This window comes from Neofelis nebulosa, chromosome 16 (genome assembly GCF_028018385.1).
Source record: "Neofelis nebulosa isolate mNeoNeb1 chromosome 16, mNeoNeb1.pri, whole genome shotgun sequence".
NCBI classification, from domain to species: Eukaryota; Metazoa; Chordata; class Mammalia; order Carnivora; family Felidae; genus Neofelis; species Neofelis nebulosa.
This window is the reverse complement of record NC_080797.1, coordinates 16,328,173-16,389,120: the sequence shown is the minus strand read 5'-3', so window position 1 is coordinate 16,389,120 and position 60,948 is coordinate 16,328,173. Positions and strand designations below refer to the sequence as shown.

At 58.6% G+C, this 60,948-nt stretch overlaps 3 protein-coding genes and 1 long non-coding RNA gene across 16 annotated transcripts in view; 2 read left to right on the top strand and 2 right to left on the bottom strand.

Annotated features, from left to right (window-relative positions):
• Window positions 1–2,241: 2,241 nt before the first annotated feature.
• Window positions 2,242–22,979, top strand: C1QTNF1 (C1q and TNF related 1). Of its 3 annotated transcripts, none has more exons than XM_058704805.1 (5): window positions 2,242–2,415; window positions 2,538–2,632; window positions 17,324–17,485; window positions 19,851–19,990; window positions 20,796–22,979. In XM_058704805.1, exons 3-5 carry the CDS (start codon window positions 17,337–17,339, stop codon window positions 21,344–21,346), a joined length of 840 nt encoding a protein of 279 aa, XP_058560788.1. In that variant the 5' UTR covers window positions 2,242–2,415; window positions 2,538–2,632; window positions 17,324–17,336; the 3' UTR covers window positions 21,347–22,979. The 3 variants fall into 3 exon arrangements, with proteins under 3 accessions (XP_058560788.1, XP_058560787.1, XP_058560786.1); XM_058704804.1 differs by having other exon boundaries at window positions 17,321–17,485; XM_058704803.1 differs by lacking the exons at window positions 2,242–2,415; window positions 2,538–2,632 and adding an exon at window positions 13,121–13,486 and having other exon boundaries at window positions 17,321–17,485.
• Window positions 22,980–32,265: 9,286 nt separating this feature from the next.
• LOC131497680 (uncharacterized) lies at window positions 32,266–37,866 on the bottom strand. Its single transcript, XR_009255079.1, has 4 exons — window positions 37,530–37,866; window positions 36,353–36,568; window positions 34,934–35,048; window positions 32,266–32,891 (listed from the first exon to the last, which is right to left on the bottom strand). It is a non-coding gene; the product is annotated as an uncharacterized LOC131497680 (long non-coding RNA).
• Window positions 37,867–38,035: 169 nt separating this feature from the next.
• Window positions 38,036–47,301, top strand: ENGASE (endo-beta-N-acetylglucosaminidase). Of its 4 annotated transcripts, none has more exons than XM_058704171.1 (14): window positions 38,036–38,276; window positions 39,834–39,901; window positions 40,054–40,255; window positions 41,095–41,165; window positions 41,929–42,086; window positions 42,635–42,783; window positions 43,070–43,235; window positions 44,130–44,233; window positions 44,551–44,659; window positions 44,829–45,019; window positions 45,562–45,710; window positions 46,174–46,282; window positions 46,574–46,688; window positions 46,850–47,301. In XM_058704171.1, exons 1-14 carry the CDS (start codon window positions 38,170–38,172, stop codon window positions 47,270–47,272), a joined length of 2,121 nt encoding a protein of 706 aa, XP_058560154.1. In that variant the 5' UTR covers window positions 38,036–38,169; the 3' UTR covers window positions 47,273–47,301. The 4 variants fall into 4 exon arrangements, with proteins under 4 accessions (XP_058560154.1, XP_058560153.1, XP_058560152.1 ...); XM_058704170.1 differs by having other exon boundaries at window positions 38,038–38,276; window positions 41,017–41,165; window positions 46,177–46,282; XM_058704169.1 differs by having other exon boundaries at window positions 38,039–38,276; window positions 41,017–41,165.
• Window positions 47,302–49,603: 2,302 nt separating this feature from the next.
• RBFOX3 (RNA binding fox-1 homolog 3) overlaps window positions 49,604–60,948 on the bottom strand; it is a 427,350-nt gene continuing 416,005 nt past the window's right edge. For 5 of the 8 annotated variants that reach the window (XM_058704179.1, XM_058704181.1, XM_058704178.1 and 2 more), the window contains 7 exons: window positions 60,824–60,884; window positions 57,659–57,712; window positions 57,324–57,456; window positions 56,679–56,841; window positions 55,707–55,768; window positions 54,539–54,617; window positions 52,607–52,881 (listed from right to left, as the gene is read on the bottom strand). In XM_058704179.1, coding sequence (XP_058560162.1) covers window positions 52,837–52,881; window positions 54,539–54,617; window positions 55,707–55,768; window positions 56,679–56,841; window positions 57,324–57,456; window positions 57,659–57,712; window positions 60,824–60,884 — 597 coding nt within the window. In that variant the 3' untranslated portion in view covers window positions 52,607–52,836. Of the gene's footprint in view, window positions 51,051–52,606; window positions 52,882–54,538; window positions 54,618–55,706; window positions 55,769–56,678; window positions 56,842–57,323; window positions 57,457–57,658; window positions 57,713–60,823; window positions 60,885–60,948 lie in introns of those variants that run through there. The other 3 variants (XM_058704177.1, XM_058704176.1, XM_058704175.1) reach the window with 2 other exon arrangements.

Sequence of the window (60,948 nt, the reverse complement as noted above, 5' to 3'; positions counted from 1 at the left end):
TTACAGAGTCACAATCCTTTAACCCCAAGTCCCCCAGATACAAAAAGCCCTGACAGCGTGGTTTCCCCCTGAGTGTGGCGTGAGGGCACAGGACAGTGTGACCTGTAGTGAGGTGAGGCCACGCACGGCTTCTGTCTCTCCTCTGTTGGGAAATATCCACAAGCATCCGGCCGAGCCCGGCGGGGCGAGATGCTCCGGGTGATGTCTGCATCTCCTCCGAACACATCTGGCTGCCTGGGGTCCAGAGAAGAGGTCCTGGGCCTATCCCTGCTTTACAGATGAGGAAACTAAGGCCCACTGGGCTTGGGCAGCGTTCCAGGCTCAGGACTTAAGGCCACCGGCTAGAACAAGAGGCTGCCACTGGAAGAGAGGGTCATTGTGTGGGTGTATTTCTAGAGCCCTGCTCTCCGTCGAAGAGAGGGTCATTGTGTGGGTGTATTTCTAGAGCCCTGCTCTCCGTCGGGCCCCTGGATTTCTGTCTTGGGATTATCTCCAAGATAACTGTCTTTCAGTTCTCAGATGGAGTAAAGAAAGGGAGCAGATCTCTGCGTCAGCTTCTCTTCCAAGCCACACGCCCGGCTTCGTGTGCCCTGAGCCGTGGTGTCCGTCCAGGACCCCCAAGGTCTGGGCCTCCGGGGGGCTGCAGTGGAGAGCGTTCCCTCCGCATTCAGGGAGATCCTGGGGCACGGGAATTCTGAGGACTCTCCTCCAGTATCCCCGCCACGGAGGCCATCCGAGGACAGAGCGAGCGACCGGCGGAAGGTCACTCAGGGCGCTAGGCCTGGGTCCTGCTGACCAGGAAAGTTCCTCGTGTTGCGCACAGAAACGAAGACGCGCTTATCTCCGGGCTTCCCGTGCCGATAAGCAGCCAGGGATGTTGTAAGTTTCGCCAGGCCTCAGACACACGCCAGAGATCACAAGCGATTCCTGGATCTTCTCACGCCAGCCGAAACACCGTCTCCAATGGGGCGTGTTTACTTGATCTTGCCGTAGTGCCCTTGGAGCTCCCCAGGGCCACTGGGGATCAGGGCACTTCCCCCTTTGTTCCCACAGGAGCAGCTGGGCTGCCGGTGTCTCTGCAGAGCGGCCACTGGGCCGCCCAAGCCTTCCCTCCCCTTCCACCTCCACGTTCTCTGCTCTGCTGGCAACCTGGTGAGCCTGGTGGGTGTCAGGCTCGCCCAGCCCCCTTTCCTCTCGACTTCTCAGCCTTTCGGGCAGACACGTGGGCAGCAGTGGCGGGCAGGAATTTCCAAGGCAAGGTGGGGTGGGGTGCGGTCTCTGTGCCTCGCCCGCAACACCCCAAACCAGCACCCCTGTTTGTACATCTCCTGTCCGCGGGTAGCCAGAGAGAGGGGCCCTCGGGAGGAGCGGTGATAAATGACAAACAGGCACAGGTGTGACGTCCACGAAGCTCGCGGAGAACGTGGGAACGTGGCTCAGAAAGGAGCAAGCAAGAATGCTGTTATCGCCACGGCGCAACTCCGTTACTCTGGCCAGATCCTTCCTCTTTTTGCGATATGATAAGACTCCAGAACTGTCTGTTCTGACTCAGGATGGAGACCAGCCCGGCCCGGGGGCAGTTCCAGAGAAGCCTGTAGCAGCCATCGGCGTGTGAGGCGGGGCCCCAGGGGCCTGGTTAGACCTTGTGCGATTGAGTTGGGGAAAAGGCCTGGGTTTCATATCAAGGAACCAGAGGCTGATAGAAATCTAGCGATGCTGATGTCCCTCCTCGTTGTCCCCTGGCCACACGGTCCTCTGGAAAGTCTGCACCCCCAGCCTGGGGTCTTCATGGGGCTCTCTGAGAGTCTGATCAAAGCACAAGTCCGTCCCTGTCTGACAGTGCACATGTGTGCACACGTGCCTGCACACACAGCTTTGCATTGTTTTTTTTTAGGGGGGGGGTCATAGATTCCCCAAAACCTGTCTGTGGTCCCTGGACCCCAGGGGGAGCCTCTGATTGAAAATCTCTCGGGTCTGCCGCCCTTGGGGGGCTTGATTCCACAGCATTGGCTACAAGTGCCCCCTGGGCTGCTTGGAGCCCATCCTCCAGCGCCCAGCAAGTCGGGGTTCCCAACGCTCTTTGTCCTCGGCCCCCAGCCACCCCCACACCTGGAGGGACTTCCGGAGGCTGGGAGTGGTCACCCGTACCCGCCGGCCTGGGCCGGCTCCCCAGGGTGGCCAGGGGTAGGGCAGCGCTGGCTTTCCCCTGCCCGCCGGGCACACACACAGTTAATCCTCGGCGGCTGCTGTTTGGATAATACGCACTGGGAGCGTTGGAGGCTCCGCGGCCCCGCTCACATCTGGCTGGGGTTTGCTCTTTACGAGTCTGTCCCGCTCTCTTCAGCTCTTCCTTTACTTTCGAGAAACCGCGCTTCCGCTTCTGGCCAGAGAGACCTTGGAACAGAGGAGGTCAAGGTGCCGGGAAGGCAGGGACCGGCGGGTGGCTGCCCCCGCGCCCCCCCCCCCCCCCGCGCCCCGATTCTGCACCTTCTTCCCGGAGGACTTTTTCCTTCCTTCTCGCTCTCTCCGCTGACCAGGCTGTTCTGCCCCCTCCGACCTGGCTGGGAGGAGGCTACGACGCTGCTGGGAGATGCTCTAAGCCTGAGAGGCCGCCCCAGGACGCTGGCCGGAGGTAGGTGGCGGCTCTGGCGGGCGGGATGCCACGGGGGCCGCTCCGCTCCTGTTCCGTGGCTCCGGGTCGCTGTCTCCCCTTGTGACGAGGGAGCAGGGGCTCTGTGGCAGCTGGATGGCGTCGGGGATGACTGTGCCTCCCCTCGTGTTTGTGGGCTGATAATCTTGCTTCACACTTCTCGAGGTGTGAGAGGAAAAGGAGTGGCACCCGAGTCCCCGCTGTCCCGAGGGGGGCCCCGCCCCGACATTGCCTGGGTCACCTGAGAGACAGGTTTGCCCTGCGGTGGCCAGTTTGGACCCCACACAGAACAGGAAACGCTGACTTTGGCCCCGGCATCTGATGGTCTTGGTGCTCCTGGAGGAGAATCAGTCTGAACAGGGGAGAATAATGTCCCTCTCCCTGGGGACGCTCCTGGGCTGCCTGCACCACTGAGAACCATGCCTGGCCTGGGGCCGAGTCACCCAGCTGTCTTTGAGTCTCTGGACCTCAAACACCTCTCTGGGTCGAGCCAGCATGCACCGCCCTGTTCTTCTAGGCGCTCCATGGGGACAGGTGTGGCCCCCACCTGTCCTGGGCACCCCCATCATGATAGCCTGGCTCCCAGTGTGCCGACTCCTGGGCAGCCCCGTGTCCTCTGGCGGTGCACACGGGCCCTCCGGGTCCCTCCCGGTCCATTGGAGGAAGCGGCCTCCCTCTGCGACTCGTCTGTCCCTTCCATGTCACTTCATTTCCAGGAATGGGGGCAGTTTGGCACACTGGAGATCCTTCTTTCTGAGCTTTGAAAATGAGGAGTGTCCTGGGAAACTGAGTTTTCTCAACCATGAGCGACACCCCAGGTCCCTGGGGGAGGATGTGAGGTCCTCGAAGGCTGCGGGCCTTTGCTTTTTATAGGGTAGGAAAGCACGCAGCCGGCCCCACATGCAAGGTCACAACTCGATGCATTTGACTGTTGTGTTTGCTGCAAGGGGAAGTCTGCCCAGTGTTCCCAGCAACAGGAGGAGGGAAGAAATTCAGAGGAAGGGGAGATGGGGGGCAGAGGGTTGAGTTCTCCTGTCCTGCCTTCCTCCCCCTCCCTTGACCTGAGAGCTGAGAGGAGCTTAGGGTAACCTGTTACAATAGTTGGCAATAAAAATAACGGCGGCCATGGGTCCACGTGTGTGCGTGTGCATGTGTGTGCACGCGCGTGTGTGTGTGTCCCACATGGCAGGCGCTGAGCAAACGTGGATTCTCGATGACTCCATCAACGTCACTCTCACCCCTGAAGAGCTCAGAGAGGCTCGTGACTTGCTCACAGACAGTAGATAGAGGACCCGTTGGAGGACCAGCATCTCTGTGCCCAGAGAGGGCATGTAACTTGCTCAAGGATGCACAGCTCTCCAAACTGAGGCTGGGACCTGAGCTTCTCAAGTCTGCAAAAATCCATTTCCCAGCTGTCCACGGAGAAAGCGCCCAGGGGCAGGACGACAGCCAGGTTCTGTTTCCCAGGAATGCTGCCGTCTCCTCTGGTTCTCTCCCTCCCCCTTCTCCCTTCTCCAGCCTCTGGTGTTCCCAGTGAGCAGCAGGTCAAGGAGACAGAGAAACAAGGGTGCAGGGGGGATCTTTGGTGGGGCTCCAGCCGGCCAGAGGAGGCCTCTGCCTGCCCGGGACAGGTGCAGCCAGCCAGCGAGAGGCACCCTCACAGGTGGACAGTGAGAAGCTGACCTGATCCCAGAAAGGTGCACAGACGTCTCCCCTCTTCATTCCCGGGCTGTAAACCTTCCTATCCAGGGCAACCCAGCATAATCTTTCAGAACGTGCTTTCTGTTGTTCTTCCTGGTGCCTTGGGCCCTCCCCACCCCCAGCTATAATTAGCATGACTCATAAACCAAATATTCTGGCACTGAACTTCACCCATCAAAACAAAGATGAAAAGAATTTTGTAGATACAGTCGTGCTGCTGGGTGTCCTCACCGGACAGAAGCTTGCCATCGGGTTTATGTCTTCAGGGGCTAGCCCCTTGTGTGGGACCCTGCTCCTGGCGCTGGGGGTGGCTGAGGGCCCCGGGGCAGGGTGGCGGTGACAGCTCACAGAGGAAAGGAAGAATGGAGAGGTCCTCCTGCACTCACTGCCTAAGGCAGCCCTGTCTGTGGATCCACTGGAGAGGAAAATGGGTGTTTAGAAGCAGCCTCACCTCCCTGCCCCGAGAGGCCAGATATTTAGGTGGAGGTGATACCTCCCCCCACCCCACCCCCGGGCACTCCTTCTTGGTGATGTGACAACTCCGTGGGCCTAGGGTTATTAATTTCTTTTCCTGTCTTTACCTGCTGAAATCCGCCTTCTCTTAAAGTCGAGGGAGACTAAGGCAGCTCCCTGGACAGGAACGAGGGCGTCTCCCTGAGCCCCCACACGGTGCAAGGAACCGGCCGCCCCCCTGGAAGGCAGAGTGGAAAAGGACCATCGAAGTGTGCGCAAGGCGCTTCTGTCCACTCCCTCAAGGCAGCCCAGCGAGCCTGGGGTTTGGGGTGCTCGGGGCCCTGCTGGGGGGAGTTCTGCTGTGGCAGCCTGGGTCCTCGGACCCTTGTCCTTCAGCCTCGCGGGGAGGGACTCGGGGCTGTGAGCGGGAGACGTGAGCTCCCGGCATCCCCTCTAGTCACTCATTCTTGCCCACGCTTGCTTTCTAGGACTGGGCTCAAAGTGGAATGGGTGTGGGCGGAGGTGCGGAGGCCCCCCTTACTGCCCACCAGGGTGTCTCCGGCCTGCCCTGGAGGCCCCTGCAGTCGACCCCTTGTCCGGCTCCGGACGGGACTGGCGCAGGCCTCCTGCGGGGCGTCCTGCCCTGTCCGGGATGGCTGTCAGGATGGCTGTGGGCCAGGCTGGGCCTCAGTGTCTGACCATCTCCCTGGCTCCTGTAGGAATTTTCCTTGAAACAAGACGGAGCAGAGTTGGAGATTGTGGGCAGGGAGGCAGGATGGGAAGGGAGGACGGGAAAGGAGGCAGACGGGCGGGGGCAGGCAGGGCGGGGGCTGGAGGAGTGCGGGAGTCAAGGTGCCCCAGGCTTGGTCGGAGGCTCCTGCTGGCCGCTGGTAGAGCCACGCATGGGGAGCGCCCTAAACCTTTTGCCTTGAGTTGCACCCCCACCCCAAATGGGGACATCTGGTTACCAGCCGCCCTCTGCCCTGGGGACCAGGGAGGGAAAAGGACCTCTCCTGGGCCAGCTGCCAGCCCTGGTGGATTTGCAGGCGGGTGCAGGCCGGAAGCGGGCTGGGCCCGGCAACTTTGCCCTGCAGGTTTCTGGGGCTGGGCTGTAGAGTTGGGGAATGGGGTGTGTTCAGAGGCACTTGGGCCCTTTCCCCTTGGGAGGAGTCTGAAAGCGGATTCCGGAGAGAGACGAGTAGGTCCTGGTGGCTTTCGGGGTGGCCATGGGGCCCTTCAATTCCTCTGGCATTGAGGGCACCCCCCCTCCCCGCAGAGCCAGGGCTATGACAGCAAGACCCACGGTTCCTGGGGACCCCGGCATCTGGGGAGGTGGGCTGGAGCCTGACGCCCACCTTTCTGTTCCACCCTCTGCTCCTGCACTCTCTTGCTTCCAGGCCTTTCTCTGCAGGAGCCTCCACTAGGGCTCCCCGCGAGCCCGATCCCCAGCAGCACCCCGAAGGATGGGCAGACACAGGTCACCCAGGCTGCTCCCACCGCAACGGCAACTGGTCATACCACTGGTTCCTGCTGGCTGCACTTGGCCTCAGGTTCCTCTGCAGTCCAGCCCTCCGGTCGGCCTCTGTCCCTCAGAGAGCACCGGGGGCCCGATGAAACCATTTGCCATCCCTCCACCGCGTGGTCTCCCCTCTCTCTCTCCCTTTCGGAGCTCACCAATGGACTGTTCTCTCCGCCCTGCAAGAGCGATGCTCTAAAAACGCACGTTCAACGGGCCACACCTCCCACGCCTCTTACATTTTGAGGTATGGGGCGGGGTGGTTCCTGGGGATCCTGTGCCTAAATCCAAAGGGATTAAACTCAGTGGTGGGTTTTAAGATGCCGGCAGCCTGGTGCCAGCGGGATCTCAGCGCACGGCCTCGGTGGAGACGGTTGCCACACCCCCCGCCCCGCGCCTCGTGCCACGCCTGTCACAGAATAGGCGCTCAAGAACCTGCTGAATGAATGAATGAATGAATGCAAGGGCTCGGCTGGTGCAGAGACCCCTCAGAGCCGATGCCACCGCCCCTGCTGCCGCTCTGACCAAGTGAGCCAAGCGGGTGTGGTGTGGTGTGGCAGGATGGGCCGCCTACCCGGCCTCTTTCCAAAGGCCCCCGGAGGTGAAGTGGAAAAGGCACTGTGCTGTCACACACACCTGAGCACCAGCACCTCCCCGCTGTGGGGCCCGGGGCGGGCACTCCTTCCCTCCCCGCCCACTTGCTCACCATTCAGGCGCATTGGAGGGGTCAGGTTCAATGGCGTCCAGAAAGCACGGTGTCCGGAGCCCGGCACGTAGTAGGTGCTTGCTGAGTTGATGGTAGTAGGGCTTCGTTAGAAGGAATCTCTGATAAATGCTGAGGCTGCTCCCAGGGGGCCCGTTAGCTCTCTGGCCATTGCCCAGAATCCCTAAAGATGGTCTCAAGGGTCTGGCATCGTTGCCTTTGGTTTCATGGCCTCGGGCAGCTTCCTTCGGGAGCAGGTGCCAGCAGAGAGAGGTGTGCCTGGGACGGAACACGAACTCCCTCCTGGGAAACGTGATCTCTCTACCAGGCCTGACTCTAGCCCGAGTCCGATGGCCCTCCCTGGCCCAACCTGTAGCCATGGCAACTCCAGGGGGTCTGCTCCCCGGGAGGGGGCCGGGTAGGCTGTGTCTCCTTGGTGCGCGGTTTCCCTGGAATCCAGCCCTCGGCCCGGTACACAGCAGACGCTTAATAAACGCTGGTGCAGGAACTCGAGGCGGGAGTCCGGGGCAGTTTCTACTCCACGCGGTCCCCACTTTGATGAGGCACAGATTTGCCACAGCACTGTCCCCAAGCCCCTCCTTCATTCTCCTTCTCGATCGCGTCCCCTCCCCTCCCCCCGCCTCCCCCCCCCCCCCCCGGAAGACACAAAATGCTCTCTTCGTCCCCAGGGTGGGGCTTATTGATTTGTCATTGTTCTAAGTGGAAAATAACGTGTACTTCGTGTGAAAAGCTATGGCAGGGGAAAGAAATCGGAGAAGCCAAAGTAAGAAAATGGCAAACATCCCTATTTTCATCACCCAGGGATAATTGCTGTGAACAGCCAGGTGGGTGGCCTTCAGATCTCGGCGGCTGAGCACACAGACGGGCACTGATGTGTGTGTGTTTCCAACCCGACCTTCACTCATCATGAACGTCTTTCCACGTCTGCAAACAGTCATCTGTTTACAGAGGTTGCTAATTGGTGCGGCTGGCTGCGCTCGCCCCTCCCCGCTTTATTTATTTATTTACCTGCCTTCACTCGAAGCACGCGTCCCCTGGAGCTTGGAACCTTGGCTAAAGGAAGCTGGGGATGTAGCCCTTTGTGAAGCAGGAGATTTTTCTGAGCGCAGATAAGAGGAGCCTCGGAGGGTAAGGTGGCTGGAGATGGCCACACCAGGATTCAGCCTTGCGATGGCACTCTATGGGGCACCCTGGGTCACTCTTCCCCCCTTCCCTCCTCTCTCCCCAGACAGCCCCACCTTGAGCTAGAGAGAGATTTGAACACCTTGGCTTGAGGCCCTAGCAAGAAGTGTGGGATCCTAGAGTCCTGGTTGCATGTTGGCTCTGCGGAAAGGTTGAGCGTGGAGTTCTGTGTCGCACATCAGACACCAGATACTGGGGACTCGAGGAGGGGAGACACAGCTGCCTTGGAGGGGCTCCTTGTCTGGGGGCGGGGGGTGTAGACCCTACGGGAGGCTGGGGGAGCACCTTCCTGGAGGAGTGCCCCCAGGCGGGGCTCTGAAGAACACACGATGGAGAGGGTGGCGGGGAAGGGACCGACAGAGGAGAGCCTGTGGCTTGTGTTGGGTCTGTGAGCGGCTCCAGATGGGAGCAGGGGGGCGGCAGGTTGGCCAGAGGCGAGGCAGGAGCCAGGTGGTGGCGCCCAGGGTTTACCCGCTTTCCTTACTTCGTGGGAAGCCTTTTCCACCCAGGGCGGGACTCAGATTGGCAATTCTGCAAGGTGCCTCTCTGGTGAGCAGGTTGGAAGACAGAGGGGAGACAGAGGGGAGACGGGGCAGTGGAGAGCTGGGAAGGAAGCGGTGGCCGGCCAGCGAGGAGGGGACCGGAGGCCCTGGGGAAGCTGGGTGGTGGATGAGAGGTGACAGGTGCATGAGAGGTGGGGTCTGAGTGGCCCCCAGATTTCCGGCCTGGCGCCCTTGTGTGGGCGGCCGCTGTAGCTGCAGGAGAAGCAGGAGAAGCAGGTGGGGACAGGAGCGGAGTTAATTCAGGGGTTCGAGGGTCTATGGCAGAGCGGACAGCAGGTGCTCAGAAGACTGATAACCCAGGCTGTCCTGTAGAACTTTCTGCCATCGTGGAGATGTTGTCCCAGGTGTGCCATCTGAGAGGCTGGTCGCTTAACATCACCTGCTGTGGATGAGAACCGAATTCTCCATTTCGCTTCATTTTAACAAATTTGACTGGCCCCCTTGGCTAGTGGCTACTGCTCCGGAGGACGTGGGACAAAAGCCCTCAGGCCAGGCCGGAGTGCAGACGAGGATCTCGGGGAGCTGTCACTGTAGAAAGTGACAGCGGGTCTGGAGGGGGAGGGGCTGACTGCCCAGGCCACAGCCCCCATAGACACCTGTCTCTGCGGGCGCGCCCATGAAGGATGAACGCTGGGAGGCAGGCTGGGCCAGAACAGGGACAGAAGAGGTGGCCAGCCCTGTCCTGACTGCAGATTGCATGCTGAGCTAAATTCTGTTCTTGGCCTAGAAGCCCTTAGGTGTGGGACCACGTTCTCTCTTATGACAAGCTTCCTCGGGAGGCATCTGCGAGATGTTGGGGCGATTGATGTCCAGGCCCCAGAAGAACCAGACGTTAGAGCCGCTTGTAAAGAGGCGGGTGTGGTGGGACAGAGGCCTTGGAACTCCCAGGTTCTCTCCTCCCAGAGGGCGTCCCTGCTGTGGGAACATGGGCCCTGGGCCAGGCCACCTGCAGAGCGGGCTCACGGCGGGGCACGAGCTGTCAGTGGCCCTTCTCTGTCACGCAGCTCTCAAAGCAGGGGCAGGCCTGCAGCCCAAGGCCTCGCAGCTGGGAGGTGATCTAAGGACAGTGCTCTAGTCAAGGAGGTCTTTGTTTGCACCGGGACAGACTCGGAGCTGTGGAGGCTGGGCTGGCCAGGTGCCCCCGGAGGCCCGACGCCGGCAGCCCACGTGGTCTCACTGTTTTCAGGGCCTGGGCACAACACGGTGTCCCCTCTCCATCCGGGTGAGCCTTTCCTTCCCGAGGCCCAGCTGCCCCAGGAGCGATGGAGACGTGTTAGGAATGGGGGGAGGGATTCTTTTTCCTTTTTTAATATAAAGTGTTTATCCATTCATTTAAGTAACCTCTACACCCAACGAGGGGCTCGAACTCATGATCCCGAGATCAAGAGTCACACGCTCTTGAGACCGAGCCAGTCAGGCGGCCAGCAGATGGGGTGGGGGTCGGGGGAGGTGATTCTTGTCTTCTGTTCTTTTCAGTTTTGTCCCAAGCCAGGCCTCTCTGCTGGGCAGGGAAAAGGAAGCCCTTGCTTATTAACTAGAAAAACCCCATCTCTGTCCCTGGCCATGTGTTTGAAGGTCACCAAATAAACCCCCAAACCTTAGAAAATAAATCCTTCTTCTCTAAGCCAGAGAGCAGCTTCTTGGAGAAGGGGAAAGGGTGAGATTCAGCGAGTGGCGTGGATGCCGGGACCCCACCCTTACTGACCCAGGTTCCTTCAGTACGGGGGTCCTTATCCTGCCCACTGCTGCTTCCTTTTCAGGGCTTGGTGGGGGGGAAGCGGGAGAGGGCCTGAGACCCACTGGGCTGCCCGATTATAGAAGGGGAAATTCGATATTAAATGGGCTTCTGGAGTTGGTGAGCAAACGTCATTCATCAACTGGAAGTCAGTCTGCCTCCCTCCTTCCCGTCACCAGAGGAGTTCCATAAGTGGAAAATCAGTGTGATGCGTGGTGTCTGGGGCAGGAAAGCAGATGTCATGTGTGAGAAAACCCTGACGGTCATCAGGGCCGGAGGGATGCCCCAACATGGCGCTTTCTCCTTCCTGGGCACCCCAGGATCGACATCGAGGAGAGGTCCTGCTGGAGAGCTCGGATCTCCTCAGTGGGAGAAAGATGTCCAAGCGGAGAGGGGCAGCCTCGGGGCTCCCTTTCCGGCTGGCAGGATGCCGGGGAGAGGGAGGCAACAGAAGCAGATAGGGGAGGGATGTCGGGTGCCACGTTGAAGCAAGGAGTGATTGCCCACCACGCCGAATTGCGTTCTTGGCCTAGACGCCATCAGGTGTGGGAGACAGTCCTCCTCTCATGCCAAGCTTCCTCGGGAGCTGCGTGTAAAATTTCGGGGTGATGTCCAGGCCCTAGAAAAGCCAGGCAAAGTTACTTGTCTTGGGGGTATCGAGGTCTGGGATGCAGCCAGAGCTCCTGGAAGGCATCACAGCGAGGCAAATGGTAGAACGGAGAAGAGACCTTCAGGAGACATTCAAGGCGGTCGGTGACTGATTCGACGCGGCGGGTGCATGAGAGGAAGGAGCCCAAATGACTCCCAGATTTCCGGCCGGCTGCTTGTTCTTAGTCCCGCTTCCTCCCCCCGCTGGTTGCGTTTTGTCCGACAGCGCTTTCTGCCACGATCGGAATGCTCTGTTCTGTGCTGTGGCCAGCGTGGTAACTACCAAAGCCGTGTTGCTGCGGAGGGCGTGGAACGTGGCTAGTGTGTGAGAGGCACTGAAGTTTTGAATCTTAGTCAGTTAGTTTAAAATGAGATAGCCAGCCGTGGCCAGCGGCAGTCATAGCGGACCGCACAGGCCCGGGATGTTACCCGCTCACCATTTTGATTCGACAATTTCTGTCCCGTCCCGAGCTATACGGTACACGTCCGTCCGTCCGTCTCCTTCGCTGGACCGTAATCTTCTCGAGGTCAGGGAGGAAACCTCCCTGGTGGTGGAGTCTGTTTCTCCTGAGTTCCGACGCGAGGCTGGGCAAATCGTGGGCACTCAGTAAGCCAGGCCCGTGTGATGCCTTCTGCCAAGAGGAAATCTTGAGCTGCACAGGCCGTGGGACTTGTCTTCTAAGCTTCCTCTAATCCAGGGAGATCCTAGGCTCCTTGCCTCCCCGAACAGCTGGTCACCCGATGAGCGTTTCGGAAGAGGGAAAACTTCATAAATGCTTTTGTCAAATGGCACTGGGCTGGGTGTGGCATCGAGGCAAAAATGCAAACATGTGGTGCCCAAACTCTGCGAGTTTCCCATCAGAGCACAGGCAGGCGGGACACTGTGGGGGTGGGTGGGGCCCGTCTTGAACAGATACCAGGAAACTTGAATGTGGGTATGAATTCCATCTGCTTGAAAGATTTACCCCGTGGCCACAAAAGGTCTGAGAAGGGGGGTGAAAATTACTATTATTGTTTTAAAGAGGGAGGCAGAGAGAGCGAAAGAGCGAGAGAGAGAGAGAGAGAGAGAGTGCTGAGTTGGGGAGAGGGGCAGAGAGAGAGAGGGAGAAAGGGTCTCGAGCAGGTTCCAGGCTCAGCATGGAGTCCGACACGGGGCTCGATCCCACGACCCTGGGATCATGACCTGAGCTGAAATCAAGAGTCAGACACTCCACTCATTGAACCACCCGGGCGCCCCAAACGGATGAAAATCATGAACGAGGACGTGTTCTCAGGCTTCCTCCAGACCCTGCCGTTGGCCCATTTCCCCCTTCCGCACCCCCACTCCTACCTGGGGGGGGGGGTTCTTCCTTTGGGGGAGGGTAAGCAGAAGGCAGATGGCAGGACCGAGGGGAGAGCAGCTGGAGACCCCCAGCTGGAGAGTCTGGGGCAGAAACGGGAGAAAAATGGAGTTCACCGAGCTGACGCGGGATTTGGCAGATGAATTTCTTCCCAGGGTTTCAGAAGGGCAAGTCGGGAACTTGAGTCACGTTGGAGCTGGCCTCAGAGGCCTTGACCACAAGGCAGCCTGGAGACCGACCGGGCCGTGTGGGCCGGTGGGGGTTGTCCACAGCTGGCGGAGAATTCCCGCCTCCCGGACCTGCCTTTGCTGTGTGTGTGTATATTCTTCTGAGTCACCCTACTGGGGGCAGAGCCTCACCCTTCGTAGGTGACTTCATTTCACTGGAAACTGCTAAAAGTGATTTGGAGGCAAGTTTGGTTTGGATGTTGGGCAATACTGTTTTTGCCCAAAAGTTACGAAAATGATGGTGTCGTGATGCTGCCTTTTCTGTGGCCTTTGGTAAAATGGTTCCGCAGACATTTTTTATTCCATCTTAATGTTCATTTATTTTTGAGAGAGAAAGAGAGACAGAGCACGAGCGGGGGAGGGGCAGAGACAGAGAGGGAGACACGGAATCCGAAGCGGGCTCCAGGCTCCGAGCTGTCCGCACAGAGCCCGACGCGGGGCTCGAACCCACGAACCCTGAGATCGTGACCCGAGCTGAGGTCAGACGCTTAACCGCCTGAGCCACCCAGGCGCCCGGGTTCTGAAGATATTTTTGAAGGAGGAAAAAGATTTCACTCACGGTTTGCTTTGGCCCCAAAGAGGAGGTTCTTGAGGAGAATCACCAGCCCCTGCTGCCCTCACGATGTCAGCCTGGCGCCTGGGACTCTTTGCTGGCTCTGTCCCCATTGATATCATCCCCCTTAGGTCGGCTGCGTCCTCGTCCCCACCTCTTCCGATCAAAGTCCAGAAAATTCCTTTTCCAGACTGGTAAGAGACAAGCCAACACGCCAAACGGGGCTCCCACTGGGGGCAGAGCCCTAATCCTCAGCTGGGGGTGGGGGCAGGGGGAGTTTTGCCTCCCAGGGGACACGCAGCAGAGTCCAGAGACATCTTTGGCTGTCAGTCACCGCTGGGAGTGGGGCGTGTTAATAGGATCTAGTATGTGGAGTCCAGGGATACTGATAAATATCCTGCAAACGCACAGGACAACCTCCCACAACAAAGAGTGAGTCAGCCCCAAATGTCAGTAGTGCTGAGGTTGAGAAACCCTGGGGACAAAAGAATCCAAGGTAGCTTTTTATGTGTGTTTGTTGTTATTTCCTGACTTTCCCCAAATGAATATATATTACTTTGGATTCAGGAAGAAAAAGGTTTAAAGAAAGGAAAACCTCTTTTCCTTTTAAGTGATGCAAGCTTGGCATTTACAGAAAAAAAAAAAAGTAATTATTGAGGGGCCGAGGAAAAACAGAGGAAATACAGAAGAAGGGAAATAAACAACTTTAGAAAACTCCATTTCACAAATATTTGTTGAGTAGCAATCAAGTTCAGGGTGCTGCAGGATGCTTGGCCGGTCCAAGAGGAACACGACTAGGAGGTCACGGGCTGCTGTGCAGAATCCTACGGGCCAAGCAAAACTCTGCAGAATAAGACAACAGGAAAAACAAAGTTTAAAAAGGGGAGGGAGAGGTTTTGGCAGCTGAGGGTCTGGGAAGGCGTCAGGAGGAAGGGGAAGCACTTGGCTTTGGTCTGGAGGACCAGGTAGGATAATGATGTGATCTGAGGACAGCCTGTTGAGTCAAAACCAGTGCCCCCCCCACCAGCCCCCGCTTAAAGATTGGGCGGTCTGAGGCTAATAACTTCTCTACGTCTCTGTTTGCTCATCTGTAAGGTTGGTGTAATAACGAATGAGTATTGTCTTCTTAAAGGATTCACTGGAGGTCCCTCTGAGGCCTATGTCGGGGTAAGAATTGCTAATGAGGACATGTTCTCAGACCTAACCCTAACTCACCGGGCTAGAAGGATGCACTGAAATGAGGCCTGGGGTGGATGCTCAGGGCTGCGGCTGGTGCACTGGTGGCCCAACAAGGCTGGTTTTTAGTAGAAGGACGAGAAGGGGAACTCTTGGCCAGGGGAGAAGGATACGTACAGATGGACAGATGCCAGGAGTTTGGGGAGCATGGCTGAAGCTGGGATTCAAAGTATGGTCCGAGGACTAGGAGCACTGGCAGCATCTGGGCTTTTTGAAAGTGCAGACCCTCAAGGCCCTATCCCAGATCTTCTGAATCAGAACCTGCATTTAAACCAGGTTTCCCAGGTGGTATGTGTGTATGTTAGTGTTTGCAAAGCAGGGAGCTTGGGCGTAGGATGAGGGGTGCTGTACAAGGTAGCTGAAGAGTGGGGTGTCATGTATGACCTGTCAGGCATAAATGGTGGATGGATGGATGGATGGATGGATAGATAGATGGATGGATGGATGGGTAGATGGATGGATGGATAGATGGGTGGATGGATGGATGGATGGATGGATGGATGGATAGATGGGTGGATGGATGGATGGATGGATGGATAGATGGATGGATGGATGGATGGATGGAAGGATGGATGGATGGAAGGAAGGATGGATGGATGGATGGAAGGATGGATGGATGGAAGGAAGGATGGATGGATGGATGGAAGGAAGGATGGGTGGATGGATGGAAGGATGGATAGATGGATAGATGGATGGATGGATGGATGGATTGATGGGTGAATAGATAGATGGATAGATAATTTTAATATGTATTTTATAAATTCACATAAACACATACAGTAGAGATTCTGAGTGGGGGGCTTGTCCAAGCAGTCTCTTGGTCATTGGGAAGCTCTACTGGGTCCTGGAGCTTGGGAGGGATAGCTGGTTGGTAGAGAACTTAGAGGTAGGGAGGCCCAGCTAATCCACTGCGGTGTATGAGGTGGGGAGTGCTGCAGCCAACTGAAGACTTGGCGGAGGTGTGGGTGACAAGGAAGGAGGGGGTTTCTGGGGACGCAGCCTCCCTAGCGCAGAGGCTCATTACATCTGCAAGGATCCATCTGGAGAACCTCTGGCCTCTGCCTTTTATCCCAGGGCTCTGGTTCCTGGCCATCTGCCTCCCCCATGTTGTCTTTATTTGGCACGGGGGCTCCAGCAGGGAGGGCTAACGGAGCACCCTCTCCGCAGAGCTATAACAGCGAGCCCACCAACACACAGAATAAAGAACAAAGCCCCCAAGTCGACCTACCAGCTACAAGGCCTCTGAGCAACGGGGTGTTTGAGGGAAGTCCACGGCCTCCCATGATCAGCGAAAGGAACGTTCATCTGGGTGGATAATTACTGACAAAAAACGAAATCTGTCTCAGTACTTAAGTCTCCTTAAACATAAAGGAGGAACTGAAGGCAAATCAGACCTGGGACCTTCTGAGATTTGCCTGCCAGTAACAACCTGGATCCCACTCCTAACTTGGCTTCAAGGGGAGGGTGGTTCTCATCGTCACTGGGCCTCTGTCTCTCACTGGGCAGCTGAAAGTGTTGGGCAGGGTGTCCTGGCAGGCCCGTCGAGGTGTTGAATTGTATGTTTTGGTGAACAAAGTTTGGCTGGGATTGGCCAGTTACTCACTCCTGCAGTGGGGAGGTTTCCCAACCCACCAGCAGCAGTCAAGGCCATCTAGCTGTCTATCCATCCATCCAGAAGCTCCCCCAAGTTAGCTGGGGGAGATGGCTCTAATGCTGGAAGTGGATAGGATGGGTTTTTTTTGCCTATTTTAAGCCCAAGCACTGTCCCCTAATGGGCTCACTGGGGACCCCCAGTGGATGTGTCTTTCTAGAAGGACTGTTTTCAATACTGGGTGAGGACCTGTCCAGAGCGTTCACCTGAGAACACCATGAGAGACATGTGACAGAGCTGGCTCTGATGAGTGACCGAGGCGTCAAGGGCTGGACCCCACCCCCTCCCTAAGTGAGATGCGTAACCTCCCTCCCTCCCCATCCACGCCTACGGCACAGGGCAGTGACCACACCCATTCATCCGGGAGTGTGCTTGTTGTTCTAACAGGGCTGATAAATGGTCACCCGGAGAGCCCACTGGCTGAGGCTCCGGGGGCAGAGGACGTGCGCACATGACGGTGTGTGAGTGCATGTGAGTGTGTGCACACGTGTGTGCCGGTGGGAGAGTACGCGGGTGTGCACGTTAATTGTGTGAGCATGCCCGCGGGTACAAGTGTGTTGAAAGTGTGCGTATATACAGGTACTGAGTGTGCTGAATGCGTGTGGGAGTGTGTGAGAGTGTGTGACTGTGTCAAGTGTGTGAGAATATGTACCCGGGGCGCGTGGGTATGCACGGAGGTGTGTGCGTGTGTGAGCGCGAGTAAACGTGTTAGGACTGTGCAAAAGTGTGTGAGCACAAGAGCGTGTGCACGTATGTACAAGAGTGTGTCACGTGTAAGAGTGTGAGCTTTCGTGTGCACCTGCCGCGTGGGAGTACCGAGTGTACGTGTGCACGCTGGCACGTGTGAGAGTACGCGAGTGCACGGGCCCACGTAAGTGTGAGAGTACCGAGGATACGTGCGCACGTGTGTAAGCACGAGGGCACTAAGTGCACGGGTGCACACGTGTCTCGTGCAAGAGGACGCGAGGGCGCGTGCATGAGTGTGCGCGGAGCGTGTGAGTGCGGCGGCCCGTGTGCGGTCGCCCTCCCGGAAGGGGCCGTGGCCGAAGCCCCTCCCGGCTTTGCGGGTCTGGCAACACCTCCGGTTGCCTCTCCGAGGGCCCCCTCCCAGCCCGTGTCCTTGCCCGTGTGTCTTTCCCAGCAGGGCGCGCGGGAACATGGGCTCCCGGGGACTGAGACTCGGGCTGGCGAGCTGCCTGCTGCTGGCCTTCGCCTATGGCCCGGTGCTGGGCCGTGCGCCGCGCGGCCCACAGGAGCTGCAGGAGCAGGAGGGGACCGAGGAGCCGCCGCTGGACCACGCGGAGAGGTGAGACACCGGGGCGGTGTGCACGCGGGCGCTCGGGCTTGGCGGGTTGAGCCTGGGGTCCGGAGCACCGCAGGGGGCTCGTTCGGGGGCCGGACGCGAGGGAGCAACAGCCAAGGCCAAGGGACGGTCCTCGCGGGGGCCGATCCTTGAGGACAGACCAGCCATCTCCCCTTTCAGTGAGCCTTACCTGAAACCGAGGACTGTACCCCTCCCCGTTCTAACCCCAAAGGGATTGGGTCTGTTCGGTTTTGCAGCCACATCCTTAAATAAAGAGTTCACCGAAGGGGCGCCTGGGTGGCTCAGCGCGTTAAGCGTCTGACCCTTGACTTCAGCTCAGGTCGTGATCTCACAGTTCGTGGGTTCAAGCCCCACATCGGGCTCTGCGCTGACAGCGCAGAGCCTGTTTGAGATTCTGTCTCCCCCTCTCTCTGCCCCTTCCCTGCGTGCTCGATCTCTCAAAAATAAATAAACATTAAAAAAAAAAAAGAGTACACCAAGCCCCCCACCCCAGCCCTTGGGTTATCTTTCCATTCTGGTCTTGTCCTTTGAGAGTATCTTCCAGGGTTCTGAGAAGCGCCGTTGGGAATATTTTGTAGGGACACACCGGTCACCCAGAGACCGGTGCCTAGGGTGTTACTCATGAAACTGTCATTCCTCGCATGTGAGGTTCCAGCCCGATGCTTTGAGTTTCTGCATTAGTTTCAGCTTCGGGCCGACCTGATGCCCCAGGCTTTAGGTGTGCTTTACAGGACGATGGAATTGCATGCGATGCGGCACACGGTGACATCTGTCACCTCCTGTTCCTTTTCCTCGTCCTCCACTTCCCCCTCCTCCTCCTCTCTCTTTTCGCTCAACGAACATTGACCATCTAATATTGGTCTGGCCATCCGGTAGGGACGGGGGGACCTGCACAGATGACAGTCCCTGGCCTCCGGGAACCCTGAGGCTATGGGGGAGCAGAGTGGTGAACAGTGAGGTAGGACAGGTATGCCCGCAATGCTGGGGGTGGCGGTGGGAGGGGGGACCGAGCAGAGGAGTGACCTCATCTTGAAGGACACCTGGGGGGCATCCGGGTGCGGAAGGAGGGTGTGTGGGAAGTTGTGGCCGCGCCAGGTGGCTTTGGGGTAGTGGAGGGTAGGAATGGGAAGGGAACTCCTGAACTTAATCCTACAGGGAGTCATGGACGATTATCACGGAGAAGGTGGGGATGTCTGGGGATGTCATGGAGAGGTTTCAGGGTCCTGGGGTTCCAGAAAGAAGGCTGGAGAAGGCAGAGAAGATGGATGGGAGGTGTGGGGGGAGGCAGATTCCAGGAGGGCGGTCAGAGTGGTGACGGTCCCCCAGAGATGGGGAGGCCTGAGGACCCAGCTTCTGCAGGTGCCTTGGTGGGGGGTGCTGACTGCTCAGGACCCCGTGGTCCTCAGAATGTGGTGGCGAGGCCAGAGACATCTCCCAAATGAGCCTGAAGCTCCATTCTGGGTGGCCGATGACGGTAACGTGAGGAAGGCTTGGAGGGAGAAGGTTCCGGGGGCGCAGTGACGGGCCGACACTTTGGGACACATCACCTCTGTGGGGTTTGCGGGGTCTAGATGGAGACTGCCGGCAAGAGGCGGGGGTCCACCTGGGAGTCCCCACCTGGCACTTGTGGGGCCTGAATTTAGGGTGTGCAGATCCGTTTCCTGGATTATCTGGGGTTTAAAAGCAGGAGCGGAGGCAGAGAAGGAACCGGCCTTTTGAGACGGAGTGACTACCTCTGAGATTTGTACCTTCGGCTCCAGAGCCTGGGAGCAAACAGAGAAGCCAGAAAGAGCACCGCGCAGCGCAGGGCGAGGCCGCGAGGTGGCAGCACGGAGCTGTCCCCGGCCACCCCGCCCCGGCCGCCCCTGTAGCGTGGGTAGCAAATGTTAGAGTGGAGTCTCCAGCTCAAAGCTCAAAGGAACGGTAAAGATCTGGCCGAGCCCTTTCATTTACAAATGAGTCAGCTTCATGTAGTATCTTCTAGAACCACAGTTGATGGAGGGGGTTCACAGCACCATCACACATCCTCTGAAACCCCTCCCGGAGGGGCAGAGCTCTCCAAGCAGCCCGGGCTCGGCTCCCACGGCCGGCAAATTACTGCTGTGTTTGTTATCGCTGTTGGTGAGGATTGCTGTGACCAGAAGGCGGGGGGTGGGGCTCTTCCAGAAATTTCATTCAGGGGTCCCAGACTTCGCCAAGAGCCAACGCTGCCTGTCTCGAGGGAAAGCGAGTGCACGCCCTGGCACGCCCAGGAGAGAGGGGAGGCAAGCAGGTTAGACCAGACCCTCTGGCAGCAGGAGAGAGAAGAGAGCTCTTGGCTTCCCCGGTAACGTCTTTATTCCCTTAGGGATGAAAAGAACCATGAAAAATACAGCCCCAGGCAGGGGGAGGACGAGCCCGCTTCCCGATGCTTCCGCTGCTGTGACCCTGGCACGCCCTTGTACCAGGCCATCCCGGTGCCGCAGATCAACATCACCATCCTGAAAGGTCAGGCTGCTGCCAAGCCACCGAGGGGACCTTCTCCCGGGTGGGGGTGGGGAGTGCTCTGTTCTGCGGGGGGCGGGAGGGAGGGGGAGAGGATGTAGTCTTTTTTTTTTTTTTTTTTTTTTTAATTGAGTTTATTTATTTTGAGAGACAGAGCAGAGGAGGGGCGGAGAGAGAATCCCAGGCAGGTGCCGTGCTGTCAGCGTGGAGCCCGATGCGGGGCTTGAACTCACATGAACCTGTGAGATCATGACCTAAGCCACCCAGGCACCCCAGGAAGATGGTGGTCTTTAGGGTGGATGAGGCGGGCCGCCCCTCAGGGCACAGAGCAGAGGCAGGCTGACCTCTAGAGGTGGAGGAGGAGGAAATTCCATCTGAGGCTCTGTCCCCTTTCCAAGAGGGCGGATTGGAAAGAAGCGGCCCGCAGGACCGGGGTCTCGCCGCCCCCCTGCCCCCGGCTGCATCCGAGCCTCTGTGTCCTCTGTTCTGGGGCTCGGCACCCCACCCCCCGCCCCCAGCCCGCTTTCTGAAATGCCAGCGGCCGCCGCGGTCCGGATAACGTCGCGCAGCCCTGCGAAAGTCTGACCGGGAAGCTCCCGGGCGAGCCCGACATCTGCAGTTCATTTGCTCCGAGTCGGCCGTGGGCCCGGCCGCAGCGCCTGCCGCTTTTGGACAAACCCACATGTTCCCTTTGCTTTGCCAGCACTTTCCGGAGGGGGAAAACATGAAGGCTTCTGGATGAAAATAGAACAACCGTGGCGGCCGGGCCGGCTTTGCTCGACGCCGCGTGCTCTCTCGTCCCTTTTAGGTGAGAAGGGTGACCGAGGAGACCGAGGCTTGCAGGGGAAATACGGCAGAACGGGCTCCGCGGGCGCCAGGGGCCACACGGGCCCCAAAGGGCAGAAAGGGTCCATGGGGGCCCCCGGGGACCGCTGCAAGAACCACTACGCCGCCTTCTCGGTGGGCCGGAAGAAGCCCCTCCACAGCAACGACTACTACCAGACGGTGATCTTCGACACGGAGTTCGTGAATCTCTACGGCCACTTCAACATGTTCACCGGCAAGTTCTACTGCTACGTGCCGGGCATCTACTTCTTCAGCCTCAACGTGCACACCTGGAACCAGAAGGAGACGTACCTGCACATCATGAAGAACGGGGAGGAGGTGGTGATCCTGTTCGCCCAGGTGAGCGACCGCAGCATCATGCAGAGTCAGAGCCTGATGCTGGAGCTGCGGGACCAGGACGAGGTGTGGGTGCGTCTCTTCAAGGGCGAGCGGGAGAACGCCATATTCAGCGACGAGTTTGACACGTACATCACCTTCAGCGGCTACCTGGTCAAGCACGCCCTGGAGCCCTAGCCCTGCTGGCCCCGCGTCCCCCCCCATCCCCCCCCCCCCGGGGAGGGGTGGGGGGCACGGGTCTCGCTGCCGCCCCTCCCCCAGGCCTGGCTCCCCCGCCTCACTGCCCAGCTTCGGCCCTCCACACCACGCCCCTCGCTGAAGGGAAGCGGAATCGGCTTCCAGGCCTTGGGGGCTCCCGGGTGGGCTCACCGGGTGGGCACCTGCGGGGGGGGGGGGCGGCTCCCCTCCATGCACGTATCCCCAGGCGACCCAGCAGGCGCGCGCGGCCACGGGGCAGGGTGTCCCAGAGTCATCCCCGCTCCCTCCCGTGGCTGGAAGTAATTAAGGAAATTGTAACGTTTGTGAAAGAAACAAGAGGGAGGCGTTGTGATTCTTGCCTTCCCACCGGCCGCACCGGTTCCCCGGGGAGGCCGTTTGAGCTTGAGCTTGTGTGAGCCTCCTGCTAGAGGAGACCCGACGTGGACGCTGCGGGCCACGGGGGAGGGGGGCGGAGGGCGTGGGACCCTCCTCGGCCATTCATGAGCCTTCTTTGGCAACCGCTGGACTGACATCCACGTCCTGGGGTCGGCACGGCCTTGCCCCGAGGGTTCGGCTGGACTGTCTGAGCCACAACAGTGAGGGGGGGTGTGTGTGGCTGGGATGGGGGTAGTGAATGTCAGCTCTCAGCAGGGCAGCCAAGCCCTGGGCTTCAGCCTCTGGGCTGAGACAACAGCCTGCCTGTTGGAACCCACAGACTCCTGACAACAACCGGGGACCTCGGGAGTCCCTGGGTCTGCTCAGCACAACCAAGGCAGAGCCATCCATCTGGTGTGGTTCTGCCCCCACGGCCCCAGACTGCCCCGAAGCCCTGGGCAGGGCCTTCACGCCCGCCACCCTGGCGCTGGCTTTCCGCTCCTCCTCTCAGACGGGTCAGCCATGGAAGGCACTGGAGCCATACTTTTGTAACAGCTGTCGTGGTTATATAATATTTGCTATACAAGCTCCCTGCACACCATCTCCAGTCCTGTTTCCCTGAGGGCTCAGTGCTCTCCCCCAGGCCTCTTTGACCAGTAGCCTAGGACACCGCGGGAGGGCCTTCCTCTGGGCCCCGGAGCAGGGAAGAGCCGGAAAGAGCCGGAAGGGGCTGGAAGGCTCTGCCTGCCTCGGATTCCCCGCGGGGCACCGTCCCTCTGACCCTGAGAGAAGCGTGTCTCAAGCACTGCAGTCAGAACCCTCTCTGGGAGGTAGGGTGTAGAAACACCCGAAGCGGCTGCTGCCTAGATTTGGTGCTCTGGCCCGTGGCTGACTTTGGCCCGGTGGCCCTTCCCTGCCTCTCTCCGTTAACGCCCAGGGCCAAGGTCCCTCTCCTACCTGCTTGGGCCCCTAAGCCCCTACGGGAACCTTCCTTCCCTCAGGGAAGGGTCGGTCCTTCCCTGGTGACCCTTGGCCTTGACCCATCCCTCTGCCCTCCCGGGGGCCGGGCCACCGGGTCTGAGCCCCGTGCCTCCTTCCCTCTGAAGGACTTCTGCTGGTCAGACTTTCAAAACGGTGTTTCTACGGGCGTGCTGGTGAGTGGAGCGTCCGCCTGCTGCTTTGTGCTGTCCCGGTGCTCTTTCGGAAAACATTAAACTTGGAACCATGCGTTTGAGCATCATGGCCTCTCCAGTTTGGTCCTTGAACCACACCCTGCCCCTTTCTCTCCCCCTCCCCGCACCCCACCGGCCGCCCGCGGGAAGCCTGGGGGCCCGCGGCGGCTCGGCACCGGGAACGTAGGTACCGGCGGGCACAGGCCGGGCCCCGAACTGCCTTGTTCCTCCGGGTGTGTTTCCCAGGCTCAGCGGGGCGTGGCCCGTTGGGCACCCTGTGCCCGAGGAGTCTGTGAGGGGCGGGCGGGAGGCAGGCCTCGGGCAACTGTGCTGCTGTCCCCGGGTTGCCGTGACAACCCGCCACAAGCCCGATGGCTTACAACAACACACATTTCTGTCGCCCCGCTCGAGAGTCCAAAGGTTCTACATGAAGGTGTTGACGGGGTCGCTTTTCCTCCCACGCCCGTAGGGGAGGACCCTTCAGCTTCTGGTGGTCCCCGGCATTCCGTGGTGTGTGGCTGTGTCACCCCGGTCTCTGCCCGTCTCTGTCTTCTCTTGGACCTCTCAGACCTCCCTCTCCTTTCCCTCATTAAGATACCAGTCACCGGATTTAGGGCCCACCCTACACCCAGGATGATCTCCTCTCAAGATCCTTACTTAACTTAATGACCTCTTCACATTCACGGGAATCAGGGGTTAGGACTTGGACGTACCTCTTGGTGGGGGGGGGGGGGGCATGATTTAACCCAATACAATGACCTGCTGGCTTGAATACACCCACCAACAGCCTCCCTTATGTTAGAGCACTGAAGAGTGGACGCTTCTTCTCTCCGTCGCTTGCCAACTGGGTTAGCGGCCAGAGCCCTTATCCGACGGCGGCCAGCAGGCAGTGCCAGAGCTGCCTTTGCTCCCTCTGGTGCCAGCAGGGCTGGTGTCCTTCCTCTGCCTGGTCCTGGGATCAGCCCCTGCTCGGCTGTGGGCAGGCCCCCACCTCCACCCAGCCGAGGCCATCCATATAGAAGGATGTGCCGTCTACGCAGCGGGGAGGCTATCTCCTGAAGACGCACGGAGAGAACGGGCCAGCTCCCTCCAGATGCCCACCGCCTGCCCTCTCTCCAGGACACGGAGCGCGGAACACCTGCTCTACAGCCCGCCAAGCCAACGCGGGGGATGAGGTGGCGTTTGCTCCAGAGCCCACGCAATGCTCTCTCTTTCTCTCTGAGCTCTCCCCACACCCAGTCCTTGCTGTCCCTGTCCTTCTACTGTTCTGTTCCCTTCCTGTTTGCACTTCTGACTCTCCAAATATTTACCCTGCCTGCTTTGTGGCTGCCCGTGTGCTAGGTGCTGGGACGCCATGACGAGTAAGATAGGGTACTTGCCTTCCGGAGGACTTTTCTGGGGTGTTAACTGTGGTGTGACACAGATGTAGCCTCCTCAGCAGTGGATGCTTGGCACCTAGTTATCTGCCCCATGTGACTCCCTCCCCAAGCAACTTACTTTGCATGGGCTCCTTGCCCTGTGCCCTGACCTCGGCTAGTAAGGACTTGGCTAACCGTTCCTGGAAAAGACCTGATAAACTCAGTCGCAAAACAAATACTAGTGTTTTAGCAAAAGGACTTAGAAACAGCTGATGACTCCGCCAAAGGGGAGAACTGTTTATGCTACAACTTTCACGAGCTTCTGTAGCCAGGGGTGGGAGCGGTGAGGTGTACACATCCCATCCCATGGGGTTATTGTGTGTGCCTGTGTGTGTGTGCGCGCGTTTGCACTCAGGGATGAGTTTCTGTGGTGTTCACTATGGGAACACAATGGTATGATGGCAAACTGTTCTTTTGGGGGCCACAGTAACTGGAATAAAATGAGCCCTTCTTGCCCAGATCATGAAAAGAAAACTCACAACATTACAGAAAATAATAAAATAAAACAAGACGCTTCCAGATGCAAAGAAAAGAGCTGGACCCCTACCTCACACCGAATACAAAAATTAACTCGAAGTGAATCAAAGACCTCAATAGAAGAGCTAAAACTATGAAATTCTTAGAAAACAGTATGGCTGCAAATGATCCCAACCTTGTATCAGGCAGTAGTTTCCTAGATGTGATACCAAACCCCAAGCAACACAAAGAAAAATAGATAAATTAGAATATCATCAAAATGTAAAATTCCGGGCTTCAAAGGACGTGACTGAGAAAGTGACAGCACGAAATGGGAGAAAATATTTGTAAATCATAGATCTGATAAGGGACTTCTATCTGGAACATATAAAGAACTCTTGCCACTCAATAATTAAAAGAAAACCAAACTGCAGCGCCTACGTGGCTCAGTCGGTTGGCCATCTGACTCCGGCTCAGGTCACGGTCCGGCAGTTCGTGACTTCGAGCCCCATACTGGGGCCTCTGCTGTCAGCGCTGAGCCCACTTCGGATCCTCTGTCTCCCCCTCTCTCTGCCCCTCCCCAACTTGCTCTCTCTTTCTCAAAAATAAACACACAAAAAAAGAAAACCAAATAAAAAATATGCAAACGGGGGTTCATGGGTGGCTCAGCTGGCTGAGCGTCCAACTTTTGACTTCAGCTCAGGTCATGATCCCAGCGTTGTGGGATCGAGCCCTGCTGAGCATGGGGCCTGCTTCAGATTCTCTCTCTCTCTCTGTATCTCTCTCTTTTCCTCTATCCCTCTCCCCCACTTGCCTCTCTCTCTCTAAAATAAAAAAAAATAGGCAAAGGGTCTCAATAAACATTTCTCAAAGAAGATTTACAAATGACCAGTAAGTACACGAAAAGATGCTCAGTATCACTGGCCCCCAGGGAAATGCAAGTCAAAACCACATTGAGATACAAGTTCACAGCCAACAAGATGGCTGTCATCATAGTGACAAACGTTGGCAAGGACGTAGAGAGGCTGTCACCCCCTTACGCGGCTGGCAGGGGTGTAAAATGGTGCAGCCGCTTTGGAAAACAGTCTTGTGCTTCCTCAGAATACCAAACAGACAGCTACAGGTGACCCAGCAATCCCACGCTGAGGTGTGTACCCAAAAGAAATGAAAATGTTGTCGATAAAGGTCCTCGGCAGCATTACTCAAAACAGAGTAGAAACAAACCAAATGCCCATCAGGTGATGAATAAATGGACAGAATGTGGTCTATCCACACAACAGAAGAGTACTCGGCTGTAAAAAGGAAGGGGGCAGTGACACCTGCTATATAATAACGACGCTAAGTGAAGGGAGCTGGTCACAAAAGACCACACGTTCTATGATCCCACGTGTGGGAAATGTCCTGAACTGGCAAATCCGGAGCGATGGAAAACAGGTTTAGAGGTTTCCAGGGGCTGAGGTTTGCGGGAAGGGGGTGACTGCTAACAGGTACAGGGTTCTCTTTTTGGGGTGATGAGAACGTTCCAAAAGGGACGACCGTGGTGGTTATGCGGCTCCATGAGGACGCTGAAACCGCCGGACTGCGCGCTCGCGACGGGCAGATCGTGTGCTGCGTAAATCAGATCTCAGTAGTTATAAGCGCACGCCTGTGCACACGCTGGAAGCCTTGCCCTTCTCCGTTCGGGCCCCGGGAAACCCTGGAGCTCCAGGCGGGTAACCTTCAGAGCCAGTCTCACTATTCTGGGCTTGGCCCAGGATGGGGTCAGGGTCCAGGTTCATGAGATGGGATGGGACGGTCAGGGTTTTAGCTCTCCCGAGAGCATTACTTAACAAGAACTTTGGAGCCAACTGTTGGATGAGGTCACTCAAACGCGGGAGGCTGACACAGGTGCCAAGGGAAGCATTCCACAAGGAACAGCTAATTGAGGACCGTGCCTTTCTCTCCGATGTCCCCTCGCAGCTGGAGCAGGGCTTGGAGAGGCGAAGCGACCTCAGACGCCCTCCATCAGCTGGCCCTGCTAGCCGGCTCCTCCTGGGGCGGAATGGGGCGGGGCCCACTGCTCTTTACGCGGATGGTCAGGCGAGGACAAGAAATTTCCACTTTAGAGATTGCCACAAGTAGGAGGAGAAGTTTGCACGCCCGAGATAACTCGGAAACCTCCGTGCCTAGAGATAAGAAAAAGTGCCAACCGCTCAATCGAGATAGCCATCAAGTGAGCCGTCCATTCAGTTTGAGACTCTCCTTACTAATACATCCGACAGGTGAGTACAGCACGCTTTCCGCGTGGGGAGGAAGAACCCCATTAGCGTTATCACAATCAGAGATGGAAACAGCCGTTCTCGCCGCATTTGAGGAGATAAAGACCAAGAGTTGTGGCAGAGAACTTGCAACTCGTGATAACTAACGAACACGAATGAATCAACCGGAAACTCCAGAAGTGGGGGGAGAAAAAACCAGGTGCCACCATGAAGAGCCCCGTGGCCGAGGGCACCAGCATGTTGTATGCCGAAGAGAAAAATCGGTGACTTAGAAGATAAATCAGAAGAAGATATTCAGAAAGAAGCATGGAGAGATGAGGGCATGGGGGCTACAGAATGGGGAACATGTCTGTACAGGCAGGACAGGGAACTGGAGTCCCAGAAGGAGAAACGAAAGAACACGAGAGCAACGATATTGAGAAGACAACGGCTGAGCACGTCACCTGATCGAAGAAAGCCGCTAAGCCACAGATTCCAGAAGCGCAGCGAATCCCCAGCGGGAGGAATGAACACAAGGGCGCGCCCCGCACGGACAGGGTGGGGAAACCACTGCAAACCAAAGGCAAAGAGGAAATCTTAACACGAAGGGGGGATTGTTGTCTTTCCAAGGAGCAGTAATGAACCTGACAATGTCCTCTCCACAGAAGGAAAGGAAGCCGAACGGGAGCGGGATGGTACCTTTAAAAGGCTGAAAAACGATACCTTTTTGATCTAAAGTTCTATTCCCAAGGATGATGTAACAAAATGAAGACAGTTTCAAGCAAACAAAACGTGGGACCAATTACCCCTGGCAAACCCACATGAAGTGAAAGTGATCCCAGAGGGAAGGTCAGGAATGCAGACACCAATGAGCTAACAAACATAGTAAATCGGGAGGTAATTCTAAACAGATATTGCCTGTACATATTAAAAAAATAAAGTCTCGGAAAACAATTTGGAAGCCCCTCAACACGTTGAACGGAGTTTTCTTTTTTTAATTTTTTTAAACGTTTTTATTTATTTTTGAGACAGAGAGAGACACAGCATGAACGGGGGAGGGTCACAGAGAGAGGGAGACACAGAATCGGAAACAGGCTCCAGGCTCCGAGCCGTCGGCACAGAGCCCGACGCGGGGCTCGAACTCACGGACCGCGAGATCGTGACCTGAGCGGAAGCCGGACGCTCAACCGACAGAGCCACCCCGGCGCCCCATGAACGGAGTTTTCTATATGATAGCAGAGGCCAGAGGTCCCCTCTGTGCTCGTCCCAAGTTCCTAAAACCCACGGAATCTGTGAGTGTGATAGGAAGATGGTTGCTGGACTAGTTTAGGTAGCTTGATCATGCACAAATAATGGATCTCGGGGCATATAGAGTTTTAAGTGTTCTGCCATCCATACGTTGGCTTGGAAATACGTAAAAGTAACATAATATTTGACTTGGATAAATGAAGGATGTGTGCAGTAATCTCTTGAGTAACCAGTAAATCGTAGTAAAAGGGGTGTAACATCCAAGCTAACGGAAGGCGATGGAATTTTAAAAAGCACTCACTTGGGGTGCCTGGGTGGCTCAGTTGGTTAAGCACCCGACTCTCGATCTCAGCTCAGGTCATGATCTCACAGTCTGTGAGATCGAGCCCCTCGTCGAGCTCCGTGCTCACAGCTTGGGATTCTCTCTCTCCCTCTCTCTCTCTCTCCCCCTCCCCCGGCTCATGCTCTCTCTCTCAAAATAAATAAATAAACATTATATATATATAAAAGAACTATAATGTCAGACGTTAAAGCATAAAGCTTACTAGAAAGCAGGCATCTCAAGATCACCACTCAGTCAATTCACCAGGACGAGAGAAGGTAAATTTAAAGTCTATACGTACCTAATAACATAGCCTCAAAAATACGTCAAGGCACAGGAAGCGGAAAGCCAAATGCAGAATCATAGTGGGAAATGTTAACACACCCCTCTCAGCAACTGATAGAATAATCATATTCTTTTAAAAAATCAATAAATAGAGGGTTGGAGAAATAGAATTAGAAAATCTAACTTAACGGTCATTTATAGAACACCAACTGCAAAATACAGTCCTTTCAGGCAAACGCATGGCCTGTTTTTAAAAACATCTTAGCCATAAAGTGAGTTTTACTTTCAAAGGACTGAACCATAGACGGTATTTTTTCTGTGTGTATTCAGTGTATACCCAAGTATATAATTCAATTATGCCAAAAATCAATAACAAAAAGCAAATTATGTGTTTGGGAGTTAGGAAATATCCTTCCAAATAACCGATGGGTTAAAAAAAAACGAGCGAATCGTAACAAAATGAGAAAATATTTTGAAATTAATTAAAATGGAAATCACCCCCACTATGGATCAAAACCCGTGGGATATACTAAAGCGAGGCTTAACGTCCAGCTTTTACTGAAGTATCAATACAGGAAGAAAGGCTGAAAATCAATGAGATGAGCATCCCTTTAAGGACTTAGGGAAAGAGCGGCAAATTAACCCAAAGAAAGTAAGAAAAGAAACAGCAAAGATAAAAGGAAAAAAATAATGAAGTAGGAAAAGAAACAAACATCACCCCAGATGCTATAGACACGGAAAACAGTCCGTGAGTATTAGGAATAACTTCACGGTGATGCGTCTGAAATACGGGATGGGATGAGATGAGCATTTTTCTGTTTCCAAAAACACAATTCCCAGGGGTGATGCAGGAAGGATGGGAAGATCTGAACAGTCTTAGAAGAATCGAATAGAATCTGTAATTAAAAAGCTTTTTTTTACAAAAAAAATTTTTTTAATGTTTATTTATTTTTGAGAGAGAGACAGAGACAGAGACAGAGCATGAATGGGGGAGGGGTAGAGAGAGAGGGAGACACAGAATCGGAAGCAGGCTCCAGGCTCCGAGCTGTCAGCACAGAGCCCGACATAGGGCTTGAACTCACAGCCCTAGAGATCATGACCTGAGCCGAAGTCGGATGCTCAGCCGACTGAGCCACCCAGGCGCCCCTGTAACTAAAAAGCTTTTAACAGGGGCGTGTGAGTGGCTCAGTCACTTGAACCTCCGCCTCTTGATTTCTGCTCAGGTCATGATCTCACGGTTCGTGGGACTGAGCACCGCATCAGGTTCTGTGCTGACAATGCGGGGCCTGCTTGGGATTCTCTCTCCCTCTCTCTGCCCCTGACCCACTCATGCACTCTGTCTCTCAAAATAAATAAATAAACATTTAAAAAAAAAGAATAGGGGCACCTAGGTGGCTCAGTCAGTTAAGCATCTGACTTTGGCTCGGGTCATGATCTCACAGCTTGTGGGTTCAAGCCCCGCCTCGGGCTCTGTGCTGATGGCTCAGAGCCTGGAGCCTGCTTCCCATTCTGTGTCTCCCTCTCTCTCTGCCCCTTCCCCACTTTCTCTCTCCAAAATAAGCGAACATTAAAAAAAAAAAAAAAAAAAAGATTAAACCTCTAGGCTCAGATTGTTTGATGAGTAAACTTTTACCAAATATTTATGGAGCAGCAGCCTTAACCTTGCACAAACTCTCCCAGAAAAGAGAAAAGGGCACATTCTCCACCTTGTTTACTGAGGTGATCATAACGCTGATGCCAACACCTGGGAGAACACCGCGGGAGAGGGAGAGCGCGGCGGGTGCCACACACGAGCGCAGGAGGGAGAATCTTCCACAACGTGCCCGCAAACCAAAGCCGGCGGTAAGAGGGACAGTGACCTGTCCGAGCCCACTGGGTTTATTCGGGAAGGCAGCCTTGCAGAACGTCATCAAGCCAATGTGTTTTACCACATTAACAAAGTAAAGAATGAAAGTCATATCACCACTTCAAGGCTTCTAGAAATCGTCTCCATTTCGGATGGAAGAGTTTCGTAAATGTGGTACAGAAGACAGGTTCCCTTGCTGGACAAAGCAGGTCTGCGGGCAGTCCTCTAACAAACACTGTCCCTAGAGGCGAAGGGTGGCAAGCTCTTTCTCGGGCCCTGGGGCCAAAGGCAAGGACTCGGTGATGGGTGATGGCACGTACTCAGCATTGCTTTGGGGGTCTTGACCGGTGTGGTAAGGAAAGGAAAGGAAATACAAGATGTAAGGATTTATGAAATGAAGGAATAAAATTGCTATTCTTTGCAGCTGGTAGGTTACACGGAAAATCCAAAAGAAGCTGCAGACGATGATTAGAATTAGTAGCTGATGGGTGTAGGGTTGATACACAAAGATCACTGTACCAGCAACAAGCTGACAATGAAATTTAAAAACAAATGCTGGAGGGGGTACCTGGCTGGCTCAGTCGGGGAAGTGTGTGACTCTTTTTTTTTTTTTTTTTTAATTTTTTTTTTCAACGTTTTTTATTTATTTTTGGGACAGAGAGAGACAGAGCATGAACGGGGGAGGGGCAGAGAGAGAGGGAGACGCAGAATCGGAAACAGGCTCCAGGCTCCGAGCCATCAGCCCAGAGCCTGACGTGGGGCTCGAACTCACGGACCGCAAGATTGTGACCTGGCTGAAGTCGGACGCTTAACCGACTGCGCCACCCAGGCGCCCCGCGTGTGACTCTTGACCTCGGGTTCGTGAGTTCGAGCCCCATTTATAAATAATTTATTTTACTTTATTTATTTTTTAAATGTTTAATTTTGAGAGAGAGAGAGAAAGCGAGTGCGCGAGCATGAGTGAAGGAAGTACAACAGTGAGAGGGAGACAGAGGATCTGAAGCAGGCTCTGTGCTGACAGCAGAGAGCCCAACGCGGGGCTCGAACTCATGAATCGCGAGATCATGACCTGAGGTGAGGTTGGACACTTAAGTGGCTGAACCACCCAGACGCCCCAATAAATAAGTATTTTAAAAAAGTTGGGGCGCCTGGGTGGCGCAGTCGGTTAAGCGTCCGACTTCAGCCAGGTCACGATCTCGCGGTCCGTGAGTTCGAGCCCCGCGTCAGGCTCTGGGCTGATGGCTCGGAGCCTGGAGCCTGTTTCCGATTCTGCGTCTCCCTCTCTCTCTGCCCCTCCCCCGTTCATGCTCTGTCTCTCTCTGTCCCAAAAATAAATAAAAAACGTTGAAAAAAAAAAAATTTAAAAAAAAAAAAAGTAAATAAGGGCGCTCGGGTGGCTTCGTCGGGTGAGCGTCTGACTCTTGATTTCCGCTCAGGTCATGATCTCACAGTTTGTGAGATCGAGCCCCGCGTTGGGTTCTATGCTGCCAGTGGTGAGCCTGCTTGGGATTCTCTCTTCCTCTCCCTCTGCCCCTCCCCTGTTCTCTAAATAAAAATGCTGGATGCATTATCCATCGTAAGATAACAAACCACCTAAAAAACTCAGTATCCCAAAAGACGCACACTTTGTTGTTTCTCATGAATCTGCAGGTTGGCTGGGCGCTTCTGTGGGCCTCAGGATGGCAGGGTGGCTGTCGCCTCACGTGAGTGCCAGGCTTCTTTACAGCACGGTGCTCTCAGCACAGGGGCCGAGAGGGCAGGTGCGGAATCTCCAAGACCTCTGGAGACCTAGACCGAGAAGCCCTCCCACAGCTACTTAACCACCGGTCAGCCCAGAGAAGGAGTGGGTAACAGACTCCCTCCTTTGTTGGGAGGAGAGGAAGTGAATTTGCAGCCACCCGTAATCCACCTGTAACCCACCCGTAACCACCTGTAACCCATCCAAAATGCCACTTCCGCCTGCCATTTATCTACAGGAGCAAATCTACCAGTAGGCGTGTAGGATGTCTGTGTGGAGAACTACACAGTATTATTCAGACGATATAAAGTCTCAGTCTATGGACAGCCTGTTGCTTCTTGCCCTCTGAGAAGCAAACACCAGGGCAGCCCGGGATGTACGCGACACTTACGATCTAGAAGTTCACGGCTCAGGAACAAACACCCAGCTGGAAGAGACGCATAAGGCAGGGTAAGGGACACGGAGCTTCCGTGGGCTCCCTGGGGGACGTGCCACCCTCCCAGCACCTCCACGGGCTCGCCAGCCGGGAAGCTCTCCCAACCCTGTAGCTCAGGGGTTTTTCCAGAGCCTTCGTAACACAAGCACAGTTGAGTAAATCTTTGGCCCTTGGTGATGAACTCTGTCTCAGTTCCTTTCCCCTCCCAGGAGGCGGTGGGGACGGTCCTGAAAGTTCCCACTCTCTGATCCAGGTTGGTTCCCTGTCAAACCAGCCTCTATGCTTAGAGGCTTTCCAGAAGTCTCCTCATTGGCATAAACTCTGGTGTGGTTGAAAGGGGCTTGTTGGGATTAACAAAAGATACTTTAATGGCTCTTATCATTTAGGGAATATTCCAAGGGTTTAGGAGCTCTGTGCCAGGAATGAAGACCAAATACACACTATTGTAAGATCACAGCATCGCAGAGCTCCAAACAGACTCAAGCATGTACGGACACGGATTTTCCAGAGAGGAGCTCTGCAGGGCACTAGATGAAGGCGGTCTTTCCAAAAACCACAGAATGACCGGGGATCCACATGATAAAAAATAAAAACGCGTCCTCCTCCCTCACATCGTAAACACAAATGAATGCAGCCTGAGATGCAGAGCTGAAGGTGAACGGCAAAGCAACAGAGCTTCTAGAAAACACTATGATGGTGCATTTCATATGTTCGTGCCTCCAGGGTAGGGAAATACGTTTTGAAAAGGACACAAAAGTACTAATCATAACAGACCAGACTGATGAATTCTCCTGTAGCAAAATTAAGGACCATTTTGGACGGGGTAGAGAGGAGCTAACAGAGATTGTGAAGTATTTAGAACTGAATGGAAATGTCAGTGCTACATATCAAAACCTGTGGGCTCTAGTGCAATTTCACTCTCGGAGACCCATGGATTCCCTTGCTGCATTCAAAAAAAATTTTTTTTAATGTTTATTTATTTTTGAGAGAGAGAGAGCATGAGCAGGGGAGGGGCAGAGAGAGAGAGAGAGGGAGACACAGGCTCTGAATCCGAAGCAGGCTCTAGGCTCTGAGCTGTCAGCACAGACCCCGATACAGGGCTTGAACCCACAAACCAGGGGACCATGACCTGAGCCAAAGTCGGGCGCTCAGCCGACTGAGCCACTCAGGCACCCCTCCCTTGCTGTATTTATATAAACACAAGAAGGATTTAAAACTAAGTAACCAAACTGTCCACGTTTGAAGCCAGAAAAAGAATGACAAAAGAAATCCAAAGAAAATAAGAGGAAATAAAATAAAAGCGGAGATTAGGGAAACAGAAAACAAACAAACAAAAAATAGAACAAACCCAAGCACTTGTGTTTTGCAAAGACTAATAAAATAGTCCTTCAGCAAAAAGCATCAAGAAAAAAAAAAAGGAAACACAAATAAACAACATTGGAATTAAAGAGAGGCCATAACCAAGAGATTAAAAAATATGATCAGGAAGGACTTAATACCCCACATTTGAAAAACCTCATGAAAAGGACACTTTTCCAGGAAAACATTTATTAGCAAAATTGGCCCAGGAAGAAAGAAAAATCTGAACAGACCAACAACCAAAAAGGAAAATAAAATGTTAAAGACCTACCTCCAATGGCATCTGGAAGTTATATATCTGCAACACACACACACACACACACACACACACACACACACACACACCACAACTATATTTGGGGTGCCTGGGTGGCTCAGTCAGTTAAGCATCTGTCCCACTTTGGCTCAGGTCATGATCTCACGGTTTGTGAGTTCGAGTCCCGCGTCGGGCTCTGTGCTGATGGCTCAGAGCCTGGAGCCTGCTTCAGACTCCGGGTCTCCCTCTCTCTCTGCCCCTCCCCGACTTGTGCTCTGTCTCGCTCTCAAAAAGAAAAAATGTAAAAAAAAAAAAATTAAAAAAAAAAAAGAGACTGCTAGGTGCACCCATCGGGTGAGCAGAAAATCCGAGTTAAATAATATCAGGGCTAAGAGGTTGGGGGGCAACACATACATACCGGGTACATGGAAGCGTGTCAACGCGAGAGCCCCTTTGGACCAGCTCATTAGCGAGGGTAAAGTATGACAATGTGCACGTGATCACCGCTCGCAACTCGACTCCTGTGTTTTTACCTGAAAAAGAAAAAAAAAAATAGCCAATGGGTGTCCCAGAAGATTTATACAAAGATGTTCATTTTAACATTCAAAAAATAAAAGCAAACAAATGCTTCTGTTTAAATGGCCACAGGTGGGCAGGTTGGAAAGCAGCCGGTGATGTGTTAAAGTGACAGCGTATTAAATAACAGTAAAATCGGACATGTTAGAGCCATGTAATTCAACATGGTTCGATTTCAAAAGGATTGCTGGGTGAAAAAAGCAAGATACAGAGTAATCTGTACAACATGATGCTATTTTTATAAGACACAAACAACGTTCTATAGTTCCAGCTACTACTGGAAGTATTTTATTATTTTTTTTAATGTTTATTTATTTTTGAGAGGGAGAGAGAGAGAGAGAGAGCGTGAGCATGAATGGGGGGAGGGGCAGAGAGAGAGAGGGAGACACAGAATCGGAAGCGGGCTCCAGGGCTCTGAGCTGTCAGCACAGAGCCTGACACAAGGGCTTGAACTCACGAACCGTGAACCACGAGATCATGACCTGAGCCAAAGTCAGACGCCCAACTGACTGAGCCACCCAAGAGCCCCAGATGTTTTAAAACATCTAGAAGGAAAGAGGCCTAGCTGATGACGTCCTCAGTAGGACACTGAGGCATCTCTGAAGGACAAGGGGAGGCCAGGAAACTAGGAGGGAGGGGGGTTAAAAGGAACGTTAATTTTCTCTAGAGCACTTTAAATTTTTAAAAGGAGAAAGTGAATGTAATGTTTGTGTAGGGGCCGGGCAAGGGCAGGCAGTCTGGGTATGCCATTTTAGTGTCATTGGAGTGACTGTGTGTCCACAGAGGGAGGCACACAGGCTGGTCACATGCAGGGGAACACATCCTGTATTTTATCTGGAAATCCTACAAGGGTTAGGGTTCTAGGGGGCCCAGCCAGATCTCAGAGAGGTCTAGAGCCCCAGCAGGGAGCAGTGTGACCTCAAGGCAGACACAGGGACCTCCAGGCTCGTCCTGATCCCCAGAGAGGCCAGGAGCCACGAGGGTCAGCCGGGAAGGCAGCAAGCAGGGGCCGACACAGAGGTCACAAGACCTGACTGTCCCCTGTCTGCCTAGAGCAGAGGGGCAGAAAAGAGAGGCCTGGGCATATTTTCCCTCCAGAGACTGAGCATTACCTAAGGACTGTTTAATGTATCTCTAAGAACTATGTTTTAATTGTTAGGACAAAAAGCTTATTTATTTACATTTATCACTAAGCTGCGGGTAAGTGCTTGGGAACAACTGGTTAAGTACGGACCACAGACTTCATATCCTCTGTGCTCACCTGATCACAGCTGGAGTGACTTTTGTGGCCCTGCTCCCCCTTCTCCTGGCGAACTCCCCAGCACTTTGCAATCTCTGTCCTCCCCGTGGATCGCTGTCCCCTGCTCCACGATGGCCTGTCCTCCCGGCAGTGTGGCCCGGGCTCAAATTCCACAGCGTGAATCATCACGCCATGCTCAAGGTTTATGGACGCTTGGGGCCTCATCAAGTTCAAAGTCTGCAACCACGGTAAAGAGGCCCACTCAACTTGGCTTGGGAGCAGCTGCAGCCCAGCGCTGGACACTCCCAGCTGCACAAAGGGGTGTCAGCAGCTGGGAGAGGAGAGCCTCAGGCTGGCCCACGCTTGGCCCTGCAGGCCCCAGCCCTGCGTCTGGCCTCCTTGAACTTCCTGCTTCCGAAACAGGACGTCGACTACTTCCATTCTGACCTCCGATTAAGTTCTTCCAGCTTATCTCTTAACTCAGGCAACAGATCCTTCGGGCAAAGCATCCCGTGGTGGGAACAGAAAACTACCCCCCCCCCCCCCCCCGCAAGCATCAAGAACTGCCCTGAGCCGGCAAGACCCCGCATGACTGACCCCAAGACAGTGATCCACCTGACCTCCGCTGCCCACTTGCACATATCCACCGACCTCTGCCCCACATTTTCCTTATATCAACCTGGAAGTCTTTTCAGCACTTTGGAGACAGTCTTTGAGCCGGTAGTCTGCTGTCTTCCCGGTGCTGGCCTCCCTGAAATGAATTCCTTTCTTGTTTCCCCACTACTTGTTTGTCTGTCTCTGGATTCTGTTCAGCGGTGACTGCCTGAGCCTGGTCTGTTTGGGACCGCGGGGGCCAGGCGCTCATGGATTCCTCCCGCCGGACTACACTTCTCCCTGCCCACATCTCCTTCCACCACTTTTACTGTGATCAGTGCCCAAGATGCTGGGAACGTGCCTCCTCTGAGAAACCTTCAGGTCCCGTGAGCTTGGGGGCCCCACCTACCGCAGAGCGCAGATTCGGGGTGTGGAAAAATATCCATGCCTCAGTGGAACACTATGCATCGTCTACCACACATCCAAGCAGTCATCTGACCCCAGCCTTGCTCTCTTTCACAAGATGGAGACTGTCTCTCGGGGAGCTCAGGGATCCCCGCCCCCAACCCCACCCTGCAGAAAAACTAGTTCTGTCTCTGCTTACATGTTCGTTTCAATGCGCCTCATCTATAAACGGGTCTCCTTTTCTATTCTCTTTGAACTGGTTTTAACATCTGGCTGCTTGCTTCTCTGATTAACGAGTAGAAATAAAGCCTTTATCCCTTCTCCCTACTTAAAAACCCGAATGAGAATTAGGATTTCACGTTTTCCTGAAAATTATCTTAGACGAACCGAGCTCGGCGCTCACTGCTGCAGTTTACTGGCTTTGGGACCTCCGGGACGTTGCTCGTCTGCAAAAGGGGGCTGGGGGGAACGGAGCGAGACAATTCGAGGTCTCCAAAAGCCGGCCTCAGCGCCGCCACGGACCCGCCCTCGCGCTTCGCCGTGGCCCCGCCCTCCGTCGAGGCCCCGCCCCCAGGCCGTCCTCCGACTACAAAGTCCCCACCGCTCAGGGGCGAGCCCAGAGCCCGAGCTGGAAGTCCTGCGGCCTGGTGGGGCGGAGCAGCCGTACGGCGCAGTAACCCCATTGGGCGGGGGCGGGGGGCGGGCCCTGGATTGCTATTGGTTAGCGGCCGAAGGCGGGGCCGGATCCAGGCCAGCGATTGGTCGGCGTTCAGAGGCGGGGTCTGATCCAGACCTGCGATTGGCCGGAGGCCGGCCGTGGCGGCGGGCGCGGCGTGGTGATGGAGACCGCGGGGCCTAGGACCCGGGCGGCTGCGCGGCTTGGGGCGCACGCGACGCGGGAGGAGCAGCGGAAGCGGCGGCCTGTGCGCCGGTGGCAGCGGAGGAGGTGGGCGGGGGTCCGGCGGGGCCGCCATTGGCGGTGCTGTGGGCGGGAAGCTTGTGTGTCCTCGCCCTCGCCCACCGCCGTCGGCCGCGGGTCCTCGCGGAGGAGGCCGGCTGGTGTCATTCGTACCCTTGCTGGACAGGAAGGGGGTGGTGCCTGGAGCGGGGATATCTGCACCGAGTCTTTAGGGAGCAGGTGGCGAATGGGAAGAAGGGTGTTCCAGACGAGGGAACCGAGTGGGCAAAGGCTGAGGCACGGAAGGGATGGACGTGCCCTTCGGCGCCCATGCTTGGTTCTTTGTTGGGACCTTTGCTCACCTGGGGGGACGTTAGGAGCACCCCTCTATGGCCTTCTTGGAAACAGCATCCCTAGCTTCGTCTTAAACCCAAAAGGAGACCATGGGTGTTTCAGCCGGAACAGGGATGGAGTGCAAGCGGCTGCCCGCTGGTGGGGACGCTTTTGCTCTTGCATAGGAATGTTGAGATGGCTCACGCTCTGGTGCAGACCAACAGGTGTTCTGACAGTTCCTGGAGTGGGGGTATTGGGGGAGACAAGCTGAAGGACCGAGCAATCATCAAGGGAGAGAGAGGAAGAGCACAGCGATGGGACGAAATTCGCAAGGGAGCACTTCCCAAGCACTTAGCACATCCACTTTAATGAGACTTGAATGTCTCATCCCATCCACTCGCCTGGCAGGTCTCAGGGTCTCCTAAGAAAGTCACAAAGAAGAGGCCATGGATGTTGGTAGGTTTAGAAAACTTCCGCTTTGAAGCCCACGGCCAATAAATGGTAGCTGGCCGTGTCTTCTTGTACTCTGATGACAATAATTGTTTTTAAAAGAAAGCTAATTTGGGGGCGCCTGGGTGGCTCAGTCGGTTAAATGTCCGACTTCGGCTCAGGTTGTGATCTCACGGTTCGTGGGTTTGAGCCCCGCGTCGGGCTCTGTGCTGACAGCTCGGAGCCTGGAGCCTGCTGCGAATTCTGTGTCTCCTCTCTCTACCCCTTGTCCGCTCACACTCTGTCTCTCAAAAATAAGCATTAAAAAAAAAAAAAAAAGAAGGCTAATTTGGTTTTATCCAGGCTTTTCCATCTTCACGTACTGAAAGTGCCCTTTTTTTTTTTTTTTTTTTCTTTTTTTTTCTGTTAGAATCCTCCACAGCAGCTAGGGAGTTAGTGTGGCATCCACAGAACATACCCACGGAAACGTGGACTGGGGAGGAAGTGTGGCCCTGCTCTCTGGGGCCCTGAAACTCTGGTTCTGTGAGGTTTCCTGGCCCTTGGCCAAGAACCCGTGGACTCTGCGAAGCACGACTTTGGTCCTGCAGGGTGATGTCTGGGTGGCTGGTACAGAGGATGGGCTGTTCTTCCGACAGCAGGAACATCGGCGCCTACTGGCTTCTTTCTACGTATTTCCGTAGCTTGTATTCAAAACCTAAGTCAGAGAATAATAGCACCGCCTCCCTTCCACATGTCTGGATGGAGCCTAGTCCGTGTGCTTCTCGGTGTTGTTTTTCTTTACCCTTTTACTTAAAAAAATTTTTTAACTTCCTCCTTGCTTAGAATCGGGGAGGAACAAGAAGAAGCAGTCTTTCGTGAAGTGGTCAGTTTCACCCGGGATCCTCTGCCAGGTGAGAAGGACCGAGGCTCTGAACGCTGTCTCCGAGTTTACCCCTGGGGCTTCGGGGCAGGCCCGCCCCTTCCTGGTCTCCGTTCTCGCTCGGTTATTGTCAGAGCGTCTCTGCTAATCCATCGATTCCTCACTGTTCCCTCGTCTGACCAGCTAGATATTATGACAAAGACACCACCAAACCCATCAGCTTTTACTTACCCTCGCTGGAGGAACTCTTGGCATGGGCGCCCGATGCGGAGGACAGCTTTAATGTGGCCCTGGAACCCCTCAAGTGTCGGCAGCCCCCTCTGAGCAGCCAGAGGCCCCGGACATTGTTGTGCCATGACATGATGGGCGGATACCTGGATGACAAGTAAGGCTTTGCGAGGACATCGCCTGACGTTAAATTTGTTGCGTGTTTTCCTTCTGTGGGACCGGATGGAGGGGAAGGAGGGAGGGACGGTGTGGCAGAGACAGCCAGGAGCCGGGCCTCTGGCCCAGACCGCCGGCCCGGAGCCCGTCCCTTTGGCTCTGACTCCGTGCTCGGCCCACCGCTCTGAGTGTCATACTCCGCCCCTCCCCCAGCCAGGGACGCTTCCTCCAGAGTCGCCGGCGGTGCGCTCAGGGGTCTTAAACGTCTATAAAATACTCTTGGACGTCAGATGGGCAGGCTTGAGTCCGAGTCGGCCACCAAGGGACAGGCCGAGGCAGGTGGTGACGTCTCGGGTGCGGCTCATGTGGTTACCCGCCCGACCTTACGTGCACGGAGACCATCCTGGAGGAACCGTCAAGGGACTGGTGCGGGGGACACCAGGCACCTGGAGCTTTTGCGTGAGGCCTTCCGCTTCTCCTTTCTTCTGTCCTGTCTGGGTTTGTGGAGGCTCAAAACCGCCGTGGGGTCTGGGGGTGACTGCCTGCGTGGCCTGGTGAACACGTTTCCCTTAAGACCTCCCGAGAGAAGGACTGAGGTGGCGTTCTGTTTCGCACTCGACCCAGCGTCTACACTGTGCGCCGCGAGCTCTTGGCATCACTGGCCGCGACCGAAGAGGATCTTCTTCCCTTGGGGCCTCGCTGGTCTCTTTTCGCTCTGGGGTCCCCGTGGCCCGGGTCTCGACTGCTGTGTTTCCCACGCAGGTTCATTCAGGGCTCGGCGGCGCAAAATCCCTATTGCTTCTACTACTGGCAGTGTATTGACATCTTTGTGTACTTCAGCCATCACCTGGTGACCATCCCCCCCGTGGGCTGGACCAACGCTGCCCACAGGCACGGGGTCTGTGTGCTGGGTAAGATCCCAGGGCTTGCCTCGCGCTCAGCCAGGCTCGGTCGCACACCTGCCAGGTGTCGCAGGGGCGAAAAGGCTCGGCCTTTGCTTCTGAGCGAGTCGAGCTCGGCGCCTGGGGCCGCCTCGATAGGTCAGGACCGGCCAGGGCGGACTTCCGGAAGGGGCCGGCCACGGGGCCGCTCTTGCAATTGCTAGAGAGACAACAGAGCCATATGCGGCGGGCAGACCGGTGGGCATGGCTGTGTTCCTGGAAAACGGCGTTTACAGGGGCGCCCGCGGGGCTCGGTCGGTTGAGCGTCCGCCTCTTGACCTTGGCTCAGGTCGTGATCTCACGGTTTACGAGTTCGAGCCCCGTGTCGGGCTCTGCGCTGACGGCGTGGGGCCTGCTTGGGATTTTCTCTCTCCCTCTCCACCCCCATCCCCCCCTCCCCTCTCAGCACGAGTAAATAAACTTAACGAAACAATGCAAAACAAAACGACAACCTGCGTTTATAAAAATAGGTGGTCTGCAGGCCACAGGTGGCCGGCCGGTCCCCGGATGGAGTGAGGCTTCTCAAGCTTTCTTCACCGGCCCCTGAAACATGTATTGGCTTGTTGAGCACTGACTGCTGGGCCCTGCCCCCGGGGCGTTTGGTTCCCTAGTTTTCCGGGGACAGACGAGAAGTTGAATGTCTGGCTTGCAGGCCACACTGACGTACTGTGGCAGGAACCGCGCTTTGCTAACTGCTGGGTTCGCCTGACCTCGTCTCTCTCTGTCCTGGCAGGGACTTTCATCGCCGAGTGGAAAGAAGGTGGGCGGCTCTGTGAAGCCTTTCTGGCTGGGGACGAGCACTCCTACCAGGCGGTGGCCGATCAGCTCGTCCTGATCGCCCAGTTTTTCCGTTTTGATGGCTGGCTCATCAACATCGAGAGCTCTCTGAGTGTGAGCACGACCTTCTCCGGTGCCTGCCCAGCCCTGTCGCAGGCGCGGTCCCCCTGCCGCTTCCCGAGCTAGGCCTGGCGGGGCCCGCACCGCGGCCGGCTCCCCGTCACGGCGGCGGGAGCCGGCCCCACGCATCTCCGTTCCTTCGGAGCGACGCAGAACCTTCTCTGGCGCTGTGTCCAGAAACCTGGGTTGGCCGAGCTCCGTGTTCTCCTTCAAGGAGACCCCTCTCCTCCTCCGTTTGCTTTTCTTGGGCCACACGCGTGGCTTCCCTTCCCGCCAGCCTCCCCTCTCGTGGCCTTTTATCTTTTCTTGGTGGCCGTGCCCGTTATCCTTCCTGCCCCAGGAAGGGAGGAGAGTTAGAGGACAGGTGGCTGGACCCGCCCTTCGGTGGCTGTGGGGTGGAGGGGCTCCTGAGACCGTGGCTTCTTTGGTGTGCGTCCATCCGTTTGCTTCTGGGATGAAGTGTCCTCCTCTACGTCCTGTGTGGGCGCTTCTGCCCGACGTCCCTGGGCCTCACCGAGGGCCTTCTCTTCACCCCTCTCCAGCCGGCCGCGGTGGGGAACGTGCCCCCTTTCCTCCGGTACCTGAGCACACAGCTCTGTCGGCAGGTCCCGGGGGGCCTGGTGCTCTGGTACGACAGCGTGGTGAGCAGCGGGCAGGTCAAGTGGCAGAACGAGCTCAACGAGCAGAACCGGTGAGCCGGGAGGCCCCCGGGTGGAGGGGGCGCCGGCAGTGCCGCGTGTCTCCCGGAGGCCTGGCGCACTCGGCCGCCCCGGGTGGGAGCGGGAGGGGGGAGAGCGACGGGGGGCCCAGCTGGCACTGTGCCGGGGGTCCCCGCTGTCCGGGGCAGCCTCCGTCCTGGGCCTGGAGGCAGCCCCGGCTGCGGGTTATGAGTGGAGGCGAGGGAGGGGGAGGTCCAGCGTGGGCGGCCCCCGTGCCTCCGGGTCCGGGCCTCACGGCCAGTCCCCGCCACCTCCCAGGATCTTCTTCGACTCCTGCGACGGCTTCTTCACTAACTACAACTGGCAGGAGGAGCATCTGGACAGAATGGTAGCTCAGGCTGGCGAGCGCCGGGCCGACGTGTACGTGGGAGTGGACGTGTTTGCCCGGGGCCACGTCGTCGGGGGCCAGTTCGACACCCACAAGGTGGGGGTGGCCCTCGGGGCCGGGGGTGGGGTGGGGGCGGTGGCCGGCGTGCCTTCCGTGGGCCTGGTTTTCTTGTGGACCTTCCGTTCCCACCTGCACTCGAGGGAAACAGAGGCGACCTTCTTCCCAGAGTGGGGAAACTGAGGACCGGGGAACACCGGTGACCTGCCCCAGGGCCAAGCCGAGCCCCGAAATCCTAACTTCCAGCCCCTTCTTGTGCTCGGGTGGTACTTGTGTTAGGTGTTGATGGGCAGAAGCACCGTTCGGACCTCCGGCCCGAGTCTCTGACGCGCTTTTACGTCTGTCGGGACCGTGCGCTCCGGAGGGGCACTGAGTCAGCAGTTTGAGCCACTGGGTGGGCCGGGGGGACCCTGGCAGGGAGCTGGGGGTCTTTCTCCGGCAGCTCAGGGCTAAGGACCCAGGCAAAAGAGCGGTTTGGGGAATTGCTGGCTTAATAGCTAGAGAGGTTTTTCTGGCAAGGCAGCAGTGAGGAGAGAGAGGAGGGGTTGCTGGGGCTGAGCTCCTGGTGTGGGATAAGTAGGGAGTCAGCTTGTCTCCCGGCTGTCAGTCCCGCCCCGTCCCCAGTGCCACGGGGATGTTCTTGCTCATTAATTAAGCTCTAAGTGAATAAATTAATCCAATAACTGAAGATCCTCTCCACCCGCTGCGAGTCTGATAACGTGATGACAGGTACGGCGCGGGAGAGGCAGCATGTGAGAGCCGCCCCCCCTGCAGCCCCCTGTCAGCCCAGAGCCTTCCTTCCCGGCACTGCTGCAGCGGCCTCTGCTGGTGGGCTGAGGAGCGACGGGGACTGAGTTCGAAGGCCCCCTCGGAGCTGGGAGGGAGGCGTCGCGCTCGCGGGGAAGGGGCGTCCCCTGACTGCTGTCTCCCTAGTCGCTGGAGCTGATCCGGAAGCACGGATTCTCGGCCGCTCTCTTTGCTCCTGGCTGGGTGTACGAGTGTTTGGAGAAGAGGGATTTCTTCCAGAACCAGGACAAGTGAGTCCTGTCCCGCGGCCCAGGGGCGTGGTGATGGCCGGATGGGGGCTCCGGCGATTTCGAGCGTGTCTCCGGGTAGCTCAGGCCTTGCTCTCCACTGACCTTCCCAGGGCACACCGGGCAGGGGCAGGGGCTCAGCTCGAGAGAAGTCAGCTACCCGGGGTGCTTGCGGGCGGGAGGGTCCTGGCGACCAGTTAAGCGGCAAGGGTGGAACTTGGGGGCCCCGAGGGGCCGCTTCCGCAGACAGCCGTGGCCACTCTGGGAGGGATGCGGGGGGGCCTCGGGTCGCAGAGAGTGAGTCCAGGCTGTCTCTGCAGGTTCTGGGGCTTGCTGGGACGCTACCTGCCCCCACACAGCATCTGCTCTCTGCCCTTTGTCACTTCTTTCTGCCTGGGCATGGGGACTCGAAGAGTGTGCTACGGCCAGGTGCGTGGGGCTCCCGGTTGGGCCGCGTCACCTTTGGTGTGCCCTGGGACAGGTGGGGGGCTTGGGGGCGTGCGAGGGATGGCCGTGCCGCGCTTCCCCGTCACCCCGTGTACACGGTGCCCCCCGGGCCCCCAGCCCCCCCTCCCTCTGATGTGGCCTCGTCCTGCAGGAGGAGGCGGTGGGGCCCTGGTACCACCTGAGCGCCCAGGAAATCCAGCCCCTGTTTGCAGAGCAGAGGCCGGAAGGGGACGGGCAGGGCTGGGTGAAGACGCACTGCTGCCTGGCGGACGCCTGGAACGGGGGCAGCTCCCTGCTCCTCCGCGGGGTGATCCCGCCCGAGGTCGGGCACGTGGCTGTGAGGTAGGCGGGTGGGGATGAGACCTGTGGGGTCATCCGCTTCCCCCCACCCCTGTCGATCGCGAACCCCCACCCCTGTCGGGCGGCTGGGCGGCAGCAGCCGGGATGAGGACGGACAGAACCGGGGTGGTTTCTACGTACGGTTCTCCGGTTCTCCGTCTCAAGCGTCTTTGAGCGTGTGGGGCAGCAGCGCAAACTGGCTGCACAAACCACCCGGCACCTCCTCGCCTCGCAAGACCGAACCTGGCCCCGCAGAGCAGCTCCCGTCCCCCCGGCCACCGCCCTGCTCGCCGTCGCCGAGTCCGACCGCTTCTCGTTTACTGTGGGGTCGCAGAACCGAGATCTTTGGGCCACGGAAGGATGCGGCCTGGGGGGAAGGGGACGGGGGGAGGGCCGTCCCCAGCCTCGGGCGGGACCAGAGCGCACACCCTGTGCTGCCCCGGCTCCCGGGTCCTGCCGGGAGAGGCTGGCGGGCGTGAGCCGGAGACAGCGGCGGCGTCTCCGCGGTTACGCTGTGGCCCCTCATCGCTGGCCTCCTCCCACAGGCTGTTCTCCCTGCACGTCCCGGTGCCCCCCAAAATTTTCCTGTCCATGGTGTATAAGCTTGAAGGGCCTTCGGACGTTGGGGTGGCGTTGGAGCTCACCACCGGGGACGCGGGCAGCTGTCACATCGGTGGCATCTCGACGTTGAGTGGTGAGGGCGTAGGGTTGGCCCCTGTCTCTTGAAGGCCTCCTCTGTTTCAGGGGACGCCTCAGGGAAGGGGGGTCTAGAAAGTGCACCGGGGTGGGCGGAGGCAGGCAGGTCCCGCCTCTGCTGTGGTCCAGGCCTGACAGGGAGACTCCCCAGCCAGCCAGAGCCTGCGGCCCACGGCCCCCACTGGGCAGCACAGCGTGCCGTGCGGGACTGGGTCTCTGTTCCCACGGAGACGTGGGGATCAGGCCTCCTGCCAGCCATGGCACTGAGAAGGAGGACGTCTGTGGGGCCTGGGGGTATGGGGGCTCTCCACCCTGTTCTTCCCCCGAGGGCCTCAGCCTGTTTTGGCAGGCCCTGGGCGCCTGGGGCCACCAGGGAGCCTTCTGGCCTCCAGAAGAGACACCTCCCCGTGTGGTTTCCTTTGGACTTTCCTCGTTCTCAAGTCCTGGGTCTCCTCCCGCAGCAGAAACGAGCTCCAGGCACAGCCCCCGCCCCCTCCGGGTGCCCCCCACCAAGCTGGCCAGATGGGTGGGCCACTGCGGCCAGCAGCTCAGCGGGGGCTGGGTCCAGCGGTGAGTGCCTTTTCTTCCTGTTGAGACTCCAGCAGGGGATGGCCACGTGGTGGGGGGCACCCGAGGAGCCCCAGAACCGGAGGGGTTCAGGTGGCCCCGTGACACAAACCCAGGAACGCTGCTGGGAACCGTCACGGTCATGCCTCACGGCTGGGGTCTCCCGCTGACCACAGGGACCCCTTTGGGACGGGTCTCCCTTCCCGATGTGGCTCGGGGCCTCGGAGCGGCCGGCCTGGAGGGCGCTGAGCTGAGGTGGGCTCCTCGTGACCGGCCTCCGATTGCCTCCCCCAGCTGCTACGAGGTGAACCTTCAGGGCTGTGTCCTGCAGGACCTCTGGGTCAGCTTCTCGCGGCCTCCTGGCAGCCAGGAGCAGGAGGCCTTTGTCTGCCGCCTGGGAGAGCTCCAGGTGAGGCGGGCGCCCTTGCAGAGGAGGGGGGTGCCGCCTGCAGCCGAGCCCCACCTGCGCCCGCTGCTCGCGGGCCAGAGGGGTGAGGGTGCCAGCCAGTGGGAGCGCGCGGGGCCGGGCGCCCTCGGCCCCCGCGGGCTGAGCCTTCTCCCTCCCGCCAGGTGGTGGATGCCAACAGCCTGCTCAGACCTCTGCCCCGGGTGCAGGCCGTCAGTGTCTCCCGGGTGCGCTGGCAGCGGGCCGCCCCCGAGGAGGAGGAGGAGGAGCAGCGCCCGGCCCGGCTCCGGCTCAGCTGCGCCCTGCACTGGTCCTACCCCCTGTCTCACGTCCGATGCTTCCGCATCCACTGCTGCAGAGCGACCGGCTCTCCTGCAGAGGGGCCCCCGGGGCTGGAGAAGCCCGCGCTCCTGGGCCTGGCGTTTGTCAACCAGTATCGCGTAGTGGACCTGGCGGTGGCAGCCGCGGGGCCAGGCACGGACGGCCGCGTGGAGTTCCTGGTGGAGCCCGTCCCCAGGGAGGGATTTCTGGTGCCAAAGGCCGAGTGGGGCCGGGCGGCCCTGCTCTACTCCGGGCCCCACACGTGATCGAGCATTAAAGCACAGACCCTCCCGGCCTCGAGGCTACGGCTGCTTCTGCGCTGGGGCCCCGCGAAGCGTGCAGACGACCACAGGCCCCTGGGAGGCTGCGGGCTGGGGCTCTCTTGTGGGGGACGTTGCTAATCGGAAACCCGAGAGGTCCGTTTGCTGGGTGGGCGATTTCCTGGGGTGAAGGAGCTCTGTTCCGTCTCTGTGGAATACGGTTCTGCAAGTGACAGAACTGGGGAAAGTGAGTCCCGTCCGTCCCCGAAGGCCGCTTCCCGATGGGCCGAGAGACGCTTATGCTCACCAGGCTTGAAGGAGGCAGGTGGTGGCCTCTGAGCAGCCCAGGGGCGATTCCCAGGGTGAGGGCTGAGGGCGGAGTGGGGGGAGGGTGCTGAGGACTGAGCCCCTGGTTGGGCTGGCACCAGGTCGTACCTGCCCCCGGGCCGGGTGGGCTGCCCCAGTCCAGACCATCCTGTGTTGTGGCTTTCCCAGTTCGCTGTCCCCGTGAGCTGGGGCCATCTGTGGGGCATCTCACGGGCCCCGGGTCCTGCTGTGTCTCTCCCGGGTTGTTGGTCCTGGCGAAGCTTGCACGGAGGTCGTCCTCTGGGCCCCTGGGGCAGCCCGGGAGGCCCAGGAAGGCCCTTGGCCTGCAGCCCGGCCCCAGCCTGGCCGCGGGCGCTCCGGCTGCCCTGTTCCATCACATCCGCCTGCCTCAGCCTCTCCCAGGGTGGGCCGTGCTAGGCCCCTTGAGAAGTGTTAGCAAAGTCCCTTCGAGGACCCTCTTCACTGGGCCCCCTTCCTCTCTTGCCTCCTCTGTCTTCTAGCACCTTCCTTCCCTCTGCCAGTGGCTCTGCATGGGGAGGAGGGGAGGGGGCGAGGGAGCCAGAGATGGCTCCTGCAGTCACACAGCTCCCCTGTCGATCGCTGGGCCACTGTGCTGACTTCCTAGGGGTGGGCTCTCCACCCCGCGGCCTTGCCCGGCTCCTCTCTTGGGCCAGAGCAGTGTCGTCACTCTCGGGGTCTCACCCTGGGCCTGCCCAGGGCCAGCGTTGGGGGTCACTTGCCCATCTCTCTGTCCTCCACCCGTGCTATGAGAGGTGGAGCGGTCCCAAGGGCCAGACAGTCCCAGCCGGGGGGTCACACCTAAGGGGTGGCCTCGGGTCCAAGGCCAGGGGTCCACGGACTTGGTCTTCCGCTGTAGGGAGGAGAGAGGCCACCAGGCGGCAGTATAGCCACACCGCCTCAGCCCGGGGTTCAGAGGGGTGTCGGGGTGGCCTCGGTAAACTCGGCCAGCAGGACAGCAAAGGGCGTCTCCTTCGGGGCTGACGTTTGCCCAGGCATCCACGTGCCCCCTTCCCGGTGAGACAGAGGAACAAAGTTTTACTCTCCGAGTCCCGTGCTTGGCCCACCCAGCTCAGTCCCCGGTGGGGAATGGGTTTGCCCGGCCGAGGGGGAGGTGCTTCATGTGGAACAGGATGGTGCCTCCACTGACCAGCTGGGAAGCGCAGGCCACCCACGACCCCTGGTTGTCCCTGCGGAGCTGGACGGCTCAGCAGACTGGTGGGAAGGACCTGAGCCACTCGGAGCTGCTCACACAAGCGTGTTCTCGGTTTGGAACTATCCCTGGAGCGCTTTGAGCCTCTCCTGCTTCGTGCCCTGGGGAACTGGGGTGGAGGCTCCTGGCCTGCTCCCTGCGTCCCCCGCGGGGGAGCCCCGGGTGCCCCGAAGCCGACCGCCTGCTGTGACGTCCGGCTCTTCATTCACGAGGCCTGTTTGCTTCTTTAATTGCTGGTTCCCCCAAATGTTTTATGCAGAGATGGAGGGAAGATTTATAGCGGCCATGACCTTCTCACAGTCTGGGGGGCAGGCGATTAGAAGCGAGAGACCACGCAACCCCAGCTCCCCGGGAGCTCCGTTCCCGGCCTGCAGAGAGTAGAGGCTCTGGGCAGGAAACTTAGTATGTTAGCATTTCAGCCTGTGCCCCTGCGGTGGGTGTAATCGCTCTCAAATAAATTGTTCTGCGTGAAAACAGGAGGAATTCAAGTTGGTGAGCTGAGTGGTGGGTGGGGCAACCTTGCTTTTGGACTCTGGCCCAGCCCCCCCACGCCCAAGGCTTCTCAGCTCTTGATTTGATCTGTGCTTTCCTTCCGGTCCTGCTCCCTCTTCGGGGGTGGGGAGGATGGCGGGGCTCTGCGCCCCAGCCTTCCAGGGGCGCTGGGGCTCTGCAATCTGGCCCAGAAAGGTGTTCGGACTCCCCTCCCGGGCTGCGGGGCTCCTCCCGGCCCTCCGCCCTCTGCGCCCTGCCCGGAAGCTGCCAAATCAAAAAGCGTCGTCCTGGTTTGAAGAAAGAAATCTTTATTAATAATCTTAATAATAATACTGTTGATTTGAATGGTCACACCTTGGAAGCATACAGAATGGTAAGAAAGGAAGCCTGGGGCTCGGCTGCAGTCCTGGGGGGCCGGGAGGGCGGGGCCGGGGGCGGAGCTGCCGCAAGAAGAGGGGGCTCTGGACGGGAGGGGAGGGGGGGGGCGGGGCGGGGCTCTGTACAACAGGAATAGAAAAGGGGCTCACTTCAGGAGCTGATGCTGAATATATAAAGTGAGGTGGTTTTTTTTTTTTATTTTTTAATTTTTACGTTTCATGAGACAGTGGAGCCATGTTGGGAGCCTATGTTTGTTATTTTTTGCTGTTCCCTACTCCAGCTATCCCTGCCTGGCCAGGGCCTCCTCCCTGCTGCCTACGGTCTGCTCTCCAGCCACCCTGGGACCGGACCCGGGCACCCCTCTGGGCCTTTCCCACCCCTCGCTCTCCCTGCTCTGGCCTGGCCGTCCAGCCCCGCGGCACCGCGATTCCGGACCTCACCGTGCTGCACTGGCCCGCCCGCCCTCTGCTCCCCTGCAGGGCAGCGGTGGGGAGGGCTCGGTCCAGCAGGCGGCATGAGGCCTGCCTTCCCTCCCACAGACCAGGCCCAGGGCCGCCTCCAGAAAGGGAACAGGAACCGGCCAGAGCCAGAGCGTGTCCTCAGCCCCGAGGTCCTTACCCTCCCGGTGCTCTTAGGTAAGGGGAATGATCCTGTCCAGGCTGCCCGGGAGCCCCCTCACCGGACTGGGGGGCCTGGGCGCCCCACAGTTCTGGAACCATGTCAGCCCTTCCTTGGTGTTGGGGTCGGGCCCCAGGGCTGCTGGTCGGACCGGCTCTGGTGGCCCGCAAACGCCTTCGCTGGGATGTGGGCACTGGCGGCACGGCAGAGTGGGGGAGCTGGGGCCTAGACAGCCGGACGTGAGGGTGACGGGCACGGGCTGGAGCCAGAGACCCCGGGAATGAGCGGCCGCCCCCCCGCGCCCAGCCCAGCCGTCCCCTCCACCGGCACGGTCGGCAACAAGGTCAGGTCCCGCTGGCTGCTCTCCCCTGCGCAGGCCTGTGGCCCGTTCCTCCGCTGGGCCCCACGTGCCCTGGGAGTGGGGGGCCGGAAAGGAAGACTTGGTAGAAAACGAGGCCCCTTCCCCTCCGGCTCTCCCCATCCCGCCAGCGCCGTGGCCGGGGAGGGGCGGGGGCCCGCCGGACGTGCTCCCTCGCTGCGATGTGCGCTGCTGCCACGCGCCACTCGGACGTGGTGGATGCTTCTTGGTTTGGTTGGTTTTGTTGCTGCTTGGATCTTAACATCTTTTTTTGTTTTGTTTTTTGTTTTGTGATTTTTTTTTGTTTTTTTTTGTTTTGTTTTGTTTTTGTTTTTTGTTTTGCCCTTCATGGTCCAAGAAGGAAACGGTGGAAGCTTTCACTACAACAGAAACAGAAAGGACTTGCAGTTTCACAGAAGCAACTGCCAGGCGTGCGGTGAGGACGGGCGCAGGGCGGGCAGGAGCGTGCCGGGCCCCAAGGTCCTAGCGCCTCCCCGCTGCTGCAGCCTGTCCCCCCCCCCGCCCCCCCCCCCCCGCTCCCCCCAGCTTCCGGGAACCCATCATCCTCCGTGAGCTGACTTTAAAGCAGACCTCGTTCTCCAGGGCAGAGAGTATGGGCTGGCAGTGGGAAGAAGCGGGGGGGTGGCAGGAGCAGAGAGCACAGTGAAGCTGTCTGGCACGCGCAGCCTGCGGGCTCTGCTAGGGCTGAGCTGGGCAGGGGGGGCCCGGCTGGCTGAAGACAGAGGGCGTGGTGGGTGGACGGCACAGCGCAGGCCACGAGGGGCCCGGACCCAGGCGGCTGAGAAGGAGGGGCTCTGGGCAGTGGGAAGAGAGGGCCCGGCACCCAGGACACGATCCGGCCACTCCACCAGCCGGGACCCGGTGTGGCCTGGCTGGCGGGGAACCCACACCCGCTGGCTGGCCGCGCCCGGAAGCCCAACTCTGGCGCGTCAGGGCACCTGGGATTCCCCGGCCCGAGACACTTTCTCCTGTAACGGAGGCAGGTCCTGACCGCGCAGCCTCCTCCAGAAGCTACCGGGGCTGTCTCAGGATTACCGGCGGCCCCAGCCAGGCTCTCCTCCCCGGACCCCGCACGGTCCTGGGACCTTTCTAGAGGGGAGGCTGGCACCAAGTGCTGTTCCGCCAGGAAGGCCCGCGATGGGGCTCCCCCTGCTCCTGACCTGCTCCCCCCTCCTGAAATGGACCCTGGCAAAAAGATGTCTCCAAGCCCGGGGGAGGGGAAGGGTGCCGTAGCCCGAATACCAACACAGGTGCCGGGCTGGCCAGGACCCCAAGTCCGGCGGGGCCAAGGTGCCATCCCTGGGGCCTGGCGGAGCGGGGTGGGGGCTGGGAGAGCCTGCAGCCAGAAGTCACCGCGGAGGGTGACCCCTGGGGCCCTGCAGGGCGGATGGCTTTGTGTGTGCGTGTGGGGGGGGGGCGGGGTACAGGGGAATTTCTTCCTAGATTTTCCTTTCTTACAACAGAGGCTCAGCAGCCCCGAGGCTGGTGTGGCCACGGCAGTTTCCGCCTTGCACCGTGTGCTTGTGACTGCTTCGGCAGGAAACGTCAATAAACTTCCATCAGAAATGAGGAGGGCAGAGACGGCTAGTCCTGGGACTAGGTGAAGGTGGGAAGGGGGCACCGTCCCCGCGTCCCGTGGACGGCAGCTCCTCCTCCCTCCCTGAACCCCAGGGGAGGGGCAGTGGCTGTGGCCCCCCCCCGCTGGCCGCTGGCCGGGGGCTCTCCTGTGGCTCCACAGACCCCGGGGGATGATGCGGAGTGGGTGTCGCCCTGGCGGAGTGGGTGTCGCCCTGGCGGGCTCTACTGCCAGCTCTCGGGAGGGGGAGGGGGTCTCGTGCCCAGCCTAGCCCCTCCCGCTGTGTGCATACCGTACCTGAAATGGCTTGGGGGTCACAACGTCAACAAAGTCAAAATGGGAAGCAAGGTTTCAGACACACAGGGGTAACCAGGGTCAAAGACACACACGCCATGGTGAGGGGCAGGGACACCAGCTGGCTGGAGGTAAAACCTATGGACTTTAGCGTCGCGTGCCGCTGACTGGGGGGGGCGCACTGTCCTCCCGGTGGCTGTGCCTGGTTTTGGCCTGCTGGGTGTGGTGTGTACTGGGCAGTCAGTGTGAATGCTGCTAGGGGCTGGGCCCTCTTGCTAGTAGGGGGTGAAGCGGCTGTACCCTCCTCGGCAGAGGCTAGCCTGCAACATCAAAGATGACAAACAGCCAATCAGTACCGCCTTGTGGTAGGGGGGGAAAAAGCAAAAAGAAAAAAAAAATAAGGAAAACCAAAAAGAAATCGCTAAGTCCCATGTTTTAAGGCTGGCCTTGGGGAGAGCGGGTACCAGTTACCATGGCAGCGGGGGGGGGGGCCCTGGGCCTCGTTCTGTCGTGGTGGGGGCCTGGGGGCCAGGGGGCTGCTGGGGTCATCAGCCCCGGCACTCCGGGACAAGGAGGTTTGAGAAGTCTCTTGACGACTCTCTAGGCTCGGGCCTGGCCCTCCCGGGGCCCCTCTCTCTTTAATGGGTCGGGGGAGGTCTGAGCGAGGGCCCCACCTCCTCAGAGCCCCTTGGGGGCTCTGGCGGGTGGACGGACTTCCTCTCTCAGGGTTCCCCAGGCCTCGGCTCCACCAGGAGAGGCTGTGGCTGCTCGCCCAGCTCCTCCGAGCTTTAGGGGGTCCCTGGGGTCCCTCCTCTTCCACCAGGGCCTCGCTTGCGCCTGGCCCTGCGTCCGGCTGAGGAGGACGGGTCCTGGATGCTCCCGCTCCTGTGTCCCTGGGCTGCGCTGGGTCAGGGAGGTCTCCGCAGGAACCTCCTCCCACCAACCAATTTCAACAGGAAATGGGAGCGGCAAGTGCCAGAGGGGAAAACAAGAGAATCTTACAAGCAAAAATGAGAGCATAAGAGGGGCCCCTCTGTGAATCAACGAAAGCTTTTAGCCAGCAGCTGCATGGTGGGGGGCGCCCTGAGCTGAGCCTGGAGCCGAGGGACCCGCAGAGGGCACTTTCGGGGCCTCTGTCCGGGGAGGGGCCGGCCCCCAAGAGGCCTGCTGCTGCCCCCTGTGGCTGCTAGCTGTCACTGCAGGCTGCCTGGGATGCCGGGAACTTGTCAAAAAATCAAAGACAGAACAAAAATGGGGAGGGAGTAATCAAGACCAAGGGGGATGGAACAACGTATCCGTACTGGCTCCGTACCTCCTCCCTCCTTACCCCCCGAAAAATGTGTTCATCTTTGATGCTGGATGCCAAGCTAGCTAAAAACCGACATCAACACCCCCCAGGGCCGGGGGTGGGTGGGCACAGGAGGCAGGTGTCCATTGGAAGCAGGTTTCGGGGTACAGAGTGAGCTGGGCTGCATGTGTCGACAGCTGGCCATACACACACACACACACAGACACGCTGGCCTGCACACCTCTATAGTGTCGTGAGCCGGCCGGGAGTGCGTGGGGGGGGGGGGTGGGGTGGGTGCTGGGAGAGCGCTGGCCCCAGGGCCGCCGACGGGTCTGGGTGGGAAGTGGGGGGCAGCCCCTGTCCCTCTCCTTGACGTGAGGAAAAGCGCAGTGACAGGACACAGGGGGACGGTGGCGGACACACCCCCACGAGCCTCTGGAGCCTCAGAAGACTGGGCAGAGTGGGCGGACCAGGATGCTCCCCAGAGGGCCAGACGTCCTCACTGGACCTGCCTCCCTCGAAGTCCCCCGGGGGCTCAAAGGGGCAAGTCCTCCCCCAGACTCCCAATCCAGGCCTTGGTCCTCCCAGGCGCTGCTGGTCAGAGGTCTGGGTCATCGTCCTCAGGGCCTGCCCACCCCAGCCTCGTCAACGGCCAGCGCCTAAGGCCAGGCGGCGCCCCCGCTCCTTACCATGGTTCCGATGCTGTAGGTCGCTGGGGGGCCGATGGTGTGGTGGTAGGGGTCGGTGGCCGCATAGACTCTGCCGTAACTGGGGAGAGAGGGAGGTGTGGGGGGGCGATGGGGGCAGGTGAGGGGTGGCAACGGGCCCCCCACCTCCTCCAGTGTGGTCCCGCCCGCCAGGCCCCCCCTCCCTCCTCGCCATCCTTTCTGCCTGTTGAGAAGGAAGCGTCTGGAACACAGCTGGCCACCCTCCTCTCAGCTCTTCCAGCGTGTACTGACCCTGACGAGGGGCAGGCTGTTCTACCAGGGACCTCGTGGAAGGAAATGGGAGTCCTCACAGAGCTGGGGTGGAGGGAAGAGAAACCTCGATCCCCAGAAAGAATGAGGGCAGAGTGCTCAGAGCAGGGAAGGGGGGCAGGGGGGGACATGGCCCTGTGTCCCCCGATGGCCTTCCTCTCAACTTAATTCTGTGTGTGAAATGCCACCTTCTTGTAAGACAGGGCTGGGCCGAAGGGCCTGCCGTGCACCGGACAAAACCCACACGTGAGATACAGTGAGAAGCTTCGAGAAAGGTGCGGGTCCCCGGGTGGCACCAGGAGGGACAGTCAGGTGGTCCCCAGGCCGGCACCCACCACGTGCATGCCAGGCTCCCCTAAGCAGGAACTCTGCCCAATGGGCCAAGCGCCCATGTGCTAGGTTAGGCCACCCTGGGGGACCTGCCTCCACATACAGAGCCACCCCCTAGCCCCTGGGTGTGCCCGCCACCGGGCAGAGGGCCGGCTGCCTCTCAGATGGCCACACTGCCCACCTGGTCTCGCCACGGCCCCTGGGAGCCCAAGCTGCTGCCTCTCCTTCTCCGAGCTAAAGGGCCTCAGACCCTGAAGCCCCGAGAAGGATCGGAGGCGCGCCCACGGGCAGAAACACAGCCTCCTGAGTACCCTTCCCACTCCGGGGCCTCCAGGGCAGGAAGGGACTCAAGAAACCGGTGGGGGGGGGGGGGGGGAGCGCTGGCTCAGGGGTCTCGGACCTGCTCTCCTCTGTCCAGATTCTGTGCCGCCAGGGGGAGCTGCCCCAGGCCCAAGCAGTAGTGAAGTCTTCCCGTCTGTCTGAGCCCAGCCCTGCAGGGACCCTGTTACCCCATCGTCTGTCTTTATCCCGACCACGGCCCCAGCCATACCTGTCGCTATAGGCCGCGGCTGCTGCTGCAGGCTGAGCGTATCTGTAGGCTGCATAGCCCCCCTGCAGGGTAAGGGGGAGGGAGAGATGGCACAGAGGCTTAGCGGGGCTGACGTGGCCTGTCAACCTTCCCCTTTCAGCCAGGTGAGGCCTGGCTGGTGGGTGCAGGCCTGGGGGCACCTCGCTTCTGGCCTAATGGAGACCTAAGGACCACAGATTATCAAGTGGGCCGGGCTGAGGTGAGGCAGGGGTGCCTGTTCACTTCCCCATTCAACACACTGGTGGGTACCAATTACGTGCCTGGCTGTGTTCGTGGCCCTGACACATGTTAAGTGCCCACAGACCTGCCAGCAGTCCAGTGGGCCCCTGATTTTGATGCCCGTGGGCGTGGAGAACCCATGGGTGACTGGGTGCCATGCTAGATACTGGGAAAGGTCAAGGGCAAACCCGGATCACGTCTCGGCCCTGGCACAAAGGGACTGTTGGATTATGGGCAAATGCCCACGATGGAAGCAAGGTCTCGTGTTGGGCTGGGTAGGTGCATGAGAAGGGGTTGTCAGCTGGGGCTCTGGGCTAGAGGCAGCAGCAGGGGGAGCCCCACGAAGGGAGAGAGAAGCCACAGGAACCCACCCAGGGGTCTGCCCTCGAGCCCCTGCCTCCTGGTCTCTCTCTGGGCCTCTGTGCGGGACACGGGGTACCCACCGGGGCTCACTCGGTGACCCCAGTGCAGTTAGGGATACGGGAGAGTCGCCCCTGCCCCCATCGCCCAAACGCCCCGGGGACCGGAGAAGACATGAGCACAGACAGCCCAGGCTCCGCTGTGCCGAGGTCCCCAGGGACCCACTGCCCTGGCACTCTCACCCTCCGGGGTTCCGAGGATGAAGTGGGATGGGGTGGGGGAGGGGAAGACCCTGGAAATCAGCTGAAGGCCTGGACAAGCCCCACCCCGCCCTCCCCTCCGGACCGCACTTACATAAATCTCAGCACCATAAAAGCCGTCCTGATACACGACCCTGGAAGCAAACGGACAAGAGAGTGGTGGGCAGGCCGGCTCCGGCGTCTGCTGAGGAGGGAGGGGGCAGGGTGCCAGCCCTGCCCATGGGACTGGCATTTTAACAAGCGTTTGCTCCAGTGCCCTGTTTTGGTATAACAATAGAGTAACACCCTTGCTGGTCAGTTCCTCTCGCCCACAAAGCCAGGGGCCCCGCGGCCCCTGTTGCTTACCCTCCCCCCACCCCAGCCCAGGCAGCTGTCCCCCCATCCAGGCAGAGGGCACTGGGCCCCGGGGAAATGGTCCAGGGAGGGCTTCGAGCAGGCCCTCGCTGAGCTCAAGGGCCAACCACCATCCCATTAAATCAGCTGGCAAGGTGCCGGGGCTCTAAAGGTCCCCCAAATGCCAGTGAGCCTTGGCGCCCATGGCACGATGGGGTTGGGGTACTGATACGGAGGCGACTGCAGTGCAAAGGTCTGGGGGTTCCCGACACCCCCTCCCCCCCACCTTCCCGCAGTTCTGGAAAGGCTGCTTAGCCCCTCCGGCTGCCCAGGGCCTCCCCCCCACCCTCCACGCCCCCTGGGCTTCCCCCATGCCTCCCTCCCAAGTGCCTCCCCAGGTACTCACGCTCCGTAAGTTGGGATGGGGGGCGGGGGCGGCGCAGCCCGAAACGTATTATACACGGCCCGGCCCCGACCCCGTAGGTGCGCGCCCCTGTAGGCTACGGCCGTGCCCGTGGTGGGGTAGGGGAAGCCCGTCACTGCAGGAAAGCGGGCCAGAGAAGAGGCGGTGAGAGGGAAAGCCTGAGGCCAGGTCGAAACAACCCGGCCGGGGCGCGGCCACAGCTAGCCCGGCACCGCCCAACCACGCCCGCACGGCCACGCCCCCGCCTGGCCACACCCACCCGCCGGCCACACCCCCACCGGCCCGGCTCCGCCCAGAGTGACCGCTCCAGCCTGTACCTGCATAGAATTCAGGCCCATAGACTGCGCCCACCACGGGGTTTAGCTTCCAGCCTAGAAGAGAAGCAAAGGAACCCAGTCACCGTTTCCCCCGTTCTCGCCCCACCTCACACTATCCTGGGACCCTCCCACCTTAGGCGTGGCCTCTGCAGCCCGGCGGGAGGCCGGCCCACCTCCCTCCGCGGTCCGGGCGGGGGGAGGAGACCCCGGGCCCCTGTGGGGACGTTGCAGGCTCACCGGCTCTGACCTTCCGGTCCCTAGATGACAGGGACCAAGTCTCTCCCGACCCCCTGCCTGGGTGTCCTCCTGATTGTTTCCAAGTTGTGGCCCTCCCCAGCCCGCCCCTGGGACTGCCCTGCGGGGGGGGGGGCGGGGCACCAGCTCCAGCAGCTTGGAGTCTGCAGTCTCTGCGGGAGAGAACTAGGAAGGGAAACTCGAACACTTCTGTAAACTTCTGCGGGCCCACAGCTGGGGCGAGGGGTCCGGGTCCGGCCCGCCCGCGCTTCGGCACACGATGGGGCCCAATCACGGGAGCGCGGTCTCCGGTGGGGGCCGGGCTGCCTTCCGGGAGGGCCAGAGGCTGCCGTGAGGGGGCGTGGCTTCTGCCACCACCTCCTGTCCCAAAGCCCCCGTCCTGGGGTGGAGCTCTCCGTCCCCACGGCTGAGTCCCGCCCCGACCGTCCTGGGTCTGTCTTTCCCCGGAGCACCCAGGGGAAGGGCTTCCTGAGGAGGAAGAGCCTCTGGACTGGAGGTACTAAGGGCAACTAACATTTCCGGAGCACCTCACCGCGCGCCACACTGTTCTAAACCCGCCCAAGTGTCACACCCTCGCGTTTTACAGACGAGCTAGCGGAGGCTCGGGGAGGAAGGGCAGCCTCACATCCCAGAGCCGGGGGGGGGGGGGGGGGGGGGGGGCGGAGCCAGATCCAGGCCCAGCCCACATTCCTGGCGGTTCCCTGGCCTCCAGCGAATCTGCACCCACCTGTCCCTCTCTGCAGGTGGACTGGCCCAGGGCCCTCCGCTTCTGGACCAGTCTTCCCCTCCCACCAGGGACCCACGTGTAGGAGTGAAGCCCGCTTCCACCGGAGGGTCCGAGGGGTGGACGGCAGCCGGCTTTGAGTGGGTTCTGGCCCCAGGCGCTCGTTCAGATACCATGGGCACGGCATGGTGTCTTTGACCGAGCCCAGCCCCTGACCGCCTCGGTGTACCTGGTCTTATCTTGGCAGTATGTCCTGACAGCCCGGCTCCCTATCCCGCTTGGCTTTGTGAGGAGGGACAGAAGGGACCCGTACCCACTGGCCAGCTAGCAACACGCCTCTGGAGAGCGTGGCGACGGACGAGACCCTACCTGTGGGCCTCCAACCCAGATTCTAACATCCCCACTGCTGGGTGGGTGGCCGGGAGTGTCTGGGGCCTTGTTCCTCCCGGGGGTCCATTCTGTGTCTGAATGTTACTGCTGAGACTCTGGAATCTTCTCTAAATCCCACATCAGGAGGGAAGAAATGTTTCATCTCCTAAAAAGAACTCGTCCCAGGAGCTGAGTCTTCTTAGTAAGAACCACGATGGAGCGGAGTCCTGGGGCCAATGACCCAAGCCCACCCTCCCGCTGAGGCTCCGTCCTCGGGGCTCCCGTGGGTCCTTCAGTTCTGGAACCTTGGGCATCTTTGTCGGTCACTCTGGCTTTCTGATGCCTCCTCCTGTCGCTGCCGGTCCCGTTTCACTGTCTGGGACCCCAGATGACAGAGGCAGCCTGAGGTCCCCCTGGGTGACTCCTTTGTTTCTTCTGTAAATAGTCTTAACGCCTGGTCAAACCTGGTGAGTTTGGTTCCTGCAGTGGACACTTCGGCCCCCCGCCCCGCAGCCGATGAATTTCTGAATTCGATGGATTCTCTGGAGGGTTCAGGCGAAGGCAAGCCACGTACCCAGGCCGCCAGAGCCCACGTGCTGGGCTTCCGTATCGACCCACAGAGAACCCGGGGCCCGCGGACCGCAGCCCACGTCCTTCTTGCTCAGGCCGGCGAGGATGCTCAGGTCCAACCTTGGCAGTGAGCATTTCACTGTTCCCTGTCGTGAGACCACTGTGGGTTCCGCGCCCATCCCGGGCTAGGGACGTGGTCATTCAGGGATGGACTCCGTTCTGGATTCCATGCTTCCCGACGCTCCCGGCTCTGGCTGGAGAGCAGGGGGTGTGGCTCCCGGGTGACGGGGGCGACGGGCCCCCGATGATCGTCCTGACCTGCCAAACACACCTACCACTGTGCCTTACCGTGTCAAGCTTTCGGCAGGAGCTCGGGACGCTGGCAAAGGCGGGTGTCCCGAATTTCTTTAAAAAATGTGAGCTTTGACAGTCCTCCAAAAAGCAGGGTGGGAACCATGATCTAGTCTAAATGTGGCTCAGCCAGACCCCTGCCTTGCTCCCGGAGGCCCCGCTGGTGGGTCACCACGTGGCAGATCCCCCCCCCCCCCCCAGCGCCCTGACCCTTGCTGACCTGTCACCTGACTCCATGGGTGGCCAGTCATACAGGGACAAGAGCGCTGGGGGGGGGGGGGTGGCTTGGTCACTCTGCCCCTGCTGGGGGGTGAGACGTCAAGCCCCCATCCTGCAGGGAGACTCATCCTGACAGCAGGCTACCGCTCACCGGCACGGGCACGAAGTCAAGGGGCCCCAGCGCACTGCCAGCTGTGCCCAAACCAGTCCGCCTTGGCCGGCGGGGTGAAGACGAGAAGCGGCGAGGGCCACCCCTCCCCTCAGCCTCGGCGGTTCTGTCTTCAGGGTAGACTGGCTGCTTCTGCTTAGAGTCAGGTGTGTGGGTGCCCAAGACCACTGAGTTGGCGAGCATTATGTGCCCGTAAGGCTTCCCTTGGGGAGATCCCCTTGGGGACACTTGGGTCCCCAAGGCCCGGATGGAGGACTATCCGAATTATCGTCACACTCCCTCACTAGGGAGCGTCTCTAGCCCGGGCCCCGCCTCACTGCTTAGAAAATAACTAACAGTGGCCACCGCCCACTGTGCCCGGGGCCTGTCCCTGGGGTGTCCCGTGCTTGGGAAGGCCCGGGCATCCGGCCCATCTGCCCCCTTCTGACCCGGCGGAGCTGGGACACGAGGGGGTCAGCATCCGGGGAGGTGGGCCCCTGCAGCCTCCCAGAAGCCCTGGGGCCCTTACCGTTAGTGTAGGGGTTTGCAGTCTTCTTGTTGGTCATGACGCGGGCTGTGGCGTTATTGACCTGCCCGGAGAGAAGGGAGGAGAAGGTGAGGGTGTGCAGGGCACTGGGCTCCCTGCAAGCGTCC

Bases quoted from the DNA above. Each gene is read 5' to 3' on its own strand.
- C1QTNF1 (XM_058704803.1), top strand. From the start codon at position 13,362: ATGTCAGCCTGGCGCCTGGGACTCTTTGCTGGCTCTGTCCCCATTGAT. The intron at 13,487-17,320 runs GTAAGAGACAAG...TGTCTTTCCCAG, and splicing joins AAAATTCCTTTTCCAGACTG to CAGGGCGCGCGGGAACATGG. The intron at 19,991-20,795 runs GTCAGGCTGCTG...CGTCCCTTTTAG, and splicing joins CAACATCACCATCCTGAAAG to GTGAGAAGGGTGACCGAGGA.
- ENGASE (XM_058704169.1), top strand. From the start codon at position 38,170: ATGGAGACCGCGGGGCCTAGGACCCGGGCGGCTGCGCGGCTTGGGGCG. The intron at 38,277-39,833 runs GTGGGCGGGGGT...CTCCTTGCTTAG, and splicing joins CGCCGGTGGCAGCGGAGGAG to AATCGGGGAGGAACAAGAAG. The intron at 40,256-41,016 runs GTAAGGCTTTGC...TTTCCCACGCAG, and splicing joins GGCGGATACCTGGATGACAA to GTTCATTCAGGGCTCGGCGG.